General features: G+C 38.8%; 1 protein-coding gene across 2 annotated transcripts; it reads left to right on the top strand.

The window, feature by feature from the left end:
• Positions 1-21,240: 21,240 nt before the first annotated feature.
• On the top strand, positions 21,241-47,334 carry MED30 (mediator complex subunit 30). 2 transcript variants are annotated; one of them, XM_081070526.1, is made up of 5 exons: positions 21,263-21,587; positions 31,307-31,465; positions 33,392-33,496; positions 33,581-33,639; positions 44,648-45,158. In XM_081070526.1, exons 1-4 carry the CDS (start codon positions 21,411-21,413, stop codon positions 33,602-33,604), a joined length of 465 nt encoding a protein of 154 aa, XP_080926652.1. In that variant the 5' UTR covers positions 21,263-21,410; the 3' UTR covers positions 33,605-33,639; positions 44,648-45,158. The 2 variants fall into 2 exon arrangements, with proteins under 2 accessions (XP_080926651.1, XP_080926652.1); XM_081070525.1 differs by lacking the exon at positions 33,581-33,639 and having other exon boundaries at positions 21,241-21,587; positions 44,648-47,334.
• Positions 47,335-72,089: the final 24,755 nt, after the last annotated feature.

Here is a 72,089-nt window from a genome sequence, read left to right as displayed (position 1 = left end):
TAGGCAAAGATATGGTGGGCTAAACGATGGCAGTGACCATGGGTATGGAGAAGTGGGAACAAGTTTGACAGATAAGGGCCGGGGTTGTTAGAAGACAGAAGACAAAGGTTCCTGGCTCGCATCGCTTGGCAGATATTGCTGACGTGAACCATAGACGGTGGATGAAAGAACGAATTTCCTTTTGGACATATTGAGTTTTGAGTACTCTATAAGATGTCCTAGATACAATATGGATTGACCTTACTTCATAGACAGGGAATGGGGGAGGAAATACAGAACAATCATCACTGGGACGGAGATAAGCAAGACCAAGTTTAGGTTCACAAATATTAATCGAATACCTACTATATTCTTGGCACCATACTAAATGTGGTATGGGAATGAGTTACACCAAAGCATTATTATATAGATTATAATATTCTGGACTTTCAGAACAAACACAGAAACCAAGGTGAACATGAAGAAAGAAAGTACATAATCAAAATGCATACCAAGCAACGATATTTGAATCACATACACTGTTTCCCAGAGTTTGCTTTTTATTGATGTTTATTTTCTCTTGATTCAATTAGGAGTGTAGTCTGTAATTTTTAAGCAATTCTACATTTATGTGGCTGAGTTTCACACAAACCATTAATAAAAAGTAGAAAAGAACAATACTCAATGACTCTTTTATGTATATTAACTTGATTACTAGAATTAAGTTGGCTAGTTTCATTCTGAAGTTGTGTGTAACACAGAATGCTTATGTAGCTTAGGACAGTTTGTATTTCACAGCTTGGTTAATTAAAGTTTGTAGTTACTTGTTAAAACTGTAATTGGAAAGTGCCATGACTGGGGTCTTTTAAAAATCAAATTAATATTTACCCAAGTGGCACTGAGTTTGTGTGTTTGTGTGTGTATACACGCTTTAACAACATAGTATTAAAGATTTTTTTTCCCCTCATTAATCTGTTCTTGGAAAAAAGATATGTGCTGCAGCTGCTTAGTTGTTATGGCAGGTTTGTGTTTCTGTCCCCAAATATTCTTTTATTTGCTTTTTCTCATTCCTCAGAAACACAACTACAGGGCTTTTGCTTATCTTCTCGGGATCCTAAACATTACACATTTTACATAAAATTATGCATATGCCATCGACTTCAATGGGAGCTATCCACTTTAATGTCACAGTTTAAACCAAAGATGTTAAATCCCTACAAAGCCCCTAACACATTAATGCTCTTTCTGGATTTCTGTGTCCAGAGAGAACATTGTCACAAACCTACAATGGTTCTAAATAATAATAATAATCAGGGGAATGAAAAATACGATTTTCTGTTTTAGTTACCCTCAACATACACAGAATTTCACTTCCCAGTAAATGAAAATAAAAAGCAAACACAGGTATGTTTTCAACAATATGGAAAGTAACACCCCACAAAAGAAGAAAACACCTTAACTTTTGTGAAGTGGGAAAATCACTGGATGGCAGGTGAAAGTCGACTTCCAGCAGTTTCCTCAGTTTTACACTCTATGCAAAGCAGATATGCCAATATATTTAGACCTGAAAAATAATATAATACCGTGATCTAAAAAATACATGTATTTAACTATCTTTACCTTTCCCTTGAGTTCCTATTTAGTTAGCTTTTTATACAAATGTGCTTGTGAGCAAATTTTGGTTTCTTAAGATTCTCTATTAATATTTGAAATGCACCAGTATATATTTTCATGTAGATGCAACCTGACTGAAACTCTACAGAAGTCAGAGATTTTCATGAAGAAATGTAAGCACACCAGTAAAGGATTTTCTAAACATGGGAAAGAATCTTGTCTACTTTATTCACCAATATATTCCTAAAACACAGCAAAAGGCCTGGCAGCTAAAAAGCACTCAAAAAAAAAATTGTAGATTTACATAAATGAATAGTGAATGAATGAATGATCAGGGTGTATAAATGAAACATGATCTTGTATTCAAACCACGAGTATCAAGAAAGGTAGAGCAGAGCAACCAGATGGCTCAGTTGATTAGAGTGCGAGCTCTCAACAACAAGGTGGCTGGTTTGATTCCCACATGGGCCAGTGAGCTGCATCCTCCACAACTAGATTGAAGACAACGAGCTGCCTCTGAGCTTCCGGAGGGGTGGCCAGATGGCTCAGTTGGTTAGAGTGTGAGCTCTCAACAATAAGGTTGCTGGTTCAGTTTCCACATGGGATGGTGGGCTGCACCCCCTGCAACTAAAGATTGGAAACGGAGGCTGAACTTAGAGCTGAGCTGCGCCCTCCACAACTAGATTGAAGGACAACGACTTGGAACTGATGGGCCCTGGAGAAACACACTATTCCCCAATGTTCCTCAATTTAAAACAAATTACTTAAAAAAGAAAAGAAAAGAAAGATAGAGTAGATAGACACTGAAATTAGACCTGTCCACTAAGTCAAGTTTCTGGACAGATGGGAAGGCAAAATGAAGTGATTTAAGTGTTGAGATGTACCAGTGTAGGGAATCCAAGATGATAATCCAAATAAGATCAAGATCATTTGGGAGAAACTCCAGGATGTGATAAGCAAACCTAAGATGGGGTGCAGCATCAAGAGATGGGGGGGGTGCCGGCCCGGTGGCTCAGGTGGTTGGAGCTCCGTACTCCTAACTCCCAAGGCTGCCGGTTCGATTCCCACATGGGCCAGTGGGCTCTCAACCACAAGGTTGCCAATTCACTCCTGGAGTCCCGCAAGGGATGATGAGCAGCGCCCCCTGCAACTAAGATTGAACAGGGCACCTTGAGCTGAGCTGCCGCTGAGCTCCCGGATGGCTCAGTTGGTTGGAGCACATCCTCTCAACCACAAGGTTGCCCGTTCGACTCCCGCAAGTTATGGTGGGCTGTGCCCCCAGCAACTAGAAACAGCAACTGGACCTGGAGCTGAGCTGCGTCCTCCACAACTAAGATTGAAAGGACAACAACTTGACTTGGAAAAAAGTCCTGGAAGTACACACTGTTCCCCAATAAAGTCCTGTTCCCCTTCCCCAATAAAATCTTTAAAAGAAAATTAAAAAAAAGAGAGAGATGAGAGGGAATGAAGAAGGACAGAAACAGTATGCATGAAGGGGAACCAATGGCAGGGCTCAGTGAGTCTCAGTCTGAGTCAGCTGGTACATGCAGTCAGGGAAACCAATACAGTGTTTTCAATTTGAAACCGAAAAGGAGAAAAACAGGATGTTGCTGTTCATGTCACTGTCCATTAACTTGATACTTTCAGGAAATAGGACAGTGAACTACGTCAAGTATTAGTAGAACCCAAATTACTTTGATTTTCACTTCTGTCTAGCTTCCATTTTTATTAAAACACTGACTACGACACTGATAAGAGTTTGATGTATTCACTCAATTAGAACAGTGATTCTCAACTTGTAGATGGGGTTATACAAGTACAACTCAAACCTTCTCTCTTTCCATACATTTCCAAACTGGTGGTCCTCATAACAATTCTCTTTCTGTGGACATAGAGAGTTCTAGATAGGAGACTCTCAACTTCTTGTTACCTCTCACTTTCCACCTTTCTCCCTAAGGCCTCTCTCATAAAAACAGTGCAGTTCCAAGCCTTTTCCTAAGTCCTTCAACCATGAAAAAATGCCCAGAGCTCCATACAAAATGTTTACTAGCTGTAAGGCCCTGGGTCAGTTACTGAACTTCTCTAAACCTTAGATGACTGGACTGTATAATATGTAGGATGCAAACAGTACCACTTGCATAAGTTATGGGCAGAATAAAATGAGTGTAAATATTTTTAAAGTGTTTTGGACAATGACTACTATCTGGAAAACACTCCATAATTGTCATTACTGTTATCTTGAAAAAAAATCATTTCATGGCAGTAAAAATCTGCAAGAAGCCCAAAACAAGAAAGTAGATAAGAGGTAAAGCCTCAATTTCAGTCAGAGAAATAAGTGATTGACTCAGAAAACAACAAAAATTCTACTTCGCAATCCACAGGAACAGTCTAGAACGCAAACTGAGATAAATTAGCTCAGAGATAATAGCATGTGTCCCAAGGTTAACCAAGCAGGGCAATGATATCCAATCAACTTTCTACTTCTGTAGTCCTGAGCAAACGAGCTTCAAGACTCTTTGTCTCATATTCTGTGGTTCTTGGACTTCAGACACAAAACTAATGCAAATATTTGATTCTAAAATATGGGGATTATTTGACCCATTGGATTGCAAGTTACATGAATCAGGATCTTCTCTTAAATCATGCCTCTCAAATATCAGCTTTTCTTCCCACCAATTGTAAGAGTAGGTTAGCATAAGAAAGGAAGCCATTTTCTGAATGACCTTAACAGGGTGTGGACCAGATGTCCTGTTTGAAAAGAGCTTATCTTGGTTGTTTCCATGTCTATGTAAATTTACTAACAATTGTCACCCCAATAAAATTAATTAAAAAAAAAAAAAAAAAGAAAAGAGCTTATCTTGTTAACTGCCGACTGGGTGGGATACAAGCCAGCTTATCTTGTCAAATCCCCAGAATGTGGAACAAGCCCATGATATGTATACTCTTTGAAGCTATGGAAAATTACTGGATGCTTTAAAGATGCTATATAAACCCTTGGCTTTGAGTGCTCGGGGTCCTTGTTGAAACCCGCTGTGTCGGGCAGATACTCAGACCCCAGCTAGCTGGAAATAAACCTCGCTGTGTGACTTGCATTATCGCGTGTGTCCTCTGTCCAATTGAGGGGTGGTCGATTCTAGACCTTAACACAATGATCTCAAGGTCTTAAAAATATAAAAAACATTTCCATCCCTCAAAGGATCAGTGACTCTTAAACTAGCTGTCTGAGTTTTAAGCTGAACTCATCCCAAAAAGTTTTATATTTTTGCCTTCTAATCATCAGTTCTCTTTTGTGTTTGGACATCTCATTTATCACTGGGAAATAAGGAGTTTTGGATGAGTGATATCTTCAGACATTTGAAACTTATTCCCTAAACACTTTCTTTTAATTGCATTTGACTTATATATTTCTCTACCTTAATAGGAGATGTTGAAAATAAATTTAACCTTTTGGATAACTCAGGAGCATGACTTGAGAGAGTATTAGAAGTAACAAAATATATAGAGAACATGTTAGATTAGAGTCAGAAAACCTGGATTTCAGATCTGGTTCTGCCCCCTATGGCTGTGGAACCTTAAAGGAGTTACTTAAGTACTTTGAGATACCAGTTTTCCTATCTACAAAGGTACCAAAATTGCATAATTAGTGGTTGTTGTTGCTGTTCTGGTTAGATGAAAGAATTTGAAAGGCTACAACTTATTATTTCCTATTACTATAAGCTTACTTGGTATATACTATTTATTGATATACTTTTTTTTACCGAGACATATTCCATTTTAAATATTAAGTTCACAACTTGGGATGGTAACTTTTTAAAATAACCAAATAACACAATGCGGTGCAATAAGCACGGGGTTATGAGCTGGAATCAGTCCTACCAACAACTAGCTATTAACTACTTGGCCTTAGCTTCCTTATCTTGAAAAATGAAAGACTGAACAAGCTGACCTTTTCCAGCTTTGATTTTTCCCAGGAAAATCAATATTTTTTATGCCTTTATATTACATGCCAACACAGTTTTACATTTCTAAATCTTTCTTTTACCAACCAAAAGTTCGGGCAACTTGAAGGAACATTCCACATGCACCCCTATCTCTGGCAAGATACTCAGTCTTCCCTCCTCTTCACTCTGGAGGAACTATCTCCACTGGGCCACAGGCTCCACCCCCTCTCTCCCCTCTTGTCAGTTTTTGTCTCTCATTCTCTCCTGTATCATCATTTCTCCCTCTTTACTGGGTCATTTCCAGGAGCATACAAACGTGGTGATTTTTCCATCTTCTTAATTTAAAAAATAATTCTCTTGACCCTACATCTGTCTCCAGCTCCCCCCCGCCCCCCGCCCCGCTTCTCTGGCCTTCTTTTAGAGGAAAATTCCCGAAAAGGATTCTCTATACTCACTGTCTGCAGTTCCTCTCTTCCAATTATCTCCATACTATCTGCAACCAGGCTTTTGGCTCCTTCACTCTGATAAAACTCTTTTAATGTGCTAATGACCGCCAGTGACCTCCACATTGCTGTTCCTTCCCCCTCCCTTTTTTTTTTTAACCTCCTGACAGCATTTGACATGTTCATTGGTCACTTTCTTGAAATACTTCCTTACTTTGGGTTCCAGGATACTCTCTACCCTCCTTGTTTGTGTCCTACCACTGGCCACACCTTCTCAGTCTATTGTTCTTATTATTCTTCATCTCCTGGACCTCTTAAGTTTACAGCGTTCCGGAGAGCAGGTAATCTTCACCACACCCATGGTATCAAGTATCCTCTGCATTCTGGTCCCTCTCACAAGTGTATCTCTAGCCCAGGCTCTCCCTTGGATCTTGTGCCCAACTGCCTCCCACCTGTGTCAGATGGATCCTGCACCCTCATGTGTAAAAACTATATTCTCGTTCTTCCATAATATACTCCTCTCATGGCCTTCTCTTTTGCAGTTAATGACAACAGTGTGACTCCCGCTGCTCAGGTCACAATTCTGGATTCATCCTGACTGCTCTTTTTCTTTCATTACGTTCAGCAAATCCTTCTGGCACTCCCTTCAAAATATACCCTGAGCGTAACCATGTCTCACCTCTTCCCCTCTCACTATGCTGGTCCAATCCTTCAGGATCTTGCCTCTGAATTATTTTAATTGCCGCCACTGTTTTTGTTTGTTTGTTTGGCCCCCTGGTCTTGGTCTCCTACAGTCTATTCTAATTCATAGAAATCCTGCTAAAATAAAAGACCATTTCTCTCCTCTGCTCAGACCAACCCTCCACCCCACTGTCTTACTTAGAATAAGCGCTTTATATGACATGGCAACCTCATTCCACCTTCCCCTCTCACCCCCTTGCTTGGCCATGCAAAAGAGGTAACAAGCTGTGAATAAATTTCAAACTGTCTGGGATGCTTTTTACTCAGGAACCCCAAAGATTGATCCCTCATCTCCCATACGTCCTGACTCAAAAAGATCATCTACCACGTGAGGTCTTCTCTGACTATCTTACTTAAAACAACACTATCTCCTTCCTCTGATTGATTTTTCTCCATAGCTCTTGTTACCACTGGGTAGTATGTATTTTACTTTTTATTTATCATTTTATTAATTTGTTTATTGTGTATCTTACCCACTATAAGATACGCTTACGTAGGCAGAAATGTTTATTTTCTTCACTGCTTTAGCCCCAGGGCCCAGCAGTGTCTGCCACATATTAGGTGCTAAATAAATGTTTGCAAGATGAACACTGAATGAGTCATAGAAAGAAAAAAAGACCTAGCCTTTTCAGAAATAACCAAGTTCACAGATACAAAGAGAACTATTATGTTATGGATAGAAAATAATTCCTGGACAAAAACCCTATGGTTTTAACTCTGGAAGATGGTCTTCTTAAGAATATATAAAACTTCCCTGATTTTGGTATGTTTATCCATTAGTCTTTGTCTCTTCTTCTTCTTTTTTTTTTTTTTGAAACAGCAAGAAAAAAATCTTTTTAAGTGAAAGCAAACCATTGATCATACAAGACAGAGAACAAGCTGTTAATGAGTTCCAAGTGGTTACAATGTATGTATTCAGGTACAATTGAAGGTGCTAATAGATCTCTTAAATTCTATACGATTTGGAACCCACATGGTTATTTCAATTATTCACTTGGTCTCACTAAACACTTTCCCAGGGACTCAATTCATTTCAACAAGCATTTATTGAAGGCTGTGTGAGCAAATACCTAGAGTGTACTTTTTGATAAAAGAGAACTACCTAGGGAAATGAGACTATGTGTCTCATTCCTTTGTAATGCACATAAAATTCTTCAATTCCCAATCTTTGTGCAGGTCTGGAAATATCCTGCATAGATGATGACCCCTTTCTAAGGGACCAACAGCCCCCTATATTAGCAAAGGTAAATGATGCCCAGGGAAAGAGAGATACTAGTGTAGAATTTGAGCCTGAGTGGTAGGGTGATGAAGGGGAACAGGGTTTTGGTGATAGAAAGAAAAGACCCGTGTCCCCAGCTCCAATACTTATAAACTATGTGATATTGCACATGTATTAAACTTTCCTGAGACCCATTCCCAAACATAGGAAAATAGTTGAAAAAAATCTTTAGTTCTGGTGGACATACTATGGGGTAAAGATAATGTATGTAAAGCACCAAGTACAATGTCCAGCACATAGTAGGTGTTCAATAATGGTAGGTATTATAAACAAGCAGAAAAGAAATGGATATAGCCTATTTATTGGAAACCCACTTACGACCCAAAATATCTATGCTGTGATGCTTCAGAAAACTTTGAAACTTTGGATCTCTTCCCCAGCCCCAGCCCCAACCTCCCGCTTTTGTTTATCTCCTGTATGTCCTTCCATATATCTTGGCTTTGTACATTCATGAAGAAGCAGCAGGAAACATGGTGACCTCATCTCCAAACCCCTGCTCTGGCTCTAAAGACACCAGAGTCAGGAATAAAAGAGATAATAGAAAACAGGGTGGAGATCCACTTCTGGCATGATGGTGTAACTCCCTTACAGACCAACCCTCCCACTTATAACCACTACAGACCCTGGGAAAAGCACTCAAACCTGAGGATTTTGAAGAGTAAACAGAAGCAGACAGATTATGGTGGGAAGTAGAATTTTGAAGCGGTAACAAGCATGGGTGAGTTTGTTTTCCTATGGATTTGCCCCAAAGTTGGGCTGCAGTTACAGAGTTTTAACAGAACACAGGAAGCTACAACTATAAGAGAAGCCCCTACCATCTTTCTGGCTGGAAAAACCAAGAACAGAGGCTGGGCAACAACAGCCACCAGTAGAGAGTGAAAAGGGAAGCCTAGAGGAAGAAAGCCAGGAGTGTACCCCCTAATTCTATGTATGAAAACTGGTAGATCTGGGTAAACAGGGTCAAATATATGGTGATGGAAGGAGAACTGACTCTGGGTGGCGAACCCACAATGGGATATATAGATGATGTATTACAGAATTCTACACTTGAAACCCATATAATTTTACTAACCATTGTCATCCCAATAAACTTTCATAAAAAAAGAAAACTAAAAACGGTTCCAGTTGAACCCTTACCCATGCAGATATGGGACATATTTAAAGCAACAGTACATATGTTTCCATTTTTATAAGTCTATAAAATGTAAAAGTACTTATAATGACAAAAAAACCGGATAAGTGATTGCAAGGCATAAGGCATGAGGTGAGGCAGGGACAGGGGCACGTGGAAACTTTTGGAAGCATTAAAAACATTCAGTATTTTCATGGTGGTGATAGTTTCAGGGTGTAAGCCTATGTCCAAACTCATCAAATGGTACCCTTTATATACATGCAGTTTTATTGTACACAAATTTTACTTTAATAAGAAGTAAAACTAAAATATAAACTCTACTTGTTGCAAAAACAAGAAGATATGGTGTCTACTCTCAAAGATTTTTATAATCTAGATATGGAGATGAGATAAAAGTAAAAGTAAAATAAAAAAATAAGGGAGAATAGGTCCAAAATTAGAGCTAATGATAATTGTTTTGAATTTTAAGTTAGTAGCCTTAAAGGCTAATTTTTGGATGAACAATCAGGGTCTATTCACCACTGATGATTTTGTTCATGCAAAAGTAACCAACAAATGTGAGTATTAGTATTCGAAGCACAAAGCAGATCTCAGTTGTCTGTTTGAGTTTTAATTGAAACACATATTAAAACCATGTTTGAAAATGGCCCTAAAACTTCCCCAGTGCCTACTCCAGAGCTGTAAATCTGTGGACCTTCAATTATCAATCATTAGGACAATGAAGATAGAAAGCACAGTTCTTTCTCCTGAAGAGCTTTCTTCCTAAGGTGTGAGACTTAAAACAAGTCTCTAGAACTCCATTGCACCCTGCTTCTCAATATTTTGGTGCAATCACTGAAAGGGACTTTGTTTTAGGTCAAGTACTTATTAAATTTTCATAACCAGTCCGTTACTGTGCTAGGTACTTTGGGGAAAGAGAGGATACATGGCATGAGTCACTGTTCCTGCTTTCATCAATATAAAAATTAACCTAGCTTATATAAAACAATTAAGGAATAACAGATAATAGAATAATAAATACCAAATGTGCTTGTAGTAGTTAAACTATAAATGAAATTGAAAGATCAGTGAAGAAAACACTGAAATAGAGAAAGGAGTAAAGGGTCTCATATCTGGAATCGAGAAAGGTAGATGGGAATGAGCAGAAGTGGGGGAACCATTTATTATCATTCATTTATTCATTCACTGAACCAACATTAAGAACTTACCATGTCCTGGGTACTGAGCCAAATGCTAAGAACACAGTGAAGGAGGATGTACGTAATCATTACCCCACATCCTGCTCCCAGACTAATGGAAGGAAAAACCATCAAATAAATAAGTAAATATCAAATAAATAAAAATATAACTGCAAAACATGATTAGTGCTAGAAAGGAATTGAACGTGAAGCACTAAAAATGAAACAAGGATCATATTTCAGTTGGGAGGGTCCAAGGAGGTGGCATTTCCCCTGGGACTTAAACAAAGGGAAGCCAGCCAGGGAGAAAATAGAGTTGGGGGTGAGTGGATGGGGTAGAGCAATCATATGGAGAGAAGAACCTGTATGAATACTCAGAGGAGGGAAAGTGCTTGGTGCCTTTGAAAGCATCAAGGACAACGTGAAACAAACAAGGTCAGACAATTAAGTTCACTAACACATCCTAGAGGAAGTGCTACATACCCCATTGCTGAATATCACTAGGGTCACTTTCGAGGTACTCCCCTTGGGAAGCTATGCACTGATGCCAGTGCCTAGTCCACCCTTCAAAGCAATTTGGGAACTCTTTTTCTGGAATGGCCATCAGAGCTGTTGTCGTATTACCCTTGATGTCCTGAATGCCATCAAAATGTCTTTCTTTCAATATTTCCTTTAACTTTGGATAAAGAAAGAAGTCATTGGGGGCCAGATCAGGTGAATAGGGAGGGTGTTCCAATACAGTTATTTATTTACTGGCTAAAAACTCCCTCATAGACAGTGCGATGTGAGCTGGCGTATTGTCGTGATGCAAGAGCCATGAATTGCTGGCGAAAGTTCAGGTCATCTAACTTCTTCACGCAGCCTTTTCAGCACTTCCAAATAGTAAACTTGGTTAATGATTCAGTTGAATGTGAAGCACTAAAAATTCTTAATGAACAAATTCATAATGAATAATCTCTCTGATATCAAAAAAGTTTAGAAATATCGGTGCAACAAGTTCACGAACTTAATTGTCACACCACATACAGTGCATGGGTGAAAGAGAGGCAAGAAATGAAAAAGGTAGGACTTGAGCAGAACACGCAGTATGCCACCATGCATGTTCAAGATTACAGAATTTACGTGCAAGGTTGTGATCAATTGGTGTGAAAAAAAAAAAGAATAAAGAAATGCCCTCTGAGGGCAAGTAAATTAGAGCCTATGTTCCTGAAGGGCAAGCTCCCTCCAACCGTCCCTCCTAACATCACCAGTCTCTCTCTCTGTCTCTGCTTCTCTTTGAGTTCACGTCTCTTCTAGCTCCCAACCATCCTGTTCCCTCTAACTAATGCCTGATGCACATTTTTTCCCTATTCAAAATGCTGAGAAAGGTGATCTGATCAGCCCAGTTTATTACCTTCCTCCTTGTTTGGGCAGAGCTTTATGTACAAGGCTATGTTACATATACACTGTTGGCCAGCTTATAAATTGGTTGCCTTTGGGTCACATGGCCATCCCTAATCCAATCAGCTGTGACCAGGAGCTATGTGGTACAGAAAAGGCTACCTAAGACAGCCACCTAAGTAGGAAGAGCAGTTTCCTTTAGAAAGGGCCGTGAGGATGGCAGGTAACATGATTGATCTGCTCAAAACAATGAGAAATAAGGTTGCTCAAGTAGAGTAGGAGTGAAAAACATGAGAGGCCTGGAAAGTCAGAGAAACTGAGACTTTTTACAGAGATGACTGGAATTGCATGGAGATAAGCAGAGATTGACATAATAAAAATGGAGTTTCAGGAAGACAAGTAGGTTTATCTTAATTTTCTACTTCTTCTCAAGTCAGACTATGTATTGAGATTTGAAGGTCATAATGTTACCTTTCTTTTAACCTCTTGGATCAAATGTGATGAGAAATAGGTTCAGAAGTCAAAAGGTAAAATACCAGCCTTATTATTGATAAAGCTAGATTACAGAATTTGGCTCAGCTTTGCCTACCCCTTGAATTGACTCCAGTCCCCGCAAGGTAGGCGCAGAGCCCGAGGGATAGGAGACCACAGTGCTCTGTGGCAGGGCTAGCCTGAGAGAGAGAGAGAGAGAGGGAGAGAGAGACAGAGAAAGAGAGAGAAATCCATATCTATCCTGGGTCCAATCTTACTACACAATCACCTCTCTGACCTGAAAGGAGTGAGTGAAAGGTAGAAGCTATTTGTTAGGATTGGTCCTTTCTGAAAACTTGGCAAGTGGCAAATCAGTACTTTCCCCCAATATCACCCCTACCTAAAGACTTGTGATTCCTCGCTCCTGATTTGTCTGGTTTCATCCTCTGCAAATACACAAGACGCCTTCTTTCTCCTCCTCATCACCTGTCACTCCTGTTTCAAAAATCTGCTCAAAATTCAATCTGCATCTGATGTCCCCTAAGATAAATGCCTCAATTCATTATACCTTTAATTTTCACCCTTCAGAATGTAATTTTTTTTACAATATAGGTACTTTCCACTTTATATCATCACTCTAACTCAACAAAATCGGTTGTAAGACAATTCTCTTTAAAGCAATCACACACTTTTTGTTCTGACAAAGGACCTACTCTGTGTTTCAGATCAGAGGCTCTCAATAGGGTGAGGGAGGCAGTGGGGGAAAGAAATTACATTAGAACACAAATGTACTGGAGAGACTAAGGGAAGGGATGGTGGGAAGAGAGAGAAGGGGTGTCATTTGAAATAGTTTGCAGGCATCACCCCATCAGGTACTGAAGCAATAGATTTCGTGTGTTTGGGGCAGGGGGAGTAGAGTCAATAATGTTATTTTTGAACAAGTATTTGATCATTCTAATATATTATAACATCTGAAGATTACTCTTTAGGTCATTGACAATAATGCAGAAGACATTTCCAGCTGGTACTCTATAAACAGTTTGAAAAAAAAAAACGTTTTCAAGAGAAGTTGTAGCAGACTATGGTGCTACAAATTCTGACAGGTGAATTATTTACTTTGTTCTACCTCAGTTACTACTCACCTTGAAGTATCTATAATCATACAGTTCTCGTAATAAGTTTTTACTAGTTTGATGACTATAAAACTTAAAAAGGAGGAGTGGAATATTTACTTCTGGCACAACGAAAGAACATCCATCACTGGAGCATGTGGTTGTGGGACAATCAGCCACAAACAGACACATTCAAATATAGTTTGAGTTTTTTCATCCCAAGCCCTGTTTGTTTAATTAAAGCCTCATGCCCTCATTCACATGTACAAATATCTTCTGATCCTGGCTCAGTGTTTCCTGAACCTGGACTTTGGTCCAGATAACTGTGACACTTACGAAAAGGAGACATTAATTAGGTGCTTAAACAGTCCAACAGCCTAGGCCAGAGCATACAAATTTCTAAAATTGGGGGAGAAACTGTTCTTGAGTGTGAAGTTGTGATTTGATTCATGCATTTCTTAAGTATGGAATTCTAAGTGAGCATTTGTAAAGCAAAGGAAACCTTTCCTAATGAACCTTCAGGGACCAGTTAGCACGCTTTGTTAAATTGGAATACTAATTAGGTGTAGGAAGAGTTTAAATCAACCTAAATGCTTGTTAGTCTGATGAATTAGAGGGGCCCAATAAGTGTTTGTTTAAATTCAATAATTCAGTGTCCAGAGGGACTATTCCTGACATGAGTGGCTGAATTGAAAAATATAGGCTATTAGTCATGAATAAATTGTGCATAAACTGGGGCATTTCAACACAACTACTAGAAGCCCAAGGTCATGGCAAATGATGGTTAATGCATATATCTTTCCTTTGCTAGGTCCTATGCAGTGATATTTCCAAATGTACCTCGATGAGTTTGAAGCTTTTCCATGGTATGTGTAGTATAATGAAAAGTGCTAGAGTCTTACAATAAAATGCTTGTTATAAGCCAGTCCAGGCCCAGGAAACTATTTAAAGACAAAGCAAGTCTGGTACCCGTTGTGCTCACTTGAGAGGAGTTTTCATTCCACTATATCCCATTATATCTTTCTGTAATCTACATGTCTTCCTTTTCTACCCCCAAAGCCCACTACTTTCCATCTTGCGTATTTCCAAATATTGATTTTTAGGTTCAGACTAACAACTGTGGCCTGTAGCCTTGGAGTCAACCACTCCACTGTCCAGACTCCACAAAAACATCCCAGAATTGTTCAAACGTCTCCCAGGTGCTTGAAAATGCAAAGGTCAGAATTTTCCATGACAACATCAACAAAGCAGCTCCAATCCTGCAATGACACAAGAGCACTGTGGGGCACTGCTGGTGGTGGCTGGACCAGATAGAAAGGGATTCCAGTTTGTCTTGTGGGTCATTGAAAGTAGAAGTGGCAAATCATTGTGCTAAGAGAACCTACTCTGGTATCAGAAAGAAGCACCTGTAGCTTAGGGCAAATTCCAAATTTGCCCCTTCAGCAATATTATCTTCGGCTGCATGTGACATAAAATCCCCAAATAAGAGCTTATTTGAGCTGTAACCATATCTGCATTCCAGTTAGTGGGAAGATCTGCAAGGCCATCTTCATTCTTTTTTCCTTTTCTCCCAGCATTACTGGAATATAATTAGAACGCCAAAAACTCCATATAATTAATATATACAATTTGGGGGATTTGGACATATATACACTCATTTTACTATCACCACAATCAAGGCAATAAACATAGTCACCACTTGCAAGTTTCCTTGTGTCCCCTTGGGTGGGTGTGTGTATGTGTGTGTTTAAGAACACTTTAACATGAGATCAACTCTCGTAACAAATTTTTAATGACATAATGCTTGATTGTTAAATATAGGTGTTGTGTTGTCCAGCAGATTTCAAGAGCTCACTCGTCTTGTAACTTTTGCCCAGTGAACAAAAACTCCCCATATTGCCCTCCCACCATCTCTATTCTATTGTCTATTTCTATACATTTGACTATTTTAGATGCCTCACATCAGAGAAACCAGATAGTATCTGACCTTCTGTATCTGACTTATTTCACTAATCACATCTTCCAGGTCCACCTGTGTTGTAAATAGTAAGATTTCGTGTGTGTGCGCGCGTGCGTACAATAATACCCTCCTTATCAGCAGTTTGTCTTTCTGTGGTTTCAGTTCTCCAGTCAACCATAGTCCAAAAGTCCTGATTGGAAAATTCCAGAAATAAATAATTCATGAGTTTCCAACTGAGTGCCATTCTGAGTAACGTGATGAAATCTTGTGCTATCCAACTCCACCCCACCCAGGATGTGAAGAATCCCTTTCTCCAGTGTATTCATGCTGTACACGCCACCCCCATTAGTCACTTATGAGCTCTCTTGGTGACCAGATCAACTGTCACAGCATCTCTGTGCATGTGTTCAGGTCACCCCTATTTTACTTAGCAATGGTCCCAAAGTGCAAAGTAGTGCTGTTGGCAATTCAGACATGCCAAAGAGAAGCCAGAAAGCACTTCTTTTAAGTGAAAGGATGAAAGTCCTTGACTTAATATGGAAAGAAAAAAAAATTATATGCTGAGGTTGCTAAGATCCACGGTAAGAACAAATCTTCTATCCATGAAATTGCCTACTTTACAAATTAATCTTTATCATAGGTATGTATGTATGTAGGTAGGTAGGTATAGGGTTCGGTAGTACCCACAGTCCCAGACATCCGCTGGGAGTCTTCGAACATATACCCCATAGGTAAGGGTAGGACTACTGTATGTATACCTACCCAAATTTTCTTTGTCTACTCATCTACTGATGGCTATTGAGGTTGTTTCCATATCGTATTGTGAATGGTGCTGCAATGGACATAGGAGGGCAGATATTTCCTTGAAATCCTGATTTAAATTCTTTTGTATATATACTCAGAAGTGGAATTGCTGGATCATATTTTTAATTTTTTGAGGCCTCTCCATACTCTTTTCCATAGTGGCTGCACAATTTTACATTCCCTCCAAAGATACACAAGTGTTCCCTTTTCTCCACATTGTTGCCAACACTTGTTATCTCTTGTCTTTTTTATAAAAGCTATTCGAACAGGTGTGAGATGATATCTCATTGTGGCTTTGATCTGTATTTTCCTGATGACTAGTGATGTTGAGCATTTTTTTTCATGTACCTGTTGGCTATTTGAATATCTTCTTTGGAAAAATGTCTATTTCAGTCCTGTGTCCATTTGTAAAATGGAATTATTTGTCTTTTTTGTTATTGGGTTATATGAGTTCCTTATGTGTTCTGGACATTAATCCTTATTGATATGTGGTTTGGAAATATTTTCTCCCATTCCACAGATTGCGTTTTCAGTTCGTTGAGTTTCTTTGGCTTGGTAGAGGGCCCCCTTCTTTTAAAGACAACCACCAGTACCTCACATGGCACTCAAACTTATATAGCCCATTGGCTAGAAATGAATGAAGTGGCCTTGTCAACACTTAAGGAAGGCTGAAACATACAGCCTTTACCCTGGGCACCCAGCAAAGGAAGAAGGCAGAGCCCACAATGGATAGAAACTGTAGTCTCTGTTTCACTCCCACACTACCGATGGGACTTTGGGCAAGTATTTTCTGCATAATATTCTTATTCTTAAAATTAAAATACCTTTAATGGTATTTTAATTAATTAGTGAACAGTGACTCTGTTCACTATGAGCTCCTTCCTGAAACAAGCTATTTCCGGTGACTTCCATGGCTTCTTACTGTCCAGATTTTCCTCCAACCTCTCTAGCTATTATTTTTTGTTGTTATTGTTGTCTCCTCCTCCTCTTTCTGTCCCTTAGTGTTTCTATTGGTTCTGTCCTAGGGCAACTTCATTTTTCACTTCACCCACTCTTCTCACTGTTACACATGGTAGAAGGAGGTATAGCACACATTTATTGAACACTTACCATGTGCTAAGAACTATAAGCAGTTTACACACCGAATTTCATTTGTTCCTACCATGGTTATTCCTGTTTTTCGGGGAGGTTGAAGCGATTTGTCCACCACTGGGCTATGGCCGGTCTGGATTTTACTCCAGGACATATGGCTCCACAGTTTTTGAGCTTACCACTATACCACCCCTACAATCTCTGTTCCTTCCCCCACCAAAAAGAATCCCAAACATCAGGTCCCACGCATATACTGAATTGCTTTCTGAACAACTCTGTTTGACTATCTCATAAGCATTTCAAATTCAAGATGCCCCAGAGTAAACTCATAGTTCTTTCAACAATTATTTATTGAGCACTTACTGTGTCCCAGACACTGCTCTAGGTGCTAGATGTACCAAAGTGATCTAAAAGGACAATCTCTGATTTCATGCAATTTATTGTCTGGTTGGGAAGACAATCAGTAAGATAAACAGCATCAGTTTCTGATCAGCAGAATAAATAAAAATGACGCAGAGTAAGTGAATAGAGAGGGCCACGTGGTAGACAGAATAATGGCCCCAAAAGATGTTGACCTGACTCACTAATTTCTGGAATCTGTAAATAAGTTGCACTTCATTGAAAAAGGGATGGTAGATATGATTAAGCTTAAGGACTTTGAGATGGAGAAATGATCCCAGATTATGTGGATGGACCCAATAAAATCACATGGACCCTTAAAAGCCAAGACAGAAGGGTAAGTCAGAGAGCTATGACAAGGACAATAGAAGCAGCAGTAGAGATTCAAAGTATGAAAGGGACTCCATCTACCACTGCTAGCTTTCAAACGGAGGAAAATGGCCAGGAGTCAAGAACTACAGAAGCTAGGAAGAGCCCTCAATTTACAGTCAGCAAGAAAACGGGGACGTCAGTCCTACATCCACAAGAAACTAAATTCTGCTAACAACCTGAATGAGCAGAAAACAGATTTTCCACCAGAGTCTCCAGAAAGTAGCACAGTCTGGCCAACACCCTGGATGCTTGCCTTGCCTTGATGGCAAGATCTGTGTCAGGCTGCTGACCTACAAAACTACAAGCTAAGAGATTGTTTTAAGACACTGAATTCTGGTAATTGGTTATGGCAGCAATAGAAATGAATGCAGACTATCTTAAGTAGGGTGGCTGAAGAAAACCACTCCAAGGACCGACCTGGAGAAACGTCTGAGAGAAGAGCTTCCCAGGCCAAAACGGATGACCCTGAAATCTGAGGAGATTGAAATGTATGAGAGATAGCAAGGAGGCTAATGGGGCTGGAGGGAGGGGAGAGCAGTAGAAACTGAGATGGCTGGAGGGGCCAAGGACCAGCGCATGAGAAGCTCTGCAGGTCATGGAGCTTTGGGTTTTATTCTAAGCATCACGGGAAGACACTTTGGCAGAGGAGAGCTTGACTTATACTTTAAAAAGCTCCATATGGGTGTTGTAATGAAATTGGACTGAATGAGGCAAGAATAGAAGCAAGAAAATCCACTTAGGTGGCATTTTTTATTGTCATCCTATAATAAATAAGAGAAGACAGTTTGAATTAGAGTGGCAGAGATGAAGTACTGAGAAAGTGGTTACATATAAAATATATTTGAAAGTTAGAGTCCACTGTATTTTCTGATGGCTTGGAAGTAGGATGGGAAATAGAGACATCAGATGAGCAACTGAGCACATGGTGGTGCCAGTTACTGAGATGAGAAAAAAAAAATCATTGTAGAAGAAGACTGGGGAGATCAGGGGTTTGTTTTGGAACATGTTAAGCTTTAGATACCAATTAGCCATTAAAATCAAGATGTCAGATAGGCTGTTAGGTACATGGGTCTAAAGTTCAGGGACAATTTGAGACAGAGGTATCCTGCAGACAGAATAACACCCCCCACCAAGATGTCAATGTCCTAATCCCTAGAATCTGTGAGTATATTATACTACATGGCAGGGGGAATTAAAGTAGGAAACCAGTTGACCTTAAAATAAAGAGATATCATGCGTTATCTGGGTCCCGTATACATCTGGGTCACGTATTATCTGGGTCCCGTCCAGTGAAATGAAAATGGGGAAGAGGGAGGCAAAGGACTCAGAACCAGAGAGATGGCATCACGAAATAGATTCACATAGCTAGTGCTGGCTTCGAAGATGGTGGAAGGGACCAGAAAACAAGGTATGGGGCAGCCTCTTAGAAGCTGGAAAAGAGAAGAAAACAGATTCCTCCTGATCGCCTTCAGAGAGGAACACGGCCCTGCCAACACTTTGATCAGCCCAGGGAAATTCATTTCAGATTTCTTTGTCTACAGAATGGTAAGATAATAAACTTGTATTGTTTTAAGTCACTGAGCCTGTGGTAATTTGTCAGAGCAGCTATAGGAAATTAATACAAGTCCTAATGTCACCAAAACATGTTTTCCCCCCAGTGGAACCTACTTGGTAAGTGACATATACACTACCTGTTTGCTCAAGGCAGAAATATGTGCCATCCTCAATTCATTCTTCTCCTTCATGCTCCCAAGCCAGTCAATATCAAGTTCTCTGGATTCTACTTTCTAAATATTTATTTCAAGTTACCCACTGTCCTAGTTCTCTAATACAAATCACCATCATCATCTTCATCACCACCATTTCCCTTTGATATGGAAAAAGACAGTACATGTCCCACATTCTCCATTGAGCAGCCAAAATTATCCTTCTAAATGGAATATTCCTGGTATTTATTCCTCTCATGAAACTCTTCAATGGCTCACTATTTCACCCAGAATAAAGCCCAAACTGTTTTGACATGTCTTAGGTTCTCCAAGGTTTGTCTGTCTTCAACGTTATTTCCCAACACTTACCTTACTAAACTTCAGACCCTGAAAAGCCTTACCAAGCCTCCTTACTTCAGGCTTCGGCACTGGCCTTCCTTGACCTATGACCCCCTCATATAAAACCCTGCAATGTTCATTCAGCACCTTCTCACAGTCACTGTCAGGCCTCAACTTACTCCCTTCAGATTGTCCCTGATCTCCTAAATTGTTAGCATCTTGATATTAGGACCTTGAACTTTCCCTTCAAGACACTCATCACAAGTGGTGTCCTGTCTGTCCCATGAGAGCAGGGCTTTTGCCTCACTTGTTCATTACTCTATCTCCATTTCTAGCAGCCAGCACATAGTAGGTGGTCAGAAAATATTTGTCACAGAGTAATTGGTCACTAAGGAGCTGTAAATTACTTTCTTTAAAATCTTTACAATGGTTCCTAGGTCATTTTTAGCAACCATTTCCTGTAAAGTTTTTACTAATGAAGTGTTCAGATACTTTTCAAAATGTAATGATTTTGTGCCTATTATTCTTTTCCACATTCTTGACTTTTTCGTACACTTTGAAACTGGGCAGCAAGAGGTAGGTGGGAGAACAGCTTTAATTTTTCTTACATTTATGTCACTCAGTGTGTATTTATCGAGTACCTTCCATGTGCCGATTACTAACACCGAGAATACAATAAGTGAATCAAATGGACACAGCATCTGTTTTTACAGAGTTTGCATACTCGCGTGTGTATAATAAGGTGAGGGGAAGGCAGAAAGTGAGCACAGTGCCGAAGTCAGAAAGGGGAGCGTGTGTAGTGTTGATTTTATCCTTACGGTGATCGGTGATCGGAAAGCTTCTCAAATACACCGACCTTTGAGCGGGAACCCATAGCAATTCAGGGTCTGTATCAGGTCACAGTGAAACATGCAAGATCAGAAATTTCATTTTCTAAATTCAAATCGCAGTTTACCAGTGGCAAGCTGCATGCGACTCGACAAGTTAAACTAGCCCCTCTGAACCTGCCTCCTAGCTGTAAAAGGGAAATAATACTACAAACTTCGTAGGCTTGTTGAGAGGAAACGCTCAGCAAGGAAACTAATACAAAAGAGTCCTAGGAAGAATCCTAACGAAGGGCTGAGAACCTGGGAAACGAACTCTAGGAAAGCCTGCCGCGCGCACCACCACCTCTGGATGGAGTGCAGCTGGTGATTGGCTACTCAACCCGTCCGTTCCGCCCCTCGGGCATATGGTCCAATCGCAGCCGGCTTTGCGCAGAGACAGTTCCCAGGGTCCGCCTAGTGGGAGGTGCCCCTGACGTTTGATGACGCATGCGTCACTGTGGGCGGAAGTCACGGCCGCTGTTTTGAAATCAGGCCGCCGGAGTCTTACCAGGTCTCGCGCCGGGGCCGACAGCATCCCCGGGCCAGGAGGAGCCCCTGACGCCTCTTTTCAGACCCCGCGGGCCTGAGGCCACGGCCGCAGCATGTCGACCCCTCCGTTGGCGGCGTCGGGGATGGCCCCCGGGCCCTTCGCGGGGCCCCAGGCTCAGCAGGCCGCCCGCGAGGTCAACACGGCCTCGCTCTGCAGGATCGGGCAGGAGACGGTGCAGGACATCGTGTACCGCACCATGGAGATCTTCCAGCTCCTGAGAAACATGCAGGTGTGGAGGAGGGCGGGCGTGGAGAAACCGGGATGCGTCTGCGAGGGAGAGGGGCTCTGGGTCCCGGGGCGGCGGCGGGGCCGCCGGGGGCAAACCTCGGGGATGGCGCCGACCTCGTTACAGTGGGACGTGTCCTTCACCGACGTGTCTGTCCCCACGAGTCCGCGAGGGAGAGGCTCTGTTTTCCAGGCCGCATTTTCTGGGTTGGAGCGGGTTCCCTGGTTACTAGGCAAACTCGCGTGTCCGTCTAGGTAAATGGGGGCCGCACTCCGCTCTCCTCTGTGGACGACTTGCGCTTTCGGCTCATCTTTTCCCAGTAAAATACTTTTCTGAGAGTCTTAAGGAGTGAAGACGAAGAGTCTGCCAACCATTTTTTGTTGAACAGCTTTATTTGGGTATTAAGTCACATAGTATAAAATGCGTTTTCAAATAGTTTGGACGCAGGTATGTACTTGTGGAAACCGTCATCTCCTCCATCAGCCCAAAAAAGTTTCTTCTTGCCCCTTTGAAATCTTTACTTGCGGCCTTTTATCCACAGGCAAACTGTGATTTGCTTTCTGGCACCATACATTAGTTTGCGTTTTCTAGAGTTTCGTATAAATGGACTGTGTAATCTTTTTTTTTTTTTTTTGATGTTCATTGAAATTTTATTTATTTAAAAAAATTCAAATAAATTTTATAGTTATTGAAAATGTTAAATATATTTATTTTAAAATGTTGAAACTAAAATACTTCTGCCTCCAGCTTCTCTCAGTTTCCATACATTCTTTACATTACTGTCAAAATTATCTCACTAACACACAGATCTATTTAATTAACATACGACTATTTATTTCTCAAGGCTTACTTTATTTATTTGTTTATTTATTTATTTATTTTTCGTTCATCATTTATATCCCTCACACTGTGAGCCCCCCTCCCCCCATCCATTATCCCTCCGACCTCACACTGAGCCATCACATTATATATATAAAATTATAGTTGGCATTCATTAATGTTTAGCTTCTGGTGTACAATGCCATGATCAGGTATCCACAGTATCCCTGAGGTGGTCTCCCAAATAGGACGCATGTCCATCAGATACCCAACAACATCTTTACGACATTATTGAATACCTTCCCCAAATTAATTTTCAAAAAAACCCTGAGGCCATCTTGTGGTTACCAGCTGCTTCCAAATCCCTTCACCTTTCCCCTTATCCCCAATCCCCCCCCCCACACCCATCTAACAACTCTCGGTTTTTTCTTTGTGTCCCCAAAACTGTTTCTGATTAGTTCATTCACATAGTCTTTTCTTTAGATTCCATATATAAGTGAGATCATATGGTACTTGTCTTTCTCTTTCTGACTTATTTCACTTAACATAATGTTCTCTAGATCCATCCATGTTGCTGCAAATGATAAGATTTCTCTCTTCTTTATGGCTGCGTAATACTCCATTGTATAAATGTACCACAGCTTCTTAATCCAGTCATCGACCGATGGGCATTTCGGTTGTTTCCATATCTTGGCTATTGTGTAAAGTGCTGCAATAAACATCGGAGTGCATACAGATTTTTGAATTGGAGTTTTGGATTTCTCCGGGTAGATGCCTAGGAGTGGAATTACTGGATCATAGGGTAGTTCCATTTTCAGATTCCTGAGATACCTCCATACTGTTTTCCATAGTGGCTGCACTAATCTGCAATTCCACCAAAAGTGCACTAGCGTTCCCTTTTCTCCACATCCATGCCAGCATTTGTTGTTTGTTGATTTATTGATGATAGCCATTTTGACTGGAGTGAGGTGGTATCTCATTGTGGTTTTTATTTGCATTTCTCTGATGGTTAGTGAGGTTGAGCATTTCTTCATATGTCTTCTTGCCTTCTGTATGTCCTTTTTAGAAAAATGTCTCCTCAAGTCCTTTGCCCATTTTTTAATTGGGTTGTTTGTTTTTTTGGAGTTGAGTTGAGTAAGTTTTTTATAGATTTGTGATATTAATCCCTTATCAGATATATCATTGGCAAATATCTTTTCCCATACAGTAGGATCCCTTTTTGTTTTATTGATGGTTTCCTTTGCTGTGAAAAAACTTTAGTTTGATGTAATCCCACATGTTTATTTTTTCTCTTACTTCCCTCGCGCGAGAGGATATGTCAGTGAAAATCTTACTCCGGGTAATGTCCATGAAGTTTCTTCCTATATTTTCTTCTAGATATTTTATGGTTTCAGATCTTACATTTAAGTCTTTAAGCCATTTTGAATTTGTTTTTGTATATGGTGTAAGGAGGTGGTCCAGCTTCATTTTCTTGCATGTTGGACTGTGTAATCTTTTCTTTTCTTTTCTTTTCTTTTCTTTTTTTTTTTTTTTTTTGGTCTGGTTCCTTTCACTTACCATGTATGAGGTAATTCCTTTTATTGCTTTGTAGTGTTCCATTGTATGAATTTTTTCACTGTTTGTGTTGATGGACATCCATTGTATGAATTTTTTCACTGTTTGTGTTGATGGATATTTGGGTCGTTCCTCCTTTGGAGCCGTTAGAAAAATGCTGCTACGAGGGTTCACCTCCAAATAAATATTCTTATGAACATGTTTCATTTCTCTTGAGTAGACAGATGTCTAGCAGTGGAATTGCGGGATCACACGGTAAGTGTTCACCAAATTAAGAAACTTCCAAAGTGGCTGCACCGTTTTACATTCCCATCAGCAGTGTTTGCGGATTCTATTACAGTTACTCCTCATTCTCCTCAGCACTTGTTATTGGGGGGTGTTTTCCTGTTTGTTGTTTTGCTTGCAGATACTTTCTTTCTCCAAGTCTTTGGTTTGTCTTTTAATTCTTTTCACATTGCCTTTGGAAGAACAGAGATTTTAAATTTTGATGAAGTGCAATGTATTGATTTGTGCTTTTACAGATTTTGTTTTTGGTGGTGTAGCTAAGAAATTTTTGTTTAATCGAAGGCAACAAAGATTTTCTCCTATATTTTCTTCTGGAAGTTTCATAGTTTTAGGTTTCATATTTAGGTCTGTGATCCACATTGACTTCATTTTTTTATATATAATGATAGGAGTGCATCCACGTGCATTTTTTTCATTTGGATACCCATTTGTTCCAGCACCATTTTGCTAACCCATATTTTACTGGCTTGCTCATCTTACTACTACATGATGTGGATATCATTCTTGTTTTATGGACAAGGCTTCTGTGTTTCTGAGAGGTAAAGTGACTTGCCCAAAGCTAGTCAGAGTAAATACAATACTTACTTCTACGGGTATACCAAAGAGTTTACTGCTTTTTTTCCTTCTTGTTTTTGTTTTTTAAGTTACTGAGATTTTTTTTCTCCTGATTTTAAAAGTAATTCAATTGTGTAGAAATCTTTTAAGACCATGCCAGTAAGCCAGTATGAAACAAGACAAAGGGAATCTAAGAGAAGATATGATCGTTGGCAATTACTTTAAAAATTAATAGATTAGTATCTAAAATTAAAGTATGGATTAAATGATCTCAGAATTGAACAAATACAGTTGATCCTGAACTACATCGGAGTTAGGGGTGCCCACAACCCACACAGTCAAAAATCCGAATATGACATGTCTGCCTTCCACATACATGGATTCCCAAAAGCCACCTGAAAATTAACTTCTTTACTTTTAACATTCTGTATGAATTAGCACTGGAGAACTAACAGCTAATATTTACTAAGTACTCTCCTTGGTCAGGTATGCTGTGGTAAGAGCAGTTCTAAGGAGTATTTTTATCCCTATTTTACAGTTAAGAAAACTGAGGCTTAAAGAGAGAATTTATTCAATAAATGACTAGTAGCTCTTCCTATTAATCTCTTTATAGTACTAATTTGCTATCAAACAATTTTTGGTATTAAAACAGATAAAATAAATATCCATGACCTGCACAGAAAGAACTAAAACGTTTTCCAAAAAGTATTACCAATAACTGGATTACATGTGATCATATGTACAAAACCAATCCGTAAGAGACTGTGATAGTTATTTCTTTGTGGCTCATTTAAGTGTCAGTTCTGTGGTTTAACTCATCTAAGACCCTGTGGGGCATATTACAATTGGCTGAATCAGAAACACCAGTGTGCTCCATCATTTCCAGAAAGCTAAAAGTAATGGTACAAACAGGACTACATATCAGATATTTACTAACTCACTTTTTAAAGTATCCAAATTTCAAAAATTATCTTCTATATTACGAATCAGGAAAGATCAAGTACCATAAATACAAACTGCTGAGATTATTTCTAAGTATTTGTTTTAGAGAAGTGGTTCTTTATTTATTAGGTGTCCTTTAGCCTCTTGAGAATCAGATGAAACTATGGATTCTCTTCTGAGAAAAATGCACATATATAATAGGTCGGTGCAAAAGTAATTGCGGTTTTTGCAATTGTTAACGTTTTAAACCACAATTACTTTTGCACCAACCTAATACATTTTGACTAAAGTTTCAGGGAATGATTCATGGATGTCTCCCTAAGGATCTCTAGATCCCAGGTTAAGATTCCCTGCGTTGGAGCACTTGAGATCTCGCTCCCTGGAATATGTCATCAGTTTGGTTCACATAACCTCTTATAAAAATTCTCTGAAAAATAGAAAAGATTTCCTCCATAAAAAAGTATTGCTTTTGGTTCTATTTATTATCCTTTACATCTTTAAAACTATTTTTTGCATATATAATACATTCAGAAACAAAAAAGGACTTATGGGGAACATTCTCTCCCCTCCCTATCTGCTAGCTCTCTAACCCTTCTCCACAAGAAATGATTGTTAATGATTTTTATTACTTTTCTTGTGTATCCTTCCAGATAGTCTATGCATATTTAAGCAAATGTGTATGTATATTTCATTTTCCTCCCTTTTGCACAGGTGGTAGTATGTTATACACAACATTTTGTGCCTTGCTTTTTTTATTTGGTATATTTTGGAGTTTATTCATATCCATACAGAAAATACTTCCTTCTCCTTTTGAAGTGTATACTAATTCACTGCATGGACATACTGTGATTTATTTAACCAGTTGTCTAGTGAAGGACATTTAGGTTGCTTTTACTCTTTGGCTATTATGCTACAGCGAATAACCTCCTACATAAATGCGCAGGTATACCTGTAGGATAAGTTCTTAGACATGGCTATGCACTTCTATAATTAGATATATTTTGATGAATTACCCTCCATGGGGGTTGTACCAGTTTATGCTACCATGTCCTGACCAAGACCGACAACTGGGCTTTAACACAGTGAGTTATATTTTTGGATCTTTGATCATTTCATGGGTGAAAAAAAATCTCCATTTCTCCTAGTTTAAATGAGTTTGAGCATCTCTTGATATATTTATGAATCATATACATTTCCTTTTGTTTCATTTTTAGTTAAATCTTTGATATAGAATTTCATATGGAATTCATCCTAGAATCAAGTGTGAGATATGGCTCCAGCCTGAGTTTTTCCAAAATGTTAACTGAATAATTCATTTCCTCCTCCATTGATTTCAGATGCTTTAGACAAATGAGTCTGTTTCTGCATGTTGTGTTCTATTCCACTTAGCTACCTGTCTCTTATGTTGTAATGCGAAACATAGTTATTGATGCTCTATAATGTGTTTACACTTGTTTTCCAGAATTGCCCTGGCTATTCTTGCTTATTCTTCACTTGTACTGTAGAATGAGCTTGTTTAATTCTGAGAAAAACCTGTTCACATTTTTTAAAACTTTATTTTTTTTCAGTACAGTTGACATTCGATATTATTTTATATTAGTACAGCATAGTGGTTAGAGATTTATATAATTTATGCAGCGATTTCCCCCAATTAGTCTGGTACCCATCTAGCACTATACACAGTCGTTGCAACATTTTGTCGCAATGGCAAGATTTCATTCTTTTTTATGGCTGAGTAATATTCCATTGTATATATGTACCATTTCTTCTTTCTTTTCCCCTAATACAAAATTATTTTTTTATTAAATTTATTGGGATGACATTGGTTAATAAAATTATATAGGTTTCAAGCATACAATTGTATAATACATCTGTATATTGCATTGTGTGTTCACCACCCAAAGTCAAATCTCCTTCCATCACTATATATTTGACCCCCTTTACCCTCTTCTACCATCCCCCCCTGCCTCCTTACTCTTACTCTGGTAACCACTAATCTGTTGTCTGTGTCTTTGAGTTTGTGTTTGTTTTTTTGTCTGTTTTGTTGCTTTCAGTTTTAGTTGTACACCCCACATATGAATGAAATCATAATGGTTCTTGACTTTTTCTCTCTGACTTTTTTCTGATTTTTTTTGTTTAGCATGATAATCTCGGGATCCATCCATGTTGTCGCAAATGGCAGTATTTCATCTTTTCTTATGGCTGAATAATACCCTGTTTTATATATACGTACCATCTCTTCTTTCTCCATTCATCTATCGAAGGACACTAAAATTGTTTCCATGTCTTGACCACTGTGAATAATGCTGTAGTGAACATAGAGATACATATATCTTTATGGATACATGTTTTCAGAGTCTTTGGGTAGGTAGCCAGAGGAAGGATTGCGGGTCATACGGTAATTCTGTTAATTTTTTGAGGAACCTCCACACTGCCTTCCATTGTGGCTGTACCAATTTACATTCCCACCAGCAGTATATGAGGATTCCTTTTTCTCTGCAGCCTTTCCAACACTTGTTATTATTTGTCTTGTTGATAAGAGCCATTCTGCCAGGTGTGAGGTCATATCTCATTGTGGTTTTGATTTGCATTTCCCTAATAGCTAGTGAAGTTGAGCGTCTTTTCATGTCTGTTTGTGGTTTGTGTGTCTTTTTGGGAGAAGCATCTATTCAGGTCCTCCACCCATTTTTTAATTGGATTGTTTGTTTTATTGTTGTTGAGTTGTACAAGTTCTTTATATATTTTGGATATTAGCCCCTTATCGGAAGGTGTTGTTTGCAAATATCTTCTCCCATTCGGTTGGTTGCCTCTTTATTTTGTCGATGGTTTCTTTTGCTATGAAGAAGCTTTTTCGTTTGATATAGTCCCATTCATTTATTTTAGCTTTTACTTCCCCTGCCTTTGAGGTCAAATTCATAGGTTCATTTAACTTAGATCTGACATCAGTACTATATTGAGTCTTACTAACCAAGAACATGGAATATCCTTCTTTGTATCCCTATGGACTATTTGAAGTTTTCATTTTAATCTTGGAATTTTAAAAATTTATTCCTAGATATTTTGTCTTTATTGTTGCTATTGTAAATGGGGTCTATTTCCTTTCTCATTTTCTTTCGTTTCTTTTTATATATGAAAGCAAAGCGGTTGTTTTCCTCTGTAATAATTTTGTACCCATCTCCTTCTTGAATTCTTTTGTTGATAATAACCCTTTATCATATCATTTGTAGAGATGTTTATACCACTTCCTTTTTAATGTTTCAACTTTTTTTTCTCGTCCCCTCTCTAATTGCATTGGTTAGTGCCTCCAGCACAGAGTTAGAGTCTTAGACAAAAATCCTATTCTGTTCCTGACTTCAGTGAGAATGATTTTGTTTCCACATTAATTATGGTGCTGACTTTTTAACTGAAACAAATCTATTTTGTCACAGGGGGGAATGTTTATTAAGAGTTTTATATGTGTTTTAACAGTCCATGTTGAATTTAGTTGAATGCCTTTTTGGTGCCAGTGGTATGGTCCTGTATTTACGGATCTTCCGTATTCACAAGGGAGATGACTGTTGACGAGCTTTTCAGCTAAACATCTACACCAGTGTATACAAAGGGTACAGGAAACTTAGTCTGTCTCCCATGTTTCTAGAACAGTGCTTGACACATGAAAACTGTGCGATAATATTTGGAATTAGTTCATTGTTCCCGTCGTTGAGAAGTGATGTTGTAGATGAAAACTAGTACCCAAACTCACCAAGTAGGTGCAGTAGAGGAAGCTGATTCTTTGCATTTCAAAAGGAGTTTGTTTTCCTTTATGAAAAGATTTACTAAGAGTCCTTTTACATTGCACACACTTCTAAGCGAATTTTAAGTGTGGATTTATGGATAAAATAACTCACCAAAGTAAAATAAGTCAGACTGTATTTCAAAACCTTCTGTTTGTGTGCACTAAATACAGTGATACAAATGTGATACAAATGTGAATAAGTTCCAGTTTTCACTAAGTAGAGAATATGGACAAAGTATTAAACCAGTAAACACCATAATAAAAGTACGGAGTGCTTCTGTATGTAAGATACAATCATTATATTCCTTATTATCATCCAAACAGGAAAGCAGGGATCCTTTGAAATGTTTCTCTGATTGTTAGTGTCTGTCAAAATTCATAAATTGGAAAAGTAAAGAGGAGAAATCCTACATTGTATTGGGTGGGTTGAACTTTTAATGCCTTTCCCCTTTCGACTGCTTTGACTAATTCAGCCTGTGGAATTTTATCACATTTCTTTGAGATATTGCACTCAGAATGTTTTCATGCTTGAGAATTTCTGAAAATCCTAACAATATCTCATTTCAAATAATTTCAGAGGATCCATCTCCTTATCTTATAAACCATTACATTATAGGAAATTGGGAAGTGAGAAAAGATAAATCATTCAAGTCGATCTCTCTAATATTTATTTCATCAATATAATCCTTTCCAGTCTTTTCCATGTTTATGGTTTTACCTACTTATAATGGTAGTGTTTCTGTTTTCTTTTCCTCAGAACATTGTATCATGCACTTTTTTTTTTTTTTCATTTCTATTTTATCTGTTGAAAAAAGAAAAAAAAATGAACTGAGGTTTAGAAAGATTGGACTGATGTAGCTATTAGACAGTGGTTAGTTTTGTCACTTTAATCCCCAAGATAAGTATACGGGAAAGTGCTTATAATGAAAGCACGCCTTGTATATTAGAAGGCATGGTGTAAATGTTATTTCTGATGTTAGCATGATTTCACAGATCAGCTTGTGGGAATAAAATGCAGACGTACAGAGAAAGGCAGATTTCATTCACGAGTTTCAGCAAGGCACAAAAAGTACAAATTTAGTTATAAGTTCTAAAGAAGTAATAGTCAATTTCCATTTATCTGTGATTTTATCATCATTTCAATATATAGATTTGGCTTCTTTTGATAAAAATTCCTGATTTAAAATGTATAAGCATGCAAGACACAGTTATGATCATAGCATTTCTTGTAAGAATGATTTTCAAGTCAGATTGATTTGCACCTGTACCTCTTGCTTTATATTTGCTTTGGTGACAGGTTTATATTTTAATGTGTTCCTTGAACATCTTAATTATCTTGCCAGTTAAGGTATTTTGAGATTATTTTGCAATCATAGTATTATTTTTCTTCTGAAAAAGTCCTGTTTTCATTTTTTTGTTGTTGTTGTATTTTATTTTTAACTTCCTGATTGAGTTCAGCAGCTTGCTGCCTCTGTATAATAAAATAGTAAGTAATATTAAAATTGTACATTCTTTTTAAAGTTATAATACACTTCAAAAATTAGAGGGGAAAAACGTTTCACCTGGTCAGAGGAGCTTATCACAGAGTTTTTTTCTAGGTGTGTTTTACAGCACTGACTATGCCAGAGAGCTAGGAAATGAGCAGATGTTCCTCTTAAATGCTGAAAATTGTACTTGATTAACTGTTAGGAACCGTTTGTGTTTACACAGTGCTTAAAAATTGTTTGCTAGCTTTAGTGATAGAAAATCTTGATTTGCATTACTTTATATTTCTATTGTTTTGTCTGATAAGCTGCCAAATGGTGTCACGTACCATACTGGAACATATCAAGACCGGTTAGCAAAGCTGCAGGATCATCTTCGCCAACTTTCTATTCTCTTCCGGAAGCTGAGATTGGTCTATGACAAATGCAATGAAAACTGCGGAGGGATGGATCCCATTCCAGTAGAGGCAAGTTTTAGTGGTAGAGGAAGGATGAATGTGAGATGCAAGATAGTCTTGAGACATTTGTAATTTCTTTCCCTTCTCACATTCTCCTATTTTTGCAATATTTCCAGATTTTAAATGTGATATATATATAGATATATATCTATATATCTATAGCTATCTATATGGCTATATATATTTAGTACTATATTTTTCATGTTAATAATTTTCTATAGACTTTAACATCCAGGTTTATTAGTGAATTTTCGTTGTTGAAAGGAGAGGGTTGTCTGTGTTAGTTTCTATCATTGCTGTCAGTGTCTCCTTTTAATTAAATCTATGCATGCTTTTTGGTAGTAGTTTTAATAGTATTGTAAAATACTTTGAAAATGGTTTTTATGTAAGTTCTTTATGGGTAAAGGTTAATTTTCATTATTAACTTAGATTAGCTTAGTGGAATCACTCTAGTTTTAAAATACCTTCTTTAAATTTAATCTCGGATTATAGATATATTTTAGTTAATTAGGTATACATTTTTATAGGTGGCCCTTTCCTGTTGAAAAGTTATATCTCTGCCACCAAAGGTAGCTGGGAAGGTTTGGATGTTCTCTCACTACATACAACGAACAATTTCATATGATCAGTGCTTCCCTCTTGAGTAATCAGCATGAAAGGGATGAACAAAGAAAGAGTAAACTCAAAACTGCCAAAAAGAAGTGGTCAAAGATGTGGGAAAAGATCAGACACGTGGTTGATATTGTCAGATGCTGCAAAGAAGTCAAGGAAAATAAGGAATGAAAACTGTCCAGTCGATTTTGTTGGAGGAAAATTGTTTCTATATTTGAGCAGAGCTTCAGTGAAATGGTAGCAACAAGAAATCAGGTCACAGTGAGTTGAAGATTTAAACAGGAAATAAGGCACTGGAGCCAGCAAGTGGGTATCCATCATTCAAGAAGCTTAGATAAAAAGCAAGGAGGGAAAGCAGTACCTGGAAGGAGGGATGGAGTCAGGGTTTTTTGTTTGGTTTTGTTTTCCCCTCCAAATGAGAGACCGAAATATGTTTAGATGATAAAGGAAGAAAACAGTAGGGAAAGGTTGGAGGCAGGGGAATAAATAATGAAGACTGGAGGGCAGAGGAATCAGAGCACAGGATGGAGATTATCATCTTCAGGAGGAAGCATGACTGCATTAGAGAGGAAAGGAAGAAAATGGTTGTGGATGTGGGCAAGTTTGTATTTGTCCCAGGAATTTGAGGAAGTTGGGTCAGAGGACTCCTGGTTGTACCAGAAACAGGACTGCCTGTTTCTACATTGGTGATGTAGATGATTCCTGAAGTCTGTCCCATCTACAAGGGGTTTCATCAAATAAACTTCATCACAAATTATACATATTTAATTATAATTCTGCTAGAAGTTACACTATTATATGATTTTTTTTCCTCCTACAAAAAAGGAAAGCTTTCCCCCAAATAAAAGAAGTTACGACATCTAGGAATTTGCATATACTACACTGAGGTTCTGGACAGCAAGTAAATGACATTTATATAATAATGCACATCCATGAAGTTCCTTTCTAGTGTAGATGAGTGCAAAACTATTTTATCTCAATAGACTATGAGTTTCTTAGGTGTGGGAATCACACCTTATTTGTCATTATTTTTGTAGTGTCTTTCCCAGTGTCTGGCAATTAAATATTTGCTGATTGAATGAGTAGGCTATTACTTACTTGTATGTAACACTAGTGTTATAAGGGCTATTTTGCAAAAGAAACCTGAAAAACTAATGTATAGAATGCACTGAAATGATAAACTTCTAAAGCTTTAGACCATCAAAATTGAAATTTATATTATTAGAAGTATAAAAACTGACTTTAATCTTACTCATCTATACCAGTGTAATTGGACATTTTATATCATATTTTTGACTTTTAACTTCTGTTTGTCACTCCCAGCAACTTATTCCATATGTGGAAGAAGATGGCTCAAAGAATGACGATCGGGCAGGCCCACCTCGATTTGCTAGTGAAGAGAGGCGAGAAATTGCCGAAGTAAATAAAGTGAGTCATTAGTCTGTATATTTTCTATTTCAGAATTATTGATAAAATTTACAAGGGAGTCTAAAAACAAAATTTGAATTATAGAATTACATGAAGTGGCTTCTGTGACAAATTTAACTCAGAGTACGACCAAGAACTAAAAGGTAAGCAGAAATGTCATCCAAATAGTCAGAAGAGAGATTGCAGAATTCATGCAGTAAAGCTCTTAGAAAAGCTTCATCGGCACTCAGTCACAACCCATTTATTTAGCCATTTACTTTTTTCTTTTCTAGGCAAAACTCTAGCCTCTAGCTCCCAGCATATTCCAAGCAACAGATTATAAAAATTTACAAATAGGAAATGTGAATGTCTCAACACCTGAATAAAATTGAGAAAGTTATTAAAGCATTATCCTATACAACCTACTCCCTCACCCCAAAAGTTCCGAAACTAAATGTATTTATTGCTGAATACTTTGAAAAGTTCAGAAGATGTTCATATGGTTGAGAAATAGGGAAAGCTGTCGGTTCATTCCATGGTGGAAACAAAACCCAAGCTTATCAAAATCTTACCAATAGCACAGTAAATAAAACTACCAATTTCACAAATCCTCCCTACCCGTCCCACTCCTGAAATTTTAATTTCAATTAGAATTCAACAGGGTATTAACAATCCAACACAAAGAGGATTTTCTAAAGTGTATATACGGATAATTCAATTTACATACATAATACATAATACTAAATTGTAAAAAAAAAAAATTTCTCAGATCTAAGAGACATTTGATAAAATTTAAATGTTGCTGATTTAAAAACATTCAAAACTATTAACAGGTTTTTTAGTCTTTATTTCTGATAAACAACCAACATTTTTCATACTTTTTAAGGCATAAAATGCCTTACACCACTATGTTTAGTATTATTTTAGAAATTATAGACAGTACAAAAAGATACAAAACAGAAATAAACTTTAGGAAACAGGGATTATAATATGTACAAGCTTGTTAAATTTGTTAAGCTTGTACATAACTCAAACTCTTAAGCTCAAAGAAACTCAGTTGATAAACAACTAGAATCAATAAGAGTTCGATAAAACTAAAAAGGCTTAATATAAGATTGATGCAATTCTCTTATAATGCTTAAACCAATTAAGTTATAAGAACCTATTCACAATTGCAACAACAAATATTAAGTAGTTAGGAATTATCTCAATGATGTATGTGCTAAACTTACTAAGATACATAAAAGAAATTTATAATTAAAAGTTCTTATAAAGTTCTTATGTGGCCAATAAGTATCCTTAAAATGCCATCTTGATTATTTTATAGCTTTAATATAGTAAGAATCCAAATCTAACTAGGTGTTTGAAAGTACACAAACATGAGGCTTTAGTGTAATACTAATCAAAAAACAAATCTAAATAAAATCCAGATGGGAATTTTTTTCTTTTGGATGTACTGAAATATCAAAGAAAATACTAATAGGAGTAATGAAACAGCTATCTTTGCTTTAAAAATTAAACATAATATGAAGCACAGTATAAAAACAATAATTAAGTGTGAAATACTGGCATAAGAACAGAAAGATTAGTAAAATAGCCAGGAAAGTAGTCTTGCTATTATTGTATATGAGAATTTAATATGACAGAGGAAATTTAGTCTTAAAATTAGAAACTTTGGGAGAAAATTAAGCTAGTTTTTATATTGCATCATATGTCAAAATGAATGTCAGAGTTGAAAAATAAGAAGTGTAAAACAAAATACTGGAAAATTAAAAGAAAGATATATATTAAAACTAAGGAGAAAGGAAAAAGATGTATAGATTTTATAAAAATAAAACTACACTTTTTTAAAAAAAGGAGAAATACAAATTAAGACTATTTCCAGCAAATTTGACAGTAATGAATGAGCATTAAAAAATCATAGTAGGAAATTAGTAGGGAATGAGGAGGGGATTGGGAACTTTAAATTTCGACTGTGAAGAATAAGTGATGTTTGGTAGTCCAAAGATTAGGCATTCATTTATTAAGAAGTGTTGTGTTTCTGTTGATAATCTATGTATTAATTCACAATAAATGTGTTCTATTTATTTCTCTTTTCTGTAATAAGGATATTTTTTTATAAAATACAGTGAAATGTATGTAAATAAAACACCATTGTAATAGTAACTTTAATTCCAAGTACTATATGTGACATACAGTTCTCTACCATAGATATTATGATATTAAAGAAATACTTGTGCAAATTCAGAAAGATAAAATTTTTCTAAATATATGTTTCATTTCACTTTTCGTTTCTCTAAGTTCCCCTTTTTATCCCATTTATTGGCTTAGAAATAACTTATTCTTGATTATTTTTTAAAAGATCTTTCATATAATTAGAATATCGTTATACTTTGATAGTGTGTAACCAGAAAAATCTCACTACCAAAAATCTATTAGAAACAATAAACAAAGTTGCTGGATATAAAATCAATATACCAAAATCGGTTGCATTTCTATATACTAACAACGAAATATAAGAGAAATGAAGAAAACAATCTCATTTATAATTGCAACAAAAATAATGAAATACCTAGGAATAAACTTAAAGGAGGTGAAGAACCTGAACACTGAAAACTACAAGACACTTGAAAAATACTGAAGAACACAAGAAATGAAAAGATATTCTGTGTGCAAGGACTAGAATTGCTAAAATGTCCATATTACCTAAAGCAATCTACAGATTTAATGCAATCTACAGATTTAATGCAATCCCTGTCAATATCCCAATGGCATTGTTTCACAGAAATAAAACAAGAAAATCCTCAAATTTGAATGCAACCATAAAATACTGCAAATAGCCAAAACAATGCTAAGAAAAAAGAACAAAGCTAGAGGTCCCACACTCCCTGACTTCAAACTAAACAAATCAAAACAATCAAAACAGTATGGTGTTGGCAGAAAAACAGCCACACAGACCAACGGAATAGAATTGAGAGTCCAGAAATAAACCCACACATATATGGACAACTAATTTTTGACGCAAAAGCCAAGAACATACAATGTACAAAGGAAAGCCTCTTTAATAAATGGTGTTGAAAATTGGACAGCCACATGCAAAAGAATGAAACTAGACTACTTAGACTATCTAACACTATATACTAAAATTAACTCAAAATGAATTAAAGACATGAATTTAAGACCTGAAACAATAAAATACATAGAAGAAAACACAGGCATGAAACTTATGGAACTTGGTCTCAGAGGGGTTTTTGTGAATTTGACCCCAAAGGCCAGGGAAGTAAAAGCAAAACATAAATGAATGAAACTGCATCAAACTGAAAAGCTTCTGCACAGCAAAAGAAACTATCAACAAAATAAAAAGACAACAACCAAACGAGAGAAGATACCTGCAAATGCTACCTCCAATAAGGAGTTAATATCCAAAATATATAAAGAACTCAACAGCAAGAAAACAATCAGATTAAAAATTGGAAGAGGACCTGAATGGACACTTTTCCAAGGAAGACATATAGGTGGCCAACAGACATGAAAAGATACTCAACTTCACTATCTATTAGGGAAATGCAAATCAAAACCACAGTGAGATACACCTTGCCCCCACTAGAATGGCTACTGTTGAAAATACAATAACAAATGGTGGAGAGGATGTGGAGAAAAGGCATCCCTTGTACCCTGTTGGTGGGAATGTAAATTAGTGCAGCCACTATGGAAAACAGTATGGCTGTTTCTCCAAAGATTAAGAATAAAACTACCATATGACTAGCAATTCCTCTTCTGGGTATTTACCCAAAAAATATGAAAACACTTGTTCGTAAAGATTTATGTTTCCCTATGTTCGTTGCAGCATTATTTATAACCACCAAGACATGGAAACAACCCAAGTGTCCATTGATGGATGCCCGGATTAAGATGTGGTACATATTTACAGTAGACTATTACTCAGCCATAAAAATGTGCAGTATTTCCATTTGTGACAACATGGATAGATCTTGAGAGTATTATGCTAAGTGAAATAAGACAGATGAAAAAGGACAAAAAAATGATTTCATTCATATGTGAAATATAAAAAAAAAAGTAACAAACCAACTAACAAAACAGAAAAAACTAACTCACAGATACAGCCAACAGAATGGTGGTTTCCAGAGGAGAAAGAGATTGGGGGAAAGAGTGAGTAGATAAAGGAGGTCAAATATGTGGTAACAGGAGGAAACTAGACTAGGGTAGGGCGCACACAATAGAGTACACAGATGTCAAATTATAATCTCTCATACCTGAAAATTATGATATTATCCAATGTTTTAATAAATTTAAATAAATTTATTTTAATATAAAAAATCTTATTTAATTTAATTTTTAAAAATCTCAGTAAATTTAATTTAAAAACCTTATTAGCTATTGACCTAGAAATTTGTGTACTTTAAGTGAAAGATACAACAGGTACAAAGGATATGATGTATAAAAGAATTACTTTCTTTACATGAGGATTAGGTCTCTTACAGTCTCTCTCTCCCGGACCCACTTACATACAATCTTTCCTCCAATCCTTTCAATGCAGTTATGTCATAACTGGGGTACAGTAAATGTGTTCATATTATTATGGGACATAAATATTGGTTATTGCTAAGCCACATAGTACACTAGGGTTACATTTCCTTCGTTGAACAATTTTTTTGTTTTCCTGAAATTAATTTCTATAGTTTTAAAAATTTTGGTTAGTTCTTTCTGCATCTGTGGCAGCACCTCAGTACTGTTTTCCAGCTTTCCACAGAGTAAAAAGGATCAGGCAGTTTATTGGTTCTTTTCCCCCCTAGATTCCTCTATCTTCTTGCTAAGTCTGGATTAAATACTCCCTAGAGCTTGCTGTTCAGCTATTTTCCTGAGGTTTTCCTTCACCTCTTCTGTTGGTTTCACTCTTGACTCAATCTCCTATTTTCCTCTTTCTTGGTTTACTGCCTCACTGGTGAAATACATACGTCAGTGGTTTGTTTAGAAAAAATGCAAAGACTTCAAATTTTAGCCTTCACATAGCTGTCCAGCTGATAGCTTAGCTAGCTATAAAATTCTATTTTACATTATTTTCCTTCAGAAATTTCAAGGTATTCTTCTAATCTTCTAGTACAGGGTTTGGCAGACTTTAAAGGACCAGATAAGAAATATTTTAGACTTTGTGGTACACACATGGTCTTTGTTGCAATGTGAAAATAATCCTTACCTCATGGGCCTTAGAACAACAGGTCATGTGTCACAGTTTGCCAACCCCTGTCTGTGTAGTTTTTTTTTCTTTCTAGATGGAGGCTCTAAAAGATCTGGTGAGCATTTGATGCTTAAACATGAGCCATTCATATTTAAGAGTGAGACACTAAAATGCTAATCAGAGACTTGTGAGTTGGTTTTGTCATACCAAGATTAGGAAGCAAGTTGGTTTTTTTTCTTTGAGGAACTCCCAACTATCAGTTTCCAAGATTTTTTTTTTTTTAAATGGCTCTTCAGTTTCTTCAGAGAAGAAGATTCCAGTGCTCTACATAGAGAGTCTCTTGTCTTCTTGCCTTCTGCTGTGCAGGTAGCAATGAATCCACAACTGTCTGGTTCTGTTTCACAGGAAACAAACCTCCTAATTCCCTAGGAGGTGGGGCAGAGCATGGCGAGAGACTACTCAGTCACCGGTTCCTTAGGTGTGGGAGTGATCATTTGGGGCTCTCACTAGTCTCTGAAGTTTTTTTCTGTTTTTCCAGTTTTCATCCCTCAGCCTCACTTGGTGCCTTTGAGATGGCACCCGTCTCCCATCTCCCTGGAAGATCAGCCCTATTTTCAGTGGCATGCCTCCTGCATCACTTGGGTGCAGTTTCCTCCCCTCTGCAAGTCATTTACCACTCCCTTTCTACTTCTCACCTTAGTTTTCAATTAAACAGATTTAAAGCGCAGCCCTATATTTCTGTGGGAATTATTTTTTTAAAGAGAATTTAGAGGGAAAGTATCTTCTCTTGAGTAGCAGGGGAAGTGTTCATCTGATGGCCTCACAGCTTTTTTTTCCTGGGACTTGTTAATATATTTTGAGACAGGACTGGAGAATTAGGTGGCAAACAGAGGTAAAAGACAGAAAAGGACTAAGATTTGTTTAACTCCAATTGAAATCCCTTAAAAAGAAGGCAGAATGTAACAAATAGCTAAAAACTAAGAAAAGTAGATTATTTGACCCAAAGGGGTTTTTAACTCATTCCTTAAATAAAACATAAATGTAACACATATTCTGACTGTTAACAAAGTTATCTTATGTATAATTAGTGCTTATGAACATATTTTATTTATACTTTACCTCCAACTTCTTCCAACTTTGTCCCTCCCTTCTAGAATATAAGATTAAAATATGTAATTGAAAATCTTTAAAACACTGAGTAAGCTCATGATTAATTGATATATTTTTCTGCCTTAATGGCACACACGCCTGAGAATGTTTCTGTGAAAAATATGTTTATTTTCAATAGCCACCTACGGATGGTAAAATGTTACCCTGATGTAATTACAGAACCACACAGATGATATTAAAATGAAAGTTCACATTAATTGATTTGATTTAATTTTCAACTACTTATATCTCTATTCATAAACTTTATGTTGTCTATTATTTTAATCCATTCTTTCCTGTTATGCAAAATTTTAAAAATAGCTATTAGGTAGTAGTAGAATTTTATAGTTCATAGCAATCTTAGCTAGTAACATATAAAAGTAATTTGCTATAGAATAATAAAATGAGTCATTTTTAAAAATAGTAATTTTTTAAAATACTAACAGACCATAATTAACTGGAAAACAAAAATGTTCTCATGCATCAAAATGAGTTTTTTTTGTTGTTTTTGGCTGTTTGTTTTTTCTCTTCTAGGCTTTTGGGAAATTTTTGATTTGGCTTTTTGTTATTTTTCTTTTGCATATTAAAACATTCAGATATTTGGGAACCTGCTTTGTGCCAGGCTCTATTCTAAGTGCAGGAATTTCTGCCTTGAACCAGTCAGATGTGTTGTCTGTCACTGCTCACATTTCACAGGAGTGCATAGGTTTCTTATTTGAGGACATAGGTCTCTAATGGAAATAAAGCAGTACCCATTTCATGTACCCATTTCATGTTGTGATAGATATTTACCAAAACAAAAATATTGGGCCATATTTTTAATATATTATCATTTGCTTATGTTAAATGATTAAGCTGTTTTATGGGCCTAATATAATCAGTAATAAAATTATGTTCTTGGCATTCAATTAAAAATATTCAGTTTTATTACAACGCATATTTTAGTTCTTTTTATTCTAACTGGGCTTCATAAAATAAGTAGCTTTATATACCTCTCAGTTGACCCTCACTCAGTCATTTTCAAAATATTACTATATCGTTGTGTACTCGAAATTGTATAGAGCAACATATTTATGAGGTGTTCAGTATTTAATCTACATGGTCGTTTCTAACAATGTATATACCACCTATGCTTACCACAGTGCCATGAAACTTTGGGGCATGAAATGTGTAATCAGCATTTGATATAAATCATCAGATGACAGAACGGCTTAGTTTCGCTCATCAGATTTTTGGCATATTTAAAGATGTTTTTTCTTTTTTTCCTTTTTCCCCCATATTCTGGAATCTATAAGCCCTGATATCCAGGTAAAGGATGAACACTTACTTGAGATTATACATTTTAAGAACCTCACAATGAGTTCTATTTTGCTTTAAAACTATTCTGTTGATGGTAAAATGAAATTGAATGACAAATGTGGGTAGTTTTTACAGGCTTGATATATAATTCAATCTCTGCCATTTAGAAATTAAAACATTTTTAACCAATTGTCATAGCCTTTGTGTGAATATTAAATTACAGGCATGCACAAACCTAATTTTTTAAAGTATCTACTCTACTTATACATTCACCTGTTAATGGAACAAATTAGGCACAGCTGATGGATTTTGATAATAGCAGCTGTCAACTTCTGTTAAAATCAATCATTGGTAAGATTGTATATATTAAGTTCTGTGTCACATCATGAAAATTTATTTACAGTTTAACCACTAATAAGCATAACTGTCAGCTTTGCTGTTGATAATTTCATGATGTGTTTTGGCTCTAGGTATTTTATTTGTATGCTAATTTTTTTTTTTTTAAATTTAAAACTTTGTGGCATCTTGGAGGAAAAAAAGACCCAAGTGCTTTATAATAGACCACACTTAAATTTGTATTTTTTTTTTTTACTATTGCCTAGATTTAAATATTACCTTGAAAACATCCTACGTTTTTTAGTTCTCTTGCTTTATTTTTTTAAGAATTAATAAGGCTAATTTTTTAAAACTAGTATATAAGAATTTATATTTCCAAGTGTGTATTCTTGAAAGTAGATATGGGTAAGCTATGCATTTTTTCCACTGATGCAAGCATTGTGGCAGCCATCTGCAACCTGTTTTGATATTGATTTTAAAGTCTATTTTTAACCACCCAAGAATATAATTTCACCACTTTTAATTACTCCTTAATTTATACTGAAAATGTGATCACTGAGCTTATTTCACCCGCCTTGGCCTTTTAATGGTTTTCAGCTGTTCCCAAAACTTAAATCCTTCCTCTGTCTTTTGCATGGACACAGTTTTGTCACCATTGAATTTCCTTAGGAGAAACCATCCCACACACTTGCCCAGTTAACCTTTTTCATTGCAGCTTAAATCACATTTCTTTTTCAAGAATTTTGCTAGGTTCCATTACCCTCTACCAAGCCCAAATTTATCCTCCTTCCTCCCTTTGCTCACCACCAACTTTCCTAAACACCCACCTCCCAAACAATATTCTCCTTGTTTGCTGCCCCTTCCAGTCTGAGGCAGTGTCTCTATCTTTTGGGGTTCCAAGACATCTGATATTTTCCCTCCGCTGTCTGCCTCACCAGGGTATAGTCTAGTCATTTGGGCTTCCTCCTACTTGATGTTGAATTTCTTCAAGGCAGGGATTGTTTCTAATTCATTTTCCTTCCCTTTCAATACCAAACCCAGAGCCAATATTTATGGAACAGAACGTGTTACAGACTCAGAATCTCATTCCAATGAGATATTCTGAAACTTTTTAAAGTGACATATTCAAGATAGAAGGTACTGATTAAAATAAGATTTGTTTTTTCTTTCTTTTTTTTCAGTCACATTCTTTCTCTTCCTTTTATTCTCACTCAGTAACTCTTCCCCACTTCCCTCCAAAAATGAGAATTGAGTCGGGGATTGTGGTAGGTGAGGTCTCTCACAACTAGAGGAGGGGTAGCTCAGTGGTAAGGGCAGCTGACTGAACCATTTTGAAGCCATTCATTAGTTCACTAAACTAAACTTACTGGTGCTCATCATATGTGTATGTGTAACATATGCTACACATACATCATATGTGTATGTGTAACACATACTGGCGTCTTATGTATAGGTACACAGAAGTAGAACTGGCAGGGGCTTCATAAATTACATAATCCAGTTGCATTAACAAGAAAACTGAGGATAAGGAATTTGTGATCAAACAGCAAGTTAGAGGCAAAGTTAGAACTTGGGAGTGAGGTTTCCAACCTCCCAATATTGTTCCTTTATTCTGATATTCCTGTTTCCATGCTATCCCTCATTGCTGACAGAAGTGTCAGTTTCTTGGTCTCTGGCATGAAAAAGACTTTATACATTTGTCATCTCATCCAGTTATCTGGGTCCACTTGGTTAGATAATAATATGCACAACAGCTTAAATAACTACCATATACTTAACAGAAGAACATAGAAGATGGACCACCTAAAAACTGAACAAGGAGACTAAAACACTGACAGCATCTTTACCCCAAAAGCAGTTCAAGTCAGCTTTATGGTACTGTATATACTGTACACATGCCCTGTTATTATATGGTCATGTTTCACCTGTGCTGTGTTAATTCTCTTTTTCAAATACTATGAATTAAATTTAATAAATATTGAAGTCTCTGTAAGTCTCTTTTCTGTTTTCCAATAAGAATTTCTTGAGCCTCTCTTTTAGCTACTTACTTCCTGTTATTTCTCTAACTCTAGGTAGAAGTAATATGAGCAAGTTAGTTAATCCTGGTTTGCTCTTTAATGAATTCAAAATTAAGACTTTTTTAGGCCTCTTAATAATGAACATGTACTACTTTATCTGGAGGAATTTTAATATAGTATCTTTAAAGTTATCTAATGAAATGTTATTTCCAATTGTAATGTTTCCAAAAGGTTACTGAAGAGTAATGATCATTATTATAATAGCTAGTGAACACTTTGATCAAAAGTTCTCTATTTTTGTCTTGTTTTACCTAAGCAGACATTTGCCACATAGGATTTGGAAGAAGGATGCTTAAAAAGAAGATCATAAACTGTGGTCTAGTAGAAACCCAGTTATAGAGAGACAGTGACATGGGCCAGTGCATTCAGGGTATCCAGCAAATCTTGGTTGTGACAATTGTTACATTGGGGACCGTGCTGTTTTACTTCAGTTTTCAGAATTATAAGTAGATCGCTTCATGCTGTGGGCAAGCAGTGACTTCTGCCACAGTTTGGAAAGACCAGTTGCACCAGGCACTGCATTTGTATTATACTGTGTCTTCTACACTGACAACTCATGCCTATGCTTACCAGTAACATTTGCTGGATGTATGTTTATATGCCGGGCACAGTTCTAACACTTTATATGAATCAAATTTTTTAATCCTCATAACAGCTCTTATGAGGTCAGTTCAATTATTAACCCCATTTTCCTGATGCGGACACTGAGGCACAGAGATGTACGTTTTTTGTCCAGCGTCACATGTTTATTTAGTGAAGGAGCTGAAAGAATCTCGCCCTAGAGATCGTATTCTTAATGATTTTGTTACACTGCCTCTTGGAAAACCTATATACATAGGTTTTATGACAATTACATATTTAGCTTGTTTTCTCTGATAGTGGAAGTGGAACAGTAAAGAGGCAGGGGCTGGAGCCACGGATAGACCTCTGTGGGCTGAATTAGAATTCAATTTGTCAGTGAATATTTGTGGTCAGAAAAGGATTGAGACCTTCAGCCTACAGGAAATATTTAGCTTAATTTCTGTCTGGATCATTAGAGGCCTAACTTATGACATTTTAATCTTCTAATTTATGTCTATATTTCATTTTTTATAAATTTTTTTGTTTCTACAGAAACTCAAACAGAAGAATCAACAGCTGAAGCAAATTATGGATCAATTACGAAATCTCATCTGGGATATAAATGCCATGTTGGCAATGAGAAACTAAACTGATATTTAAATTTCCTGCTTTACACATGTTATACCATTTTTTCCCCTCAAGTATTTTTTTCCCTTTGAACAAGATTATTTATCTGTTTCCATTCTAGTCACTAGAATTAAAGTTCCTATTTTTGCATTGTGGTTTTAAATGAAAGGACTCATTGGCAGTTTAAGTTGTTGATTCTGTGAAAGATTATTGTAATAAACTTTGATTCGGTTTGTGTTTTGATTAATCTTCATGAATTGAATAACTTTTTCTAAAAGCAAAATAAATAAGTTTTGTAAATAAATTTCTAAATTTGATCGTGGTGATTTTGCTCATTTCATTATACTTTTAGGAGAAAATGAGAGGTGTAAACATTTTTGCAAATGAAAATATCAATGTGTGGTACAAATTAATTAAAATGTAACATGTAAGTTACCATTTCAGCTCAATTTTTTTTAAAAATTCAGTATGAGTCCCAAACAAGTTAAAATGAGAAAACAGTTAATTTGTAATATTGTAAGTAGATGAGAATGACTTTGATCATGTTCAAGTGTTTGGGCTTAACTGGAATGATCTGTCTCTAAAAGGAGAGCAGCACATACTCTGAGGATGGCACAGACTGAAATCACGACTGTGCTTACTTGCTACCTGCTTTAGTGCAGGAAGCAATCCCCTATCTGATTGTTCATACACACCCTAATCTCGCGTACATTTTGGAAACAGTATATTTTTAAGAGTTTTAAGTGCGAGAGCTCTACAAGACAAGGCCTTCTGCAGACTTGTAGCTGGTCAACAGTAAGCTCTTTATAGGTCGTCCTCCAGGAGGAGCTGGTCTCTCAGATTATAAAGAAAGTATTCTCAGCTAAGGGAATGGGATTCTTCTCGGGAAAGACTTCCAGCCTGGTCCAGAAGCCCCTACCTATCTGGCCTGGGTTCTGACTGTAAGAAATACTGCTGTTTGACTTCTCTTGTATGTGGATAAAGTTTCTCTGGAAGGTTACGCAAAAAACTACTGTTGCACAAGAAATGGTTGCCTCTGGGGAGGGGACCTGGGTGGTTGTATACCATTTGGTACCTTTGAAATTATATAGCATGTGCAAATATTCTCTATTCAAAACAGGTAAAACTTCTTATTAGGTGTGCACTGTAGGTGGGAACACCTATAACAAGTGGCAGGATCACAAGAAGACAAGGCAAACCATGCAAGAGTCTAGGCCCTCTGACTCCATGTGTCAGAGCAAGCTCTCCTGAGCAAACCCAGTGTGAGCTGGATTGGGGAGCCGACTGCCCACGGTGGGAAGCACTGCACTTACAAGGTGGAAGCTAAAGGTGTATGAAGCTGTGGCCGCGAGAAGAATTAGGACCAATAACCTAATCTGCCCGGGTAGTCTGCAGTATGTAAGGGCATTATCGTTTATTTAACCTGTCCCCCATTGGACATGCAGGATTTTTACAGGTGTTCATTACTAATACGTTCTTTGCACAGTAGATTGCTGGTTACTATTATGAATTGCATGTTTGGATATTGACAATTTCTACAGTAGTTATAAAAAATTTTTTTCATCACACTCAGCTCCTTAGATCGTTCGAGGTGCCACAAACTCACCTCTTGGAGGGAATGTTGAAATGGCATCTTTTGGGCCTTGGGTCTATAGAGAATATCTCTGCTGTGGAGCAATAGTCAGTGCAACTACATTCAGCTCCAGAGCCCCAAATTCTGGGAGGGTATGTCCTCGGTCCTCAGAACTGACACCGGGTTACCCAGTCACTCCCAAGTCTACTTGGAACCAATTTTACGTGTTGGGGGTTATTAAACACATAGACCCCACTAACGCAAAGTTTCAGCATTTTCTTGAGGGAGAGTATGCCAATGGACTGAAGAGCAAGATTGATTGAATCAGGATGTGTGATCTTGGGCAAGGTAATCTCAGTTTTCTTGTCTAAAATGACAGGTGGGATTAGGTGGTTTTATATTGTTAGAATTTTAGTTACAAATGTTAGAAACCCAATTCAAGATGGCTTAAGCCAAAAGCAGGATTTATTAGTTCCTAGAGCAAAAAAAGGATACTAGAGAAGAGTTCACAGAATCAAAGAAAAGCTGCAGGAACCAAGACTTTGGGAATCAGAACCAAGATTTAATGCCCAGGATTCTCTGCCCATCCCTAATTTCTGCTACTCTTTCCACGGCATTCTCTGCAGACTGGCTTTCTTCAAACGCTGGGAAAGGTGACGTTCCCCTGGCTTTTACATCTTTTCTGTACCCTGCCTCTGCATTTGGGCCACTACCACTCTGAACTGAGACGCAAACGGACCCTGATTAGAACAGTTTGAGTCACACAACCAAACTTTGCACCAATTGTGTAAATGGGTACTATGATTAGACTGACCTAGACCTACATTATAAGGCCATCTCTGTGGCCAGGAATTGGGTACGGGAGTCATGGAAAAACAATTGACCAGGAAACAGAAAGAAAGGGCACCAACCAGGGAAATTTGCAAGAAAAATAAACAATGGCCACCACAGTCCACTGATGTTCTTGGTTATAATGTGAGTTATTCTCAGATATGAGTTACTCAGTTCTCAAAAGTTCAATAAAAGCTTACAGAAAACCAAATGCGTCATTGATTATTATGAGAAAATTAGTAATCTTAATTTTTCTGAATTTGTAGGCATTTGTGTTGACATTTTTTCTTTGCAGCTTTTTTTTTTTTTTTGGCAGCTGTTTTAATTAATTGCAATGTGATCTAGTCAGGTCTTGGTCTGCCTGGGTTAAAACACAGATAGGAAAAAGCTGAGAAAAAATAAAATGAAAGCCAGCATCCTGGTAATGACATTATCTTTAAAATGATGTGGAAACCTAAGGCCCTGATCATTTAGCCATTAGATCCCCTGGCACCATTACAACCCAAACTGTGTTAAGTTGACATTTTGATGTAGCTCCAGTTTGAGTAATTCGTTTTCTTCAATTCCCAAGGAAGTTTAAGCTATGTTACATAGAGGCGTCTTTCAACCTTAAAATAAAATGTGTGCTTGTCCTAAAGCTCAAAGAGTTTGTCATCCTGAATGTTCTTAAATCTGTCCAACATAACTGGATGCCTTAAAATTTTTTTTTCTATTCCTTTAAAACATTAACGGACCAACGATTATTTTTTTTAAGCCTAAATGGAAAGATGTATATATATTTTTTTGACATGGTAGAAAAAGTCTTGACTTCTTCGATATTTTTTTAAACTTGAAGAATTAGAGTTACTAAATTTAAGTGAATATTAAGTTTGTCTTTTTACATGGGATAGACGTGTACGAATACAGTCACGTCAGTGAATGTAGGAACGCGCTGATGGTGCATAGAGAATAACTTTTCTCTTAAAAATTAGTCGTCAATAGGCAATTTGCATTCCAAAAACTACTAGAAAACGTATGAAGCAAGCATAAACTTTATTTTCTCTGTACTTTGAAGTCTTATTCTTCTTGATACTGGATCCCAAGGTCACCATGTGGCGTACTTCTTCTTAGAACGACCTAAACTTGTTTTAACTTATTTCAGACATCTTTTCAAGGCAATATCTCTTTAACTTCAGCGTGAACAAGAATCGCTTGGGAGCACTTTTAAAAATGCAGATTTTGGGGTTTATCACAAATGTACTGAATCAGAATATCTGAGGTGGGGCCAAAAAATCTGCATATTTAATAAGGTCATCTGTCACTAACACGGAAAAATACTGTTCTGTGCAACTTAGAGAGAGTCATTTTGAGTATTTTAATAGGAAAAACATCCAAAATAGCAGTACTGATATAAAATACAATGCATTATACCATATTTACAGTTCTAACCTTTTGAGTATTTAAAAATAATACTCTATTATCAGCAGTTCTCAAACTTGGCTGCACGTTAGAATTGACTGTGTAAATGTTAAAATTCCCTATGCTGAAGCCACATCCCAGATCAATTAAATCAGAATTCTGGGGTGGAATCCAAACATCAATTTTTTTTTGGGGGGGGCAGGGGATATTTTTCTACCTTTACTTTTTTGGCGAGGGGTAAGAATGCTTAAGATCTATTCTTTTGGCCATTTCCAATTATTCAGTATAGTATTATCATAGTCTCCATGCTATCATACATTGCATCCTCAGAATTTATTCATCTTACAACTGAAAGCTTTAAACATGTTAACCTTTCTCCTTTTCCCTCAACTCCCACCCCCTGGCAAACACCATCGTACACTCTGTTTCTATGAGTTTGAATTATTTTTCTTTCAGATTCCACATCTCGGTGATATTCCAATGCCAAGGGTCCACAGACACCAGCTGCTTCCCATCTCCTGAAAATGCTCCTCTGCTGCACAGCTACTGAGAGCACTGTGCTCTGCTTGGACACCAACTTTCTGTGTCACAATCAGGGATCTGTCCCCGGCACAGACGTCAACCTAATATGGGGCTCAGTGTGAGTACCCATTCTTAGGTATCCAACACCGAAATACATCTCCTTATATATTTTGCCCAGTTTTATGTAGATTTACAATGTGAGTGCTTCTCCTATACCAGGTATGTAAGTGGGAGCGGATTTTCTTCTAGGGAAAAAAAAAAAAAATCCAGAAACAGTGAGTAAACTATCATAGTTTTTCTTTCCAGAGAGAATTCACTTTTATTTCTAGCAGATCACCTTAACCAATTGAGAATATACCATGTTCCCACTTGGATTTCTCTTTTTATTAGTCACAAGACTCTAATAAATACCTCTGATGAGAGGTATTCTCTTTCAGGCTCAATGTGTTTGCAGATTTTTATGGGTACCAACAGAAGTCGGGGTTTGTCCACACCTAAACTCTGATTTTTGCCTCCAAATCTTCCCAGGAATTGGGAAATTCCCCCTGGTCCTGTGACTCTTGACTAGAGGCACAGAACAATAATCCAAATGGCAGCTGAGCCAACTCAAGCTGACATTCACTCTTTGGGAAGGCTGGTGTGTTTGTTTCACCGTGCACCGCAGATTTATGCTCTCAGAGGTTCCAAGCGGGATTTTTGACTCTTTTATGGTAGGTATTTTTACCTTACAATAGTTTTTATGTAGTCAAGTATATCTTTTACTTTTAGATTTGTAGGTTTTATGCACTTGCCGGGATACGAAAAACAAGCATTCGTATTTTATTCTAGAAGGTACACAGCTTTATTTACTTTAGATTTCCGTCTTTAATTCATCTGTAATTTATTTGGAGGTGAGAAGTACAAATCCAGCTTGTTCTTCAATCTAAATGGCAAACCAGTTGTTATAATACCACATAGAGAATAATCATTCCCTCTCTTCTCAACTAATTTGAAATGCTACTAAATTCCTGAATATTTGGAGGGGTCTAGTTTTGGGTTCTCTATTATGATTCATATTAATAAAACTGTTCAATAAATGATAACACATGTTTGTTTTTCTTTTTAAATAAACCTTGCGTGATTACTAGTTTTCTTCTACCTTACAAGGACCTGAGGTCCATTTGAATTTATTCTAACATTTGTAAGACTGTGAACATGGCACCTCGTCATCTCTCCTTTTTCCTGGCAGTATTCAAATCAGCAAATGGCTCAAAGATAAATGTAGCATTGAATGTCAGGCTCAGGCTTTATGCAGAGATATTGACCCCTCCGCATATTTTGGTTGCCTTGGTAACTCTTCAATGCCTTCAAACAGATTTTTAATATGTATATTACTTGATTTTCCTACTTGTTTTCAGTAGGTTGATTGGTCTGTTTGAAGCTAATTTAAAGTAGCCCCAAACATATGTTGGGACGTCTAACCCCTCCTTCTAAAGTCCTAAGAATTTAAAGTACACTCCTTAGTTGGCCTAAGAGAAATTCTAGGTAAGCCAGAATTTTTTTTAAACAAAGAAGAAAAAGAAAAATCCCTTTTAATGTTTCAAATGCTTCTGAAATTGAACCAACCTTTCAGAATTAATTTAAATATTTTTGAAATTGCTGGTGTGCTTTATAGAAAGTAAGAGTGGTAAATTAATACAGGACCTGGAAGATGTTTTTGAATGCCAAGATTCGGTCTTAACAGACCTCTTTCACCCATCTTCTTCGGATTTTAGGGCATCAGTCAAATGGGCAAGGATCAGAGATGCAGATTTTGATAGGGAAACCTGACAGTAATGGAAATAACTCTAAATCATTTCTCACAAAGGTTTATTGCCGTGGATTGTATGAACCTCTTCCTTTGCCCATTCTGAGTTATCTGTGGAAGTTCTGGAGGCTAGGTGTCCAAGCGAAGCAACAGTAAGATTGGTTTCTTCTGAGATCTCTCTCCCTGGCTTGCCCAGGCATCAGTGTATTTTCAGGTTCCCCAGGTGATGACAATGTGTAGCCAAGGTAAAAAAGTATTGCTCTAGATAGATTTATAGGCATGGAAAGCATCTTGAAGCACTGATTTTTCCAGTAATAGTTAAATATTTGGAGCAAAGAACTTCAAGAGAACAAAATTCTAAAACTCACACTTAAATGTACATAAAGGTATTTTTAAGGGCACCTGACACTCTTGGGCGTCAGAGGCAAAGGACCGTCACTCTCGTTATCCACAATCATACCACTCAGGGGAAAACTGAAGAGAGAATGCCATACAGTTGACAACTTTTACAGGCAAAGAAAAAGAGGACTGTTGCATGGTCTTCCATTCTCAGAGGTCATAATACTTCCAAAACATTAAAGAGGTTGAGTGAAGTCAAAAGGAGGAGGACATTTCTCTTTGTTCCCTGTTCCATGGTGACATGGTCCCCTCTTGTTTAAGACTGATAAAATAACAACACTAGGTTTATAATCTACTCATTAAACTAGGTTTATAATCTACTCATCTCACAGCCATTCATTGATCACCTACAGACTCTAAGCATCAGGCTAGGAGTGGCGTATGTACCAAGATGGAAAACACCCTTGGCTCAAAGGTTACGGAATGTAAGCTACAGGAGAACTCTTCATGGCCAGCCAGGGGACTCCTCCACATTCACAACTGGGATCTTCACCAACCAACTCAAAGAACCAACGGTCTGCTCTTATTCTATGGAGACTCAGATTTTGTGGCACCTATAGTGTAGGTCACAGAGCTCAAGATAGAGGTCTCCTCCCCATGAGATGACACACACATAAAGTATCTCTGTGGTTAACAAGTTATGGCTGTGTATGCCCCAAACTGTAACAATCTAACTTAGGATAAAGATACAAGATAAAAATATAAAAATGTTCAACTCCGGAAGATGACAATGTAGCACAGCTTTAAATGCAATAAGGTGAGGGAAATAGTTTGCAAAACAGCTTTGCGAGGGGGAAGAAAAGTCATTTGTGAAAGCTCAGTACTTAGCATCTACAGATGGTGAGAGCTAACAAATAAATCAATTAAAGAATGCAAAGTGTGAACAGAAACATAAATGTGAATTAAAACCATGCAAACTTGAAGTTATGTATGAAGTATTTAAACCACTGGCACTAAAATTTTAAATTGAATTCTCTCATGAAACAGAAAACTGGCATAATTGTCTGAGTACAGGGTGGTTGGAGAATTACAGCTGGTGGGGGAAAAAAATAAATGTGTTTCTGTGTTTTGAAGAGACAGTAAAAGCATGACAGATGAACAGAAAGGGCTTGGCAAGATAGCGACAATAGTCCAGGTGAGAAATAACTAAAGCATAAAACAGTTGTAGCAGCTGAACTTGAATTAAGTAGTCTCAAGTTTGTTTCCTATGATGTTCACCTTGATGGACTCCATGGTACTCGTTCTTGCCAATCCATGAAAGCTTGCAGCAATACGGTCTGTTGACTGAGTGAGGTCAGAGAGTTTGGGGCATTTCTTAGAGCTGCTAGCCTGTGTTTTGAGTGTCTTTTTTTCCCCAGGCCTGTGCAGGATTTCTGTACAATATTGGGTTATTTATTTCCTTGTTTACAACACTCTCTATATTTGTGGGTGAGGAGGATGGGAGTGGGTAGAGAAGGGTATTCTCTTTCAGATGGAGATTGTAATATTTCAGCCTTTAGAGAACTCTCACCCTCTTCCATGACTGAGTCCTAAATATTGAGCAAAAGGGTGGACCCGAGAGCCAAACTGCCTACAGCCCAGCTCGGCTGCTTCCCAGGGGCTCCCTGGGGCACATATTTCCACTTGCTTATGTCTTGGTTTTCACCTCTGTAAAAGGGACAAATGGTTATGTTCTCAGATGGATTTCATTTTTTAAGCAGCTCTGAAAACAGGCAAGTTTATATTTACAATACTTAAAATCTACCATTGCCTTACCTAACAAACAACTCAATCATGTGCACAGATGAAAGGAGATAAGGGTTTAGTACTGTGTCCCCACAGAGAAAGGAAAAGGATATAGAAATGTCAGATAGCATTGTCTCTGCTTGGAGTTGAATCCAAAATAAAGATTGAAAAATAAATTCATCATCATGTATTTCTCCCTTTCCACAAGCCAGCTCTTCCTCCAGCTGCCTTCGGCAAAGCTGCACTAATGTTTCCTCACGCTCACAGTGGAATTTCAAAAACTCAATTAGAGACATCACACTGCCACTTTCTCCATCAGCAAAGCCCTAACTCCTCACCCTACCCAGAGTCTTTTAGAGCCCACCTGTTTCATTCTATCACTTTTGTCCTATTCGTCTCCAATTTCTGGCTTTTTTTAAAAAAATCAAAGTTTATTGGAGTGACAATTGTTAGTAAAGTTACACAAGTTTCAGGTGTACAATTCTGTATTACATCATCTATATATCACATTGTGTGTTCACCACCCAGAGTCAGTTCTCCTTCCATCACCATATACTTGATCCCTTTTACCCTCATCTACCACCCCCCGCCCCCCTTACCCTCTGGTAACCACTGAACTACTGTCTGTGTCTTGTATTCTAAATGCTAACCTCCCTGAGACACACCAGCTAACTACCCTGGGCATCCTTCAGAATGCTCTACTTCTAGCCCGTTGATCTGGTAAGTTGGCAAATCCAACATTAGCATAGCCTCTTCCTCAACCTGGATGCCCTGTCTTCCTTCTGTCTGGTGGAATCCTTAACCATGCTTCCAGGCTCATCTAAAACCCCACTGCTGCCCCTGGCATCTTTCCACACTGATTTCCACCGTCTCTGAACTCCGGGGACTCGTAGCTCCAGCCAACCCTGCCTTCTGCCCTTATGTCCTGGTTTCAAGTGTGTGCTCTGTCTGCCTAAGGAGATGGAAAGCTCCCAGGGATCAGGATGGAGTCTCCCTCCTCCCTCACCGAGCACAATGCTATAACCATCGCAGATATTCAATCAAGAGTGGTTGAGCTTGCTTGAATCAAATAATTTCAGTTCATAAGTTCCCACTTACTAGGAAGTGATCTTCTTACTTTGTACACTCCCTTAAGCAGTTATGTCATTTTTTAATTATACTTGATGTACAAAATAATACTTTTAAGGTCAAAACATTTTATATGTTAATGAATAAATATATAGTAAGGAATGCATTTTATTTGGCTCCCATAAAATTAAAGATAAACAGTAATCTTAGAATAAGTAGTTTCTATACTATGATATCAAGAGAAGTTCAAATTCGTTTATTGAGGGCCTTCTATGCACAGATACTATGTAGGGGAATACTTCGCATACATTAAATAATGAAATCATTACAACAATCATATGAAATACGAGGTCTGCCAATTAAGTTCGTGAACTTGTTGCAAAAACGCTACTAACATTTTTTGATATCAGAGGGATTATTCATTATGAATTTTTACCAACTGGACAGTTAACCAAGTTTACTATTTGGAAGTATTTGAAAAGGCTGCATGAAAAAAAGTAGACAACCTGAACTTTTCGCCAACAATTCACGACTTTTGCATCACAACAATGCACCAGCTCACAGGGCACTGGCTGTGAGGGAATTTTTAGACAGTAAACAAATCACTGTATTGGAACACTTTCCCTTCTCACCTGATGGGGCCCCCAATGACTTCTTTCTTTACTGCAAAAAAAGGAAATATTGAAAAGAACACATTTTGATGACATTCAGGACATCAAGTGTAATATGATGACGGCTCTGATGGCCATTCCAGAAAAAGAGTTCCAGAATTGCTTTGATGGGTGGAGTAGGTGCTGGCATCAGTGCATAGCTTCCCAAGGGGAGTACTTTGAAGGTGACTGTAGTGATATTCAGCAAGGAGATTTACAGCACTTTTTCTAGGATGAGTTCGCATACCTAATAGTCCGATCTCTAGATATTGTTTTTCCCTTTTCACAGATCAGAAACCTTAAGTATCAGGTTGGTGCAAAAGTAGTTGCAGTTTAAAAGGTTAAAAAGTGTGAAAACCACAATTACTTTTGCACCATCCTAATACATTCCAGGAAAGGGGTGAGTACTGAAAGCAAAGACTATATTTTTCCTTCGTGAAGAAATCATAGAGAATCAATAAAAATAACAGATTTTGTGTGCCAGGCCCTTTCCTACAGGTAATAACTCATTTAATCCGCATAAGTTCATGAAATAAAAAATATTATTGCTCCCACTTTACAGACCAGGAAACGGAAGGGAGCCCAGAGAGGTTAAATCACTTGCCCAAGGCCTCTGAGCTACAAAGTAGCTGAACGTGGTTCAGTTCTCAGTCTGTTTCATTATTCACCAGTATCCTGACTAGAGGAGTCAAAAACATGGGTATGACATAGACAGATGTGTGTGCTGTTAAAATACTAATGCCTTTGGAAGAGGTACACTCTTCAGACCTTAAACTCCTCCGAGCAATCAGAGGAACCCTTACCCTAAAAAAAATGAAATGAAACGTGACAGCAGTATTTATCCAGCACTTAGCTGGGGCCTGGTTGGTCCAAGTGCTTGGGAAATGCTAAGTACACCTGTCACCCTCACCACTATTTTCCCTTCTGGTGTAATGGGGCGACCGGCACCACTAAAACCATGGCTCCTCAGAAAATAAGAAAGATATTCTGCTTGTTTTCTTGTGTTGGGGTTTTTTTTGTTTTTTGTTTTTTTTGGTGTTTTTGGTGTTTTGGTTTATTTGCTTGCTTGCTTTTGTCACAGACGCAGATACAGAACTCCTCATCTTATTTTCTCCTTCTGCAGTGTCATCGAGAACTTTTCTGAACAGGTCAGGTCATGTAAAGGGGAAAGAACATAATATCTGAAGATAGAGAGCTAACGTCATCTTCCTTCATGTTTCCTGCCGCCAGATCACCTTTGCACTTTCTTTCATCAGTTTTCCTCGTCTCCCGTTCCATACAGAGGGTGCCAAAAAATGTACACACATTTTAAGAAAGGAAAATTGTATTAAAATGGTAATACTCAATATATACTGATAACAAAAGATGAATGAACACAAGACACAAGTCATGTGTATACATTTTTTTGCCTCCCCTGCCCTCCCCCGCATACTTGCTCAGATGCCACCAGGCAAACTCAAGGCGTTTCCATATGAGGGCTCTAAATGCCTCTAGTAAATCAAACAAAGCAATCCCCTGGCTGAGCACAGCGCCTCTTGGTGTGAGATGTGGCCTGCTGGGTAAAAATCCAGCAAGACCTGTGCTCCAAGGGCTCTCAGCAGCCTGTGCAATGCTTTCCCAAGCCAGGGTTGGCAACAGAGCACAAAAGTTAGAAGGGATTTTGCCTCCTGTAGGGAACGGCCTGCCTTCCTCACCAGGGCAGGACTTTCTGGAGGAAACTGCTGATGAAACAGCAGCTGCTGGGAGCAGATGGAGAGCTGACTAGGGAGGGGGCTTGCAGGCCACACATCTTTCAAGGTGAATGGAGCATTCGGAACATCAGCAGGACGGGAATATTTCCTGCTATAGGAATAGTTCCTGGCACATAATAGGCGTTCAATAAATATGTCTTGAAGAAATGAGTGACTCACAAGGAGATATAAGGAATTTATAAAAATAATGCATAACATTTATTGACTTCTATGCCATGTGGTTTATATCCACGATCTTACCTAACCCTTACAGACACTACTATGAGGTGAGTTTTATTAAGACCCTTGTTTTACAAGTGAGGAAACTGAGGTGAAATAACTTGCTCCTGGGACATACAGCTAGTGGCTTCACTGCCACTCATGAAAGAACAGTTGTGCTTGACTAGGTATATTCCAGAATGTTCTGGAAAGTAAATATTGAGTCCCTGCCTCCAGGAGTTCACACTACTTATGACACTGTATTTTGAGCAATGTTTGGGTTCTGGATGTAGTGAGATCTTACAATCATATGATCTCAGTCTGCCTGACAAATGTGGGTATATGTACCAGGCCTCTCTTCCCCGGCATCATGCCCAGTCCAGTACCAGCCTATGCCAGACCTGCCATCACAGCCACTTTACCAGAGAAATGGGTCTCTGCATCCTGAAGTGCAGTGTACTGCACAAAAGTAGATAAGAGGAAAATACAAGAAGTTGTCAATTCTACCCCTCTGGATAATTTCCTGGTGAGGAAGGGCCATTTTGTATACTTTCTTGAGAACGAAGGAAGATACAAGAGTACTTAGCTCATACCCTGTAGCGCTAAGACTCAGCTGCTTTCTGTCCCTTTAGAATTGGAAGAGACCAATGTCTTTTCAATTCCACTCGAAGACAGAGAGGAGTTTGCAGGAGCCATTGTTGGCCTGACAATGGAAGATGGTTTTCAGAGATGAGTTGATTACTTTCTAAGAAGCAGAAAAATAAAGCTGATTTCAGCAACCACCCAAGAGTCTGTGAGGGCAGCCACTTCTGAAGGGACAAAGAGAAGGGAAACAAAGAAGAGACAGCTTTACCAGCCAGCGCATTTCCCCAATTTGGGGAGAAAATGGGTTTCACAATATTTTCATATTAGATCAAATGAGCATCCTGTCCAAGGTTCTGGGGAAGCCTGTGGTCTGCTGAAGCTCATAAAAGCTTGGAAAATGGTACCAGGAAAATCTGATGCAATGAGGCTTAAACCAGCCCAGACAGATATAGAGAGAGTTCCTAAATGGAGCACAATTGTAAGTAAACAGATGCTTTTCTGAGCCTTAAACTCTACCCTGATAAACCTCCCTTCCCCAGAGAAAGGGAAAAATCGTCGGCTCCCTAACAAAGCACTGAACAAGATGGTAGGAGGAAAAAATATATATAAATGTAGGTTATGTATAAAAACATATAAGTGTGTTATTATACACACATGATATTTATATATAAAGTAATGATGTAGAACACTACATTAAAAAATTCATCTAATAGCTGTGGCAATATTCACATTCAGCCAACAGTCGTGCTTCACACTCCCGATTTTTTTTTCCACATTTAACTAAAATATATTGAGTACCTACTTTAAGGCAGCATTATGTCAGGTGACCTACACAGATCCAATTATTTAATTATCCCAAACTCTCTGTTCTAGGTGGTGTTAGCATCACTTTTTAGATGAGCATGTTTAGACTTAGAGAGATTACGTAACTTGTGTATTCGTTACGATTCTTTGAAGGGCAAGTAACAGAACACTTAAAAATGGATTAAGCAAAAACTGTATAAGTTATTACCCAGAACAAGGAACCTGGAAGTCTAGGTCGGCTACAGTTCCAGACATCACTTTTTTACACCATCGAGGTCACAAACAAGACAGAGGGAGTTGGGACTTTTCTTGCAGTAGCTTCCCTTTTCATCAGGAAAATACAATTTTACTCAGGGCTCCTTGACAGGCTTCTCATTAAACCCAGTTTGGCAGAAATGGATCCCATGGACACCGGTAGCCATAAGGGACACTGGCCAAGTAAGTAGATGGCATTTTAGCCACTGTCATCAGAAGCTGGCTTTGCCAGGAAGGAAGAGAACAGTAACGGGGCCAACATCCACAATGTCTGACACACAAATGTTTGAGGTTGAAAGCTTCTCTCATTTTGGAGAGCATGTACCTTTCACCCCGCAGCATGCAATAGACACAGAGAAGCCCTTCTCCAGGTGGTCGCAGCCCACAATGTCTAATATCAGTGCCCTGTTCTTAAAGGAGCAGGTGAAAGGCTGCCAAGAAGGCTGTTGGTGGCTGTGGAACTGAGATATTCCTTTTCAAGCATGGGAATTCTGACTCCCTTTCCCGTGTGTCATTTGAGTTTGAGGGTTCTAGGGAGCCAAGAAGACTTCCCCTGAGCCACAGAAAGTCATCCAGGACTTGCCTGAGTCGAACCCTCACCCCTGGGGTCTAGAGAGGGGTGTGGATCTGAGAAGTGCATCTCATACCTGGCTAGACTCAGATCTGTCACTAAGTTAAGACACTTGCCAGACTTTTAAATGTCCTTTTGTCCTGTACCCATTGCCATGTATGAAACTTCTCTAACATTCTGATATTGGGTTTGTTGGTTTCTCTCTGAGTGGTCCGGAGGTGGTCTCGTACCATACCACATCTTTAGTGGATGCTATCAGTTGCATATTGGAAATTCTATGCAATAATTATAAAATTGTATTGGAATTATTTGCAATACTTTGACCTGTAGGAACATATAAATATATGAATAATGTGAATTTAAAATTTTTATTTGTTTGCACAGTTGCCACTCCCCCAAAGCCCCGAAGAAACAAAGCATCACATGTAGACTTTTTGTGTGTCTAAACACGTGCACACACACACACAGACATGTAACCCTACTTGGGTACTCCATGACGACACAGAGAAAAGAGAGAAGGCATAATCCTTATTCTCAAAATTCTGCAGATAAGAAGCAAAAAGGGCATATATAGACAGAAAATGCAGAACAGGCTTTTGAATTTTGACTTTTGAAATTTTGACTCTACAACTCAGTTGTACCTTGACATTCTATACGTTATATCATCTCATTAAGCCTCAGTCTCTCACTTGAGAATGGGGACAATAATACCCACTCTGCAAGACTGGTGTGGGATTTAGAGAAAAAGCCAATGAAACCTGTAGCACAATGCTTAACAACGCCCCCCCCCCCAACACTAAAGACACTCTGTCATTGTTGAGACAGTGGGAGGAGAGATATATGATTTCACAAACAAGGTTGGCTTTCTGGGGAACCTTCAAGTGGTACATCTAAAAGAGGGACATCAGGCAGAACCCCTAATTTCAATGGATGTCCCGGGTCATCCCAAGTCCCACAAGGCCTCTGTGCACAATTGATTTATCATGTCTGTGATGGGCAATAAATTTGTCATGTCTGTAATCATATCCAGTAAAACAGATTTCAGGGTCAGCTTTTGCTAACGATCCCCATTTTCAGTCACCCACTCAGGCAGGGAATTTGCCCTTTGATTTGGTCTCTAGGCAAAAGAAGCCTTTCCTCTCATCCCAGTTACTCCATTCCTGAGGAACAACACTGTGGGACTGGTTGGCCAAATACCAGGACAATTGTTCTCCTGTTTGGAGCTCTCTGTCTCCATTTTCCCTGGTGCTCCGTAGAATGTGGTTTTTCAAGCTCTTGGCATAGTAAGTTTTGAGGCTTTGGCTAGTGTTCAACAGAAAGGAGCAAAGTGAGTCAACGTACTCCGACTCTAGGCTGAGGTTCTCAAGGTGTGGTTCATGGAGAAGCATCGACAGCCTTACTTAAGAGGTTGTTAGAAACAGCATATCTGGGTACTATGCCCAGAGCCTACCGAACCAGAACCTGCATTTTAGCAAAATCCACAGATGATTCATATGGACATTTTGAGGAGCTCAGGTCTGGAATTTGACTTCATTTAGGTCAAGAAGCCTTCCAACCTCGTCCAACCCAGCGATCTGGAGCACTACACTGAGATTTGGTATAATTTTGCAGTTGGTTAAAAATTATGTTATTCATTTGTGTAGCGTTACCATTGTTCCCTGCACTAAAACTTCCCTCTGGAACGACTTCGTGAGGCACTGTCTGTGGTGAGCTGGAGCCAGCGGGGACAGGCTCCTAAGAGCCAATTCTTCAGATCCCTTCCCAACTTTGCATGCAGTGATGACACATGGGTGGCAAGAAGTCGGCCATGGTAGGAGTATTTGCACCACAGAAATAGGAAAACACTACAAATCGGAGTATTTCCCCCCAGAGAACTATCTTACAGCACACCATAGATACCTGCCCTAATTCAGACGCGCTCTCTCCGTGGGTCGATACCATCATTCAAGCTTCTCATTCCCATTGTCACTTTCAACACACTCTAATTCTTTTCGTAGCAAATTAAGTGCATTTCTTTTCCTCTCTAGTTCAGTAGAAATGGAGAGCCATCAGTTACTATCTACCTAACAGCATCTCATTGAAATGCTACAGCTCTACGATTTTAATAGACATAAAAATGATCTGGGGTATCTGTTAAAAGTGCTTTTTTCATGGCTTTACTCCCTGTATTTTTTATTTAGTAGCTTTATAATCATACCTGGGATTCTGCATTTTAAAAATGCACTCCCAGTAATTGTAATGCAGGTGGTCTTTAGACAACACCCTGAGAATCATTCAATTCTGAGGCACTGCCCCAGGGAAGCCATTCACTGCCTTCACCTAGGAGAGGTGAGTCCTGCCACCTCTACCACTGCTCACTCCCCATGCCCTGTGTCGCCCTAGAGAAATGAAACTCTACTAATCAACCACCTCAACTTGGAACTCAGTTGTGTGTCACCAAACTGAGAAGCTTATAGTAGCCACCTGTTCAGATCGCAAGGAATGGATAAGTACTGTGTTTTCCAAACCTCTGGATTCATCCTCTGAAAATCAGGACCCCACTGGAAAGCTGCAGGTGGCCAGCTACCCAAAGATATGATCTCCAACTGAAATCAGCAACGAATTCGCAGAGCCTTTGGCTCAGGTCTCCCAAGCATATCATTATTCTAATGGATTTGGGAAATTACATGTTCCCTAATAATAACCCATGAAAAGAATGCACAAATAGATGAACAGAGAGAAGTGACTTGCCACAGGCCCTTTTGAGGAGTTGGTGACTGAGTCAGCTCAGCCGTTATTAGCTGACAGAATTAGATTTAGTCTTCTGGGCCTCACTGAATAAAAATCAGAGAATTTTCCATTAAAATGTATATTCTGGGCTTCTGAAAAAGTCAGAAGGTCTGACTGTGAATGGGCCTACATTCCTATGTGGCAAGCTGAGTTATGGTAGCTGTTTTTGAAAGAGGCATGAATTCTCATTCCCAGGAGCTCTCATCACTCCCACTTTGCGTGTTTCCCTTCGTGGCCTTGTCCACGCAAGTATAGTAGCTGAGTCTGCAACCTCTGTGAAGTTTCACTGCCTTCCCTGCTTCTCTTTTCCCCTTCTTTCCAAACTCTTCCCAAAAGCACATAGCATAATATCCCTGGGAATTCTCTTTCTTGTTTTCTGCTGCAAACTGGCCTAAGCTAATCTCATCACAATTATTGGAGTGTTTTTGTTATCGATAACCATGGAAAGAAGAGGCAGATGAAGTCTGTAATCGAACTCAACCTTTGACATGCCCATGAGTTGTCTGGGATTGTATTAAAACATGGATTTTGATTCAGGAGTTCTGGGGTGCGTCCGATTCTGTATTGCTAAAATCCCAGGTAATACCTGTGCTGTTGGTCAGGTACACCACATTTTGAGTAGTAAAGGTCTTAGTTACTGCCCCCAAAACTTGGCTCCCAGGTTCTCTCAGAAACAGGCCTCAAAGCAAAGTCGGGCACTCATTAACATTTAGTAAATGTCGCAAAGGAACCAAATAGCCGTACAACCCACTCTATAAACGGAATGAAGTCCCAGATCTTCTCCCTCTTCATTGTTCGGGCCATACCAACCAGAGTGACAGGGCTCTGAAAGTATAGATTCTGTTCACCTCAGCGTGAATCAGGCAACCTCAGAATCAGCTAATACATGAAGCACAGTTTCAGAACCAAGTCGCGCGCCACGACAAAGGGTACAGACTGCTCGGTTCCCTGGATTGTTATGCTCTATGCAAGCACAGGAAGAGTTTCTATCATATTTACAATATTTCTAGAATCCACATGTTTTGAATCACAGCAATTTCATTCATGCAAACCTGTTCATAACAACACACTACTATGTAAACGTCGGGTATCAGCTGGAGGCAAAGACAGCTGGATGCTTGTAGGAACTGTCCTGGTGGTGTGTACCTCAATTAGGGCAATTAGCAGTACCGACTCTCAGCATACTATTTTTGGGGATACAAATTACAGACTACACAACACACCCTTTAAAAAGAAATGGGTGTGCAAACTGGTCCTAATCTGAAGTAAGAAGGATTAATTTTGCATTAGAGAGAGAGTCAGCAATTATGAAGGAGGCGGGAGGAAACAGCTCCTCCCCCTGGGGCACAGAACTTTCCAGAGCCCGCCTCCTAAGACCTGAGTGTTCCCCCAGCCAAAGTCCTTGTATCCTTGGCACAATCATTTTTCCAACATACTTCTATTTGGACCCTTTGTCTGTAATGTCTTCCCCTCAACAAGCTCTCATCTCACCTCATGAGAAAATAAGAGGCAGAAGCAATCCAAGAATTCACCAAAGCCAGTGGGTTTCCAACCTTAGCCTTGACGCCCCTTTTCAGATCTAATATCACTCTGTCACGCAACCCCATAATTCACGTAAGAAAGAGAGCTGTTCTGGATAAGGCAGGGGTGGATGTGATGAACGATGAGAAACCACCTTTGCCCACCCACCCTGCCCGTTCATACCTTTGTCGTTGAATATGCTTCCAAAGGATTCTGTTTAAAAACACTAACCTGATCCGAAGTCATTCTTCCATCACCGGTTGTACAGATCAGGAAACTGAGTCCTTAAAGGGATGAGCAATTTGCCCCAGTTCACACAGACAGATGCGGCACAACTCAAACTCTCTGTTGTGGGCTGGGTCACAGGACACAGGCTTGGAGGGAGTGAGGTGAAGGCTCACGCTCTTCTCCTGAGACAGAGGAAGCCGGTCAGAGCTCAGTGGGAGAACACAAGTGAGATTCCCGGCCTGCACCGCTCATCTCCAGGTCATGGCTCAGTTTTGTCTTTCTGGGTCTCAGACTCATCTCCCCAGCTCTTAAAGAAAACTTCTTTCTCTGCGGTCCCTGGTGTCACCTGAAAACAAAAATTAGGATTTTTTTCACTCTTAGTGATGCCATTCCAGCACTTTAAAACCTACTGCCAGCCAGACACGCAGTAACTTGTCATGGTGAAGATGACGTGACTGCTCCTCAAAAAGTACAGCATTTTCTGACTTTCCTCGTCTGAGTTACAGCATTTCATCTTACCAGTTACAGCCCACTAGCTGATACTGTATCCGATACCTTGTTCATCCCATTTGCCTAGAGCTTCAGTTTTTCTCTTGGTATCCACTTCCCACTCCATTTTTACACCTTACCAGCCTTTCTGATGACCTATGGAAGGGTCTCATTCATACAAAAGCAGGCCTTCCCAAAGCACGCACTTACACTATAGGGTTAACCAGCACAGTGGTTATAATCAATGACAAATTCTCCCCATCATAAGAAGATAAAACTCTCGGGAAATAATTGCATGGTTCTGTCACTTACGGTGCGGGTATGTCCCCCCGAGGACTTTCTGTGGCTCTTCACCTTCTCTGCCCATGCTCCCCTCCTTCCTCCTCTTTCACAACACCCCTTCTCTTGCCCCTGTCTCCACCCACCTCCCTTCCGGGTGAGGGGTTATAAAAAGGTGTGTTCAGCCTTTGCATCACCTCTAAAGTATGAACATTGACCTTGCCTGGGTCACACTCCTTACCATCCCATAGTTTTTACCAAATCAAGTGGGTCTACAGCCTGTTCTTGGGATATAATAATAATAATACTAATAATAATAATTAATAATAACAACATGATGAGAATTAATGTTGCTAATGAGGAAAAAGAAGAAACACATAAGAAATCTGAGGAGGAAGAATTAGAAAAGAAAAAAGGGAAAGAAGGAATTAAAGACAAATAAGAGAATGATAGGCCGGTATCACTCATGATATGAATAACGAACACTGATTAACAAACTCTGTAGCAGGCACTATGGTGTGCATGCATTTACACTGAACTCGTACAAGAACCCTATTATTTCCTCTTATGTTATGAATGAGGCCATCTAGGTACATCCGGGTCCAACCAGCAAATAGAGAGCGAGGATGCAGTGCAAGACCTAGATGTGGGCAGCCTGATTCCAGGGTGTGGGCTCTGCAGACGTGGCGCCTGTGTTTCCGGGCTGAGAATGACGACAGTAGAGGTGTCCATGTGGTAGGACTGCACCCACTGGCCGCGGGGACGGTCAAAGGTCCAAGGATATCATGATACCACGGGTTCCTCCCCGTCAAGGGCACAGTATGGGGAGGATCCTGAGGTGTTAAGAGGCAACGTTGTTTCTCATCAACAATCTAGAGGATAGGTTTGTACACCAGGGAGTATAATGAGGAGGAGACAGCTATAGCCTGCCATGTGAGACTCTCCAAGTCGTTGTACTGATAGTTTCCTAGACATCTGCCTATTTCAGGAGGCACAAGCTAATTGTTTTCTTCTTACAATCACTTCCTACGTTCTGGAGTTTGTTTCATCTCAACTGCCATCTTACTGTTGTTGTGTTTCAGTCACCTGCTACTCACACGTGGCTTATCCACTTTGTGGACCATTTCTGGGAAGTTTTTAATACACGCCCTCCTCACTTAATGTCATCTATAGGTTCTTGGTAACTGTGACTTCAAGCAAAACGACATATAACAAAACCAGTTTTACCCTAGGCAAATTGATGATATTAACTAGAGTCCTTCCAGCTTATTTTTGGTCACAAAAACATCACCAAACTTCTAAATAAAGACTCCAAACACGTCTAATATTAAACACTGAAATAAATGTGAGCTACACATATGAGGTCTGACAATTAAGTTCATGAACTTGTTGCAACGATGTTGCTAACCTTTTTTGATACCAGAGGGATTATTCATTATGAATTTGTACCAACTGAACAAACAGTAACCAAGTTTACTATTTGGAAGTGCTGAAAAGGCTGCATGAAAAAGTTAGGAGACCTGAACTTTTCACAATTCATGGCTCTTCCATCACAACAATGGACCAGCTCACCCCGCACTGTCTGTGAGGGACTTTTTTAGCCAATAAACAAATAACTGTATTGGCACACCCTCCCTACTCACGTGATCTAGCCCCCAATGACTTCTTTCTTTATCTGAAGATAAAGGAAATATTGAAAGGAAGACATTTTGATAACATTCAGGACATCAAGGGTAATACAATGTCCTAGAATGATGGCCATTCCAGAAAAAGAGTTCCAAAATTGCTTTGAAGGGCAGACTAGGTACTAGCATTGGTGCATAGCTTCCCAAGGGGAGTACTTCGAAGGTGACCATCGCGATATTTAGCAGTGAGGTATGGAGCACTTCCTCTAAGATGAGTTTGCATACTTAATTGTCAGACCTCGTACATTTAAGAAAGATGAATAAAAACAAGTAAGGTACTGATTTTTCCTGCCCTCTGATTCCAGTTATGTGTCAGACACAGCCCAAGCCTATCCTGGAAGCTCAGGGTGCAAGGCAGGACCTACCCTGGACAGGACACCGTTCCATCTCAGGGCCCCTTGGACACCCCCACACTCACGCAGAGTAGGACAATGTAGACATGCCAATCAACCTAACTTGCATATCTTTGTGATATGGGAGGAAACCAAAATCCCCTGAGAAAATCCCATGCACACATGGGGAAAACCTGCAAACTCCACGCAGACAGTGCTGAGGAATCGATTTTCTTTTTTCCTCATCAACATTATAACAAAACAATGTTGAAAGAATCAACATTATTCGAGGAACTGCTGTATGGATGTGGCTTTCCCAGGCCAACCATTGGGCTCTTGCCTCCCTTTTCCATTACCCAGCCATGGACACAAATAATTTTTATAGTTGCTCTTTCTAAATGATTTTATCAGGCATTAGTCAAATGTCCCCTGCTTATTTTGAATTCTCTATGTCAATTCCTCCACATTCTCCATCCCACAGCCGAGAGGGGTTGATGGACAGCTATCCTTTTGTGTTTTAAAGCAGACCTCTATTGGGTAGGAATTATGTTTAAAATTTGAAAGCATGTAAACACAACCTCTTCTGCAAAGTACCCTCCTCTTTATTGTCTCCATTTCAGCACTGATGGACTGTTCCTTTGAGGACCAAAAATTCTGGCCTTCATCTGGGATGAAATGATTCTATCAAAATGATACCATCAGTGAGAAGTGAGATTTTTCATCTCAGCATACAAGTCAAGCTTCCTGCCATCTAAATCCTACATTCTCTGTTTCCTGCTGAGTCTGAGCTCATCTCCCACACTTCCCCCTTGTCTCTCTGCTCTGAGGACCCCCAGCCTCCTTGCTACGTCCCTCCTGTATCTGCTTCAGGGCTTTTGCACTTGTCTTTCCCTCTGCCTAGAATCCTCTTTCCCCAGATCGTTGCTTGCTCCTTCCCATCGTCGTCTGATCAAAAGTCATCCATCAGAGAACCCTTCCCTGCCAGACTAGTTTATAATAGATAGCTCCAAACATTTTCTCTTCCTTACACCGTTTATGTTTAATTTATGTTTATTTAAATCCCCACATTTTATATTTTTTTACTTGTTTGTTGTCTGTCTTCCCCTTTAGAATGTAAATTCATGAGCTTTGTCCAGGTTTAATGAAAAACAAAGCAAGCAACAACAAAACACTAACATATCCTCAGCACCTAGAACTTCACTTGGCATGTAGTAGTTGTTGAATGAATGAATGAATGAATGAATGAATGAATGAATGAATGAATAGATGCTGAGCTCTAGTGGTGGAGGAGCATATGCATTTGTGGGAAACGTGCCAAAAATCCAGGATCATGAATTAGAAGTTTCCGGATCTATCCCTGTTCCTGGGATGTCAAATGCTTAACTCATAAATGGGAGTTTCTTTCACCTGTTCAGTGCCCTCGTTCTGAAGCAATTGCTATTAATATTACTGACTCCTGGCTTTCCCATCAATTCTACAGCTGCCATATTTTTCCAGAGGGGGTTCCTTCCCTTCATTCTTGACAAAAGAAGACTTCTTGGCTTTCACCTGCAGTGTGACTGCCTGGGGCATCACAACTAATGGTTAGACTCCAGTTCTCACTTTCTGATTCCCAACCTTCAGTCTCACTTCTCCCTGGGGCTACGAGCAGGAGAATGCTGGCCATTGAGGGGCCCAGCCCAGAAGTCTGAGAGACTTGGCAACATAGTGTACAGTAAACCACAGTGTCAAGTCCACAATTTAATTTATAGTCAGATCTCGAAGATAGTGCAGTTGGGTTGCAGAGCTCCATAGTCAAACGAATATCACAATGAAGTAATGAAGTGAGTCACACATATTTTTGGGTTTCCCCAGGCACGTGGAAGTTGTTTACACTCTACTGTAGTCTACTAAATGTGCAATAACATTATGTCTAAAAAACAATGTACATACTTGAATTTAAAAATAATTTATTGCTTAAAAAAAACGCTAACCATCATCGGAGCCTTTTTTGAGTCATAATCTTCTTGCTCGTGGAGGGTCTTGCCCCGATGTTGGTGGCTGCTGACTGATCAGGGTGGTGGCTGCTGAAGGTTGGGGTGGCTGTGGCAATTTCTTAAAATAAAACAACACTGAAGTTTGCCACATTATGTCTTCCTCTCACGAACAATTTCTCTGTAGCATAAGATGCTTCATAGCATTTTACACACAGTATAACTTCTTTCAAAATTGGAGTCAGTCCTCTCAAACCCTGCTACTTCTCTATTAACAACATTTATGTAATATTATAAATCCTTTGTTGTCTTTTCAACACTCTTCACAGCATCTTCACCAGGAGTAGTCTCCAGAAACCACTTTCTTTGCTCATCCGTAAGAAGCAACTCCTCATCTGTTAAAGTTTTATCATGAGAGTGCAGCAATTCAGCCACATCTTCAGGCTCCACTTCTAATTCTAGTTCTCTTGCTGCTTCCATGATATCTGCAATTACTTCCTCCACTGAAGTCCTGACCCTCCAAGCCATCCATGAGGGTTGGAATCAACTTCTTCCAAACTCCTGTAAATGTTGATATTTTGACTTCTTCCCATAAATCATGATTGTGCCTAATGGCATATAGAATGCTGAATCCTTTCCAGGAGATTTTCAGTTTATTTTGTCCACATCCTTCAGAGGAATCACAATCGACGGCAGCGATAGCCTTATGAAATATATTTCTTCAATAATAAGACTTGTAGTCAAAATTAGTCCTTGATCCACTGGCTGCAGAATGGATGTTGTGTTAGCAGGCATGAAAACAGTATTAGTCTTGTTGCACCTCCATCAGAGCTCTTGCGTGACCAGGTGCTTTGTTGACGAGCAGTAATATTTTGAAAAGAATCTTTTTTTTCCCCCTGAGCAGTAGGTCTCAACAATGGACTTAAAATATTCAGTAAACCATGTTGTAAACAGATGTGCTGTCATCCCAGCTTTGTCATCCATTTATACAGCACAGACAGAGTAGATGTAGTAGCATAATTTTGTAAGGGCCCTAGGCTTTTCGGAGTGGTAAATGAACATTCGCTTCAACTTAAAGTCAATGGCTGCATTAGCCCCTAACAAAAGAGTCAGCCTGTCCTTTGAAGCTTCAAAGCCAGGCATTGACTTCTCTTCTCCAGCTACCAAAGTCCTAGTTGGCATCTTCTTCCAATTAAGGCTATTTTGTCTTTATTGAAAACCTGCTGTTCAGTGTAGCCACCTTCATTAATTATCTTAGCCAGACCTATTGGGTAACTTGCTGCAGCTTTTACATTACTTTGACCTTGCTGCTTCACCTTGTCCTTTAACGTTATGGAGATGGCTTCTTTCCATAAACCTCATGAACCAACCTCTGCTAGCTTCAAACTCTTCTTCAGCAGCTTTCTCACCTCTCAGCATCCATAGAATTGAAGAGAGTTAGGGCCTTGCTCTGGATTAGGCTATGGCCTAAATGAATGTTATGGCTAGTTTGATCTTCCATCCAGATCACTAAAACTTTCTTTATATCAGCAATAAGGCTGTTTTGCTTTCTTATTCATTCATATGTTCACTGGAGTAGCACTTTTAATTTCCTTCAAGAACTTTTCTTTTGCATTCACAACTTGGCTAACTGTTTGACACAAGAGGACAAGCTTTCTGCCTATTTCGGCTTTCAACGTGCCTTCTTCATTGAGCTTAACCATTCCTAGCTTTTAAATTATAGTAAGAGACATACGACTCTCCCTTTCACCTGAACACTTAGAGGACATTGGAGGGTTACTAATTGGCTTAATTTCAATATCGCGTGTTTCAGGGGATAGGGAAGCCTGAGGAGAGTTTGGATTTAGTTTAATAAATCTTTGAGAGAGACAGAGAACAGCCTACTGGTGGAGCATTCAGAACACACACACAACATTTAAGTTTCCCATCTTATATGAGTGAGGTTCATGGCACCCCAAAACAATGATAATAGTAACCTTAAAGATCACTAATCACGGTTCACCATAACAAATATAATAATAATGAAAAAGTCTGAAATATTCCGAATTAACAAAGTCTGACACAGAGACATGAAGTGAGCAAATGTGGCTAGAAAAATGGTGTCCCGCCAACTCGCTTATGCAGAGTTGCCACAGACCTTCAATTTGTACAAAAACACAGTATTTGTGAAGGGCAATAAAGCAAAGCACAATAAAATTAGATATGCCTGTACTCTCTCAATTTGAAATCTAATGTGAGAGTTTGAGCAATACCTGAAACACAGAGCTGGCTACAATCTTTCCCCCATATCTCTTTCTGCCTCAGTTCCGATACATACGGACGGCAGTTGCCTGCCCTGCAGCGTAGTTTGGGAGCAGGCTTTAGAGTCTGAAAGGCCTGTGTTCAAAGCCCAGTTCTGACAACACACTCTGCATTCCTCAAAAGCTGGTCTTAGGAACTAACATTTACTGAGTAGTTACCTTGGTTCTGGGTCTAGTACCATACAGGCTTTAATTCTCTGAATCCTCACAATTCTATGAGGTTGTAATTAACCGAGCTCTTACATGTTTAAGGAAATTGAGGCTTAGAGAGTTTAGGTAATTTATCTAAGAATAAATATCCAAGTGGGGATTTGAACCAGAGCCCTAGCTCATAACCATTTCACTGAATTATCAACCATCATCAGTGCCATCATTATAATTGTCATTTGTGATGCAACAGGAAGACTCCAGTCCATAAATCCAGGCTAGCCTGCCTTCCTCCTCAAGTGCCTTTATGGGACTCAGCTGCTCTACCTTTGTTTAGAGGAGCTGTGATCGGCAAGTTCCAAAACAAAAAACGGCCACAAGCCCAGGATGAGCGGGACTTCCATTCTGTAACCTTCTTCCACAGGAGGACACGGTGTGGTATCACGAACAAAGGCTTTCTCAGGGACTCCTACTTTCTTGGGAGCATGTTCTTAGGGAAAGTCGATCTAGTCTCCTGACTCCTCAGTGTTTTCAACTATTAAAGAAGGCTTTGGGCCAAAGTCTCAAAAAGATTCACAAAGAATCATGTATTCTCCTATATCCAGTGATTCTGTAATCAATATTCAACCTCTGATTTGGTTCCCATAACCTCTCTGGGCTTCATGTACAGGGCTCTGTGGGCCCATTTCCTCCATCACAGAGATCCTCACTCAGAGCTGTGACACCTCATGTTAATCAGATAATGTAGTCTGGTCACCCAGCCGCCCTCCTTAGGTAAAATGTAATTTCATCTCTTATGTTCTCATTGATCGTTCAAATACCACCACAACTACAACTACTAATGACGGCTAACACTCACCGAGCCACACATTCTTCTAATTATCTTCCATTTAATTAATAACTCTTTTCATCCTCACAACAACCCCATAAAGTAGTTACTATTATTAATCCCCAGCCGTCAACAGAGAAGGGACTGTCATCCCCAATCATCAGAGCTCTTCTCTTGTGGAAGATTCTTGGCAACCTGTGGCTGCTGGCCTTGGTTGGCATCCACCAGGGCCTTGGGAATTAGCCAGGGGGGGATGGGTGCTGCCCAGGTTTCACAAGGAGAAAAACACAGGAAGGCCTCTTCCTAGGCTCCCTGCAAGAAGAGGTTGCCCAGCTGCTGCTCGGGGCTCGTGTTGCTGGGGCACTGACAGAGGCATCAGCTGTTTCTCACCTGGCGGGCCTGCCAACTCTGGATGCTGTAGAACATGGCCATCCTCCCTCCTGCTGCACTGGAAACTTCTCTCCCTGGTGGAATGCCTTGGAGACTGAAACGGCCTTCTGTTCTGGAATTTCCGTCCACAAAAGAGGCCATTGCTTCGATTTTCCTGTCCTTCTTTTCCCCAAACACTGGGAGAGCCAGATGCCTCTGGCCCCAGCTCAGAGTAGCCATTAGGATGTGCTGCAGGTACTGATGGCAGAGGTGGTGGCCTTCAGGAAGTCAGCAGAAATGAGAAAATGCACCAGCTGGGAGCTGTTCTCA

Source organism: Rhinolophus hipposideros, assembly GCF_964194185.1.
Source record: "Rhinolophus hipposideros genome assembly, chromosome: 13".
In the NCBI taxonomy this organism is placed as follows: Eukaryota; Metazoa; Chordata; class Mammalia; order Chiroptera; family Rhinolophidae; genus Rhinolophus; species Rhinolophus hipposideros.
Note: the sequence above shows the minus strand (reverse complement) of the source record. Positions and strands in the feature narration are given on the sequence as shown.

What these genes read in the sequence shown, in the direction of transcription:
- MED30 (XM_081070525.1), top strand. Translation starts at nt 21,411, where the DNA reads ATGTCGACCCCTCCGTTGGCGGCGTCGGGGATGGCCCCCGGGCCCTTC. An exon ending in AGCTCCTGAGAAACATGCAG is followed by an intron (nt 21,588 to 31,306) that starts GTGTGGAGGAGG and finishes TTGTCTGATAAG; the next exon opens with CTGCCAAATGGTGTCACGTA. An exon ending in TGGATCCCATTCCAGTAGAG is followed by an intron (nt 31,466 to 33,391) that starts GCAAGTTTTAGT and finishes TGTCACTCCCAG; the next exon opens with CAACTTATTCCATATGTGGA.